Consider the following 64,931-nt stretch of genomic DNA (forward strand, 5'->3'; position numbering starts at 1 on the left):
AACCTCCAACCATTATCACATCGTCGTAATGTTGCTTCTCTTTCTCTTTTCTACAAATACTATAATGGGCACTGCTCTGAAGAGCTAGCGTCTCTTGTGCCATCTACTATAATTCATTCTCGTGTTACTCGTCATTCAATTAAGTGTCATCCTTTTTCTGTGACTGTTCCTAAGTGCTCCAAAAACGCTTAATCGTCTAGTTTTTTACCTCGAACATCAGCTCTTTGGAATTCGCTTCCTTCATCTTGCTTTCCAGATTCATATAATTTGCAATCCTTTAAGTCGTCAGTCAATCGTTATCTTGCTCTACAATCTTCATCTTTTTCCTTTCAGTAACTTCCGACTTTAATTAGTGGCCAGCCTTGTTGGAAGCGAAGGTGTTTAAAAAAAAAAAAAAAAAAGTAAAACAACAATCCTCATCATTTACCAAGTTTCGCATTCGTCGCTTTAAAGTTCATATATATATATATATATATATATATATATATATATATATATATATATATATATATATATATATATATATATATATATATATATTGCGCTCTAGCTTTTGCGGAAGAAAGACATATTATTTAATAGCGAAAAGTTTTTACATAAAAAAAAATGGATATTACAATGAAAAACATCGAAAAAATGATTTCTAGTAAGCTTGAAGAACATAAAAAAAGTATTCTCAAAGAAACGGAACGCTTATTAAAAGACCAGGAAAAATCATTTACCTCAATAATAAGTGCAAATCTCAAAATTATCACAGATAGATTAGACATGCTAGAGAATGACATTAATAACAACAAATGTAAAATATCAAATATAGAAAAAGACCTACGTGACATTAAAGACAGCCTAAATTTTCAAGAAAACAACATCTCGGAAAAAATATCACAAATAAAGAAATACTACGACAAAGAAATCAATTCATTATATAAAAAATCCATAGATCTAGAAAATCGATCGAGAAGAAACAACTTAAGAATAGATGGAATACAAGAAACACTAGGCGAAAGTTGGGAAGACTGCGAAAAAGCTGTTAAAGAAATTTTCAAAACAAAACTGAAAATAAAAAGCGAAGTAGTGGTTGAACGAGCTCATCGTATTGGACAATTTAAAGACAACAAACCAAGAACATTAGTTATAAAACTTTTAAACTTCCAAGACAAAAACAAAATTCTCAATGCTGTAAAGTATCTTAAAGGAACTGGCCTATACATAAATGAAGACTTCGCTCAAGAAACAATATATCATCGAAGAAAGCTCTGGGAAGAAGTTAAAAAACTAAGAAGCGAAGGTAAATACGCCATTTTAAAATACGATAAAATATTTACACGAGATTTTAAAAAATAGCGCAACACACTTTTGTTTTACTGAGTAAACGCGTTCTAAATTTTACATTCTAAAATAATGACAATAAAAAATAAAACAATAGATTTTGAAACGATGCGCTTTAATGTCTTTGAAACCGCGAATAATATTATCAATGACGCTGATACGCAAATTTTTCAAACGTATAATTTTAACTCTCGATATTTTGAAACAGAAACTTTCAAAACTGAACTTGAAGCTTATAAAAATAATTTTACGATAATTCACATAAATATAAGAAGCATAAATAAAAATTTTGACAAACTTAAACATTTCCTAATTGATTGCAATTATTCATTCAGTATGATTTGCCTAACAGAAACTTGGTGTTCTGATGAATCAATCCAAAATAACTCTAACTTTCAAATTCCAAATTATAAATTATTATCTTCTGAAAGGAAAGCATACAAAAAAGGAGGAGGGATTGCAACTTATGTTCGGAATGATCAAGTGATAAAAGTGAGAAAAGATCACTCCATTTCTAACCCCGATAGCGAGGTCTTTACAATAGAGATCATCAACTCCAAATTTAAAAATATTATAGTCTCTACCTGTTATAGGCCACCTGAAGGTAATATTAAAAAATGTTCTAATTATCTAGAAGAAATTTTTCTTAAAATCAATAAAGAGCAAAAAAAGTTGTTCTGTATCGGGGACTTAAACATAGATTGTTTAAAATACAAAGAGTGTCCGATCACTAAATTATTTTTTGATAACATGTTTCAACATTGTATTTTACCAATTATTAATAAACCCACACGGGTAACCTCGAATACTATTTCTGCTATAGATAACATACTAACAAACTCATTTCTAGATACCTCCTTAAAAGCAGGAATAATAAAAATTGATATAACAGATCATTTTCCAGTTTACTTTACAATAAAACATGATACAAAAATAAATAATAACTCGAAAAAAAAAATTTATAAAAGAAAAATAAATAAAAATTCTATTAAATGTTTTAAAGACGCACTATCGGCAGTAGATTGGGTTAAAGTGTATCAAGAATGTAACCTTGGGAACACAAACTCTGCATATAATACTTTCACAGATATTTTTCTAAAACACTATAATAATCATTTTCCAATCAAAGAAAAAGAAATAAAAGTAAAACATTTGAGCTGTCCATGGATCACTAGCGGAATCAAAAAATCTTCAAAAACTAAACAAAGACTATATGTTAAATATTTGAAAAACAGAAATGAAGAAAACCTATCTACTTATAAACAATATAAAAATCTTTTCGAAAAAATCAGAAAACATTCTAAAAAAGTTTATTATTCTAAATTACTTCAAAAAACTAATGGAGATACCAAAAAAACATGGAACATCATGAAAGAAATAATCGGAAAAAAGTATATAAAAACAAACAGCTTACCAGATAGAATTATTATAAATGAAATAGAACACAACGATCAGAACTCTATTGCCGAACAATTCAACAATTTCTTTGCAAATATTGGCCCTAACATGGCGTCTAAAATTCAAACCGCAAATAACTCCTTTGAAAATTATTTTACTGATCTAAATAGCGAACTAACTTTCAACGGATTAAGCTATGAAGAACTCGAAAATGCAAAAAACTTTTTAAAAATCAACAAAGCACCAGGAATTGATGAAATTTGTAGCAATATTGTAATGAGTATCTTTCCGATAATAAAGAAACCCCTCTTCGAAATATTTAAATCTTCAATTACAACAGGAACCGTTCCAGAGAAATTGAAAATTGCTAAAATTGTACCAATATATAAAACTGGAGAACCATACTTACTAAACAATTATAGACCGATCTCAATTCTTCCTGTATTCTCAAAACTCCTCGAACGAATAATTTATAATAAATTATACCAATATATAACAAACAACAATATCTTAAATACAAAACAATTCGGCTTTCAAAAGCAACATGCAACCGAACATGCAATCGTAGATCTTGTAAATAGCATCAACTACTCATTTGTTAATAAAGAATTTGTTTTAGGAATCTTTATAGATTTATCGAAAGCATTCGATACTGTTGATCATGCTATCCTGCTAAAAAAATTGGAAAAATATGGCGTAAAAAATGTTGCATTACTCTGGTTTAAAATTTTTTTGCTAAACAGACAGCAATGTGTTAATACTGATGAAAATATCTGTTCAAAATTGCTTAAGATTAAATGTGGCGTTCCCCAAGGTTCCATTCTAGCTCCCTTATTGTTCTTAATATACATTAACGATCTTCCAAAAGTCTTAAACAAACTTGATGTAATAATGTTTGCAGATGATACTAATTTATTTTATTCATCTCAGTCTATTGAAGAACTCTTTGAAACAACGAATATCGAACTTGAAAAACTTAATATCTGGCTAAAATCTAATAAATTATCTTTAAACACAGAAAAAACCAATTACATTTTATTCCATCCCAACCAAAAAAGAAAAAAAATACCTAATATATTACCATTGCTAAAAATAGAAAACAAAAATATTGAAAGAACCTCAATAACAAAATTTCTAGGTTTACTAATTGACGAAAATATTTCATGGAAAGCACACATTGACTATTTAAATACAAAAATAACCAAAAACATTGGCGTGCTATACAAAGCTAGACCAATGTTATCCCAAGAAAATCTAAAACGTCTTTATTTCTCATTTATACAGACCTATTATACATATGGTAATATAGCATGGGCAAGTACCAATAAATCCAATTTGAAATCACTTTATCGACGTCAAAAACATGCCGTTAGAATTGTCTATAAAAAAGACAAATTCACTCATGCTGAACCTTTGTTAAAACTCCTTAATGCACTAAACGTCTATAGAATAAACATTTATCAAAACTTATTGTTTATGCTGAAATATAAACTCGGGCTTGTCCCATCACATTTCTCAAATGATTTCTTTAAAAGCAATAGAAATAGATATGACACTCGAGAAGTAGGAAACTTTAATATACCGTTTAGAAAAACAAAACTATCGCGTTTCACAATTTCATATCGCGGTCCCTATCTCTATAATAAACTGATATCCAGAAACGCCATAATTACAAAATTAGATAACCAAAATTGTTTGAAAATCTTACTAAAAAAATTCGTTTTAAATATAAACAATTATATGAACTTACACTAAACTAATACTGAAACTAGAGCCAAAATTAACGTTGAAGCGAAAATCCCAAAAAACTTCAATAACAAATATTAATATAAAAAATATATAAATCAAAAATAATTTTATTTATGCCTAATCATATATTTATGTGTGCAAAATCTAGCATTTATCAATTATTTTTTATCTTACATTTTATTATATGTGAATCCAATATAAAATGAACTACCATTATATTTTGTGAAACTAGAAACATGTAAAAACAAAAATACAAAAAATATTACTAGTACAAGCGGTTTCTTGATGACAAGACCATCTGGTCTTCTGCAAGTTTCCCGCGTTCTTTTAATAATAATGATACCCTGCAGTTATATTCTTTGTATTCTATAAAGTTGTGAGATTTTATTTTTTCTCCTACCATCATATATTTTATAAAAATTGTAAATTTGTATCAGTTATATAGATAGAATCACAATATTGTAAAGATAAAAGAACAAAAAAAAAAAAAAAAAAAAAAAAAAAAATATATATATATATATATATATATATATATATATATATATATATATATATATATATATATATATATATATATATAATATACTTTCACCATGTTGTAGATCTACGAAAACTTATTGAAAATGTTAAACAATTAAGGTGGCACCCCAAGAAGTACTTAAAAAATTCATTTGAACTATAACTAAAACTTTATTTTTTAAACATAGATAGGCTGGGTGAATAAAGATGAGCAATTGCTTTTACTCAGTAATTTCTCAGCTTTGCTCAAATTTTTATTTACGTAAAGTTAAGCAATTTACTCATTAATTGCTCAGCTTTACGTGAATAAAAACTTTTTTCAAGTAAACTTTTTTCCATGCTTTATATAAGGTTACTTTCTATATATATATATATATATATGTTTGTGTGCCACAAAATTTGAAATCAATTTTTGAAAGCTTTTTTCTCAACCAATTTTGCTCAAATTTTGCACACTTAATCATTTTCGATGACAATGCAAGGAAATGGAAAAATTTGACCAAAAAAAGTTAATTAAGTTAACAAAAATTTAATTTGTATTTTCCCATACATTTTATTTATTTGATACGAATTGCGTATTACGTCACAAAAATCATTGATTTGCAGATTATTTGCAGTTTCGAAGACATTAAAGCGCAGCGATTCAAAACCTATTGTTTTTTAAGTCTTAAGTTATTAAGTTAAAAAACAAAAATTTAGCTAAAACAGTAATTTTTAAATTTTAAAAAAAAAAAAACAGTAATTTTTCCTTCTACAAAAGATAACAAAAAAAGAATTTCTAGGCCCAATAGAATTCTGCTTGCATAAAGCATGGATTTGAAAAAAGAATTTTTTTTGATTTACTAGTTTTGAAATAAGTTTTTATTCACGTTATTCTGACCAATTACTGAGTAAAAGCAATTTCTCATTTTATTAACCCGGTGATGCGAAATGAAATATCTCCCCGAAAAATTAACTCTTGGTTAAAACATTTTAACTCCCCGGTTAATCTATTTCGAAATAAATTAACCCCGGGAGTTAAACTATTTTTAAATATGGCGAAATGGATTAACCGGGGACTTAAATATTTCTAACCCCCATCGCACAGTGGGCCAGAATGCATTTTTACTGGACAAAATTCATAACTAATTTAATATTAGAGCTATATTCACTAAAATTAGTATGAGTACTAATATGATGTCTGCGCTTTTTATGAAGGTAATATTTTTTTATTTCGTTGCTATGGATACCTTTATTTTGCTTAGCAATAACCTACTTTTGTTATCTGCAGATATTTTATAAGTGCTATATTCACTAAATTTGGCATGAGTACCAATATGAGATCACACTTATTACAAAAGTGATAATTTTTTAAATTTAGTTGTTATGGATTCTTATATTGCTTAGTTACCGGATACTTTCCTTAGTTACAAAGTGGTAAATTGATATTTGAATATCTTATCGGATTTTTGACCCACCTATATTGAATAAAAATTGAGTATTTAGGTAAATAATGTTTTAGGAATAATAAAAGCAAAAAATAGTGCAAGAAAACGTTATCAATTTTAAATTACATCAAAAAATTATAAAACAATAATATCGTTTGAAGATTGTTTAAGTAATTGTAAAACATCTGAAGGAAATGCTTTATGATTTGTTTGGTGTGATGTTGATTTACGCAATGATGAAATAACAGGATCACTGGAAACTAGGAGTCTATTGATAAGATCAGTATTTGTTGCTTTTCTGGATGTTTTTCGGCTGAAATTTTCGCGATAAGATTTAAAGTCTTTATTTCTAGCCTTATGAGCTTCCTCTGACATAAGTCCGATGGGTAATGTAAGGCTTTTAATTATGTCATGTCCATGTATCAATACTTTGTGAACTGATTGAGCCATGTAATACCATGGATAAAGGGACACATATAGTCTAAAAGTGTCAAAACAATAATCCTTGAACTTTAAGCAGTCTATTTCATATCCTGAAGAGAGCGTTACCAAGATAATGTAAAATCTGAATATAAGGTTTTGGTCAATACCCAGAATTTCAGCTGTTTGTTCATATGCTGCAAAAGCACGCCTTGAGGTATTGCCATCATTACTTGTTCCAGAACCACCACTTTTAGGGAAATCAACAACAAGTCCCATTTTGTTCATAAAATCAGTCTGAATCTTTTGTTTAGCTACAGATGCCTTTTCTTTGTGTTCTTTAGATCTTGCTTGCCACTTTCTTGTTTCTTTTTTATATGCAATGTGCAATAACATCTCAAAAAATCGAATCCATGCATGAAGACTGGAAAGACCATATTTGAACTCTCTGTTAGTATAATCTATATTAAGGATATCAAGACTATTCATATTTTTTGGAGAGACACCACACACTGAACAGCATTGGTATGAGTTGAACAGCATTGGTATGAGATTTTTTTCAGATAATATTGTTTGAACCTTCCCATCAATCATTGTAAGTTCAATAATACAATTCACTTCAATAGAAGATCCGCAAACCTCTAATAAAATCATACCCAAGCTTTCTATCTCACTTTTAATGTACTGATCTTCTTCAATCACAGATTCCTTGGATTCCATTTTGTATGCAAATCTTATGGGTCTACAATAGGCTGTGGAGGACGACTTTTGATTTCTCCAAATAGGCACCTTTTCGTTGCTGTTGTTAAATCCAGTCAAATCCAATGGGACAAGACAAGTAATAAATAATGATTCTTCACGCTTTAAATCTCTGTTAATGTCGGGTTCTGATAAAACTTGTTTATAAATGCTTTGGCCAGTAGCACCATCAAAACCAGCCTTACACGTTAGTGTCATTGTTTTTATTGCTTTGTCGTTCAATATCAAGTGCCTTAGCACAGGTTCCTGAACTGCACAGATTCTTTGCAAAGTATGGGTCATTAAATCTTTTAAAGGAACTGAAGCTGAATAGTCCTCCACTGTTATGTTTGCAGGATAACATTTCAATTTTGCATCTCTGACATCATTGTAAGCGGGGTAGATGTTATATTCTTTCTCCAAGGCTCCGCTTCTAATCAATTGATAGGAAGCTTTTGTCAGACTTGCATCAATTATTAAAGCCAGTGCTTCGTCTGCTGAATATTTAGTTGCTTTATCTGTATTTGATATATTTAAAACATTCTTGGCAGCAATAACAACAGATTCATCTCTAAATTTTTTATTAGCAGCAAAAAATAATTCATTGGATGAATGAGATTCAATTAAACAAGATACACGCCGTTTTTTAGTTTTATTAGAACTATTATCAAATGCAACTGGTTTTCGACCACGTCTACTGGTCGTTGGTTCATTGTCTTTTTTTCTGACAATTAAATATTCATTAAGCCAGTTCACAAACTTCTTTTCAAAATTTTTCACAGTATGGTTTGCAGATTTCCACTTTTTTTTATACAAGTAAACAAATCGTTGAACAGCATGTCTAAAATCAACGTCTTTAAAATCAGCAAATTTTGGCTGAATAAACTTTAATATATCTTCAGTAATATTTTGTTTTGAAATACTAAGATTGTTTTTTTGGAGAAAATTATGAATGTCTAAGTTTAACAAAACCATATCTAAATAATTATTGTAACAAGTATTTTGTATTTAAAAGTAAAATGTTATAATATATATGCCGCCTGGACTACTAATACTTATTAGTAATTAAGTTACTACAAGTGTTAGTAGTTAAAATTAAAAGTAATTAAATTACTGTCAGTGTTAGTAATTAAATTACTAACAACTACCGAAAATATGTTGTTGCTATGTTATGCAAAGTAAGGTATCCATAGTAACCAAAAAAAGTTAACCTCATAAGAATTCTGAATCTCATTTTAATACATACCCCCAATATTGTGTATTTAGCGCAAGTAAAATACTGTTAAAACAACGTTAATGTAAAAATGAGTTGTTGCTATGCAAAATTTAGTACCATAGCAACCAAGTTAAAACATACATAAAATCTGAACGGGGATTTAAGGGGACGAGCAATCAATTAAAACTCGATTGAAGCATCATATAGCTCAAATAAATATAAGACAACACATGGCAAATTGTGGTAATTATTAGTTATTGTGCGGCAAAAAATAAGTTTCTTAAGAAATTTTTTTTTTTAATCTGTGATTTTCAAAGTATAACTGAGATAACATGCTATGACAAATTTATTTCACACATTGGTTTTTCTTATCTCTAAATACTCTAGAATAACATGTACTAATTTTTTGTTTCAAAAACGTAGATGTAATTGAAATATAACACAACGTTGATGTCACCGTTAATTACTTATTTATATTTTTTTTTTATTTTTATTTTATCTCAATATTCAAATGCTTAGAGTCCTGGTAACTAAGGGATTTAATATAAATAAATTATCAATAGATTTCTCCTAATATATGTAGATACTAAAACTAAATAGGTTTTCAAGATTAGACAACTAAAATTTTTCCCATTTTGTCCACCTACTGGCCCACTGTGCATCGTAATAAATTAATCCCTTTTTATACGCGTTTTGAATTATTTAGCTAATAAGTTCTACAAAACTGCGAATGTAGTTTATTTTAATGTGTGTTGTGTTGAATAGAATTATTTTGTAACTGTTCATTTTTGACAAGTTTGTTTATTGTTGTAAAAATAAAAAGGAGATCAAAAAATAATAATATTGCATGAACTTCAGTGAACCTTTCTCTTTTCCTAATAATAATGTTCGAGATTATAGAGTTTATATAGTTAAAATTATATATATATATATATATATATATATATATATATATATATATATATATATATATATATATATATATATATAAACACTTATCTAATTTTCTTTGACAGCCTTAATTAGATAAGTGTTTTTACTAATTTTTACTGCTCTGTTCTTTAAGAACATCGAGCACTCTAATTGTACAATACACTTGGGCAAATTTCACGCTCAAGTGAGTTATTTTGATAAAATAAATAAGTTCAAACAAAAACCAAGTAATCATTTGGTTGCCATATGTTTAAAAAATTTTAAATTTTGTTATTTTTTTGTTTTATATTTCAAATTAAAGTCGTGCCTCATACTTTTATATAAATAGTAGCTAAACTACATTTTGATAAAAGCATAAAATTGTCCCTGTAAGTAACTATATTTGATATAATAAGTAACTATATTTGATAACTAATTTGATTTAAGATATATAATTGAGCATTATTATTATTGTTGTTATATTAATATTTCTTCTTATTGTTTTAGTCAATAAAATGTTAAAAAGTCATAATTCAGTTATTGTAATTCATTTATCCTTTGAGTCCACAACAATTTTATAAACTTGTTAATCATTGTGTAACAAAAAACAGACGGACAAAGCTCATGACTTGACACTAGAGGTTATGTTTTACAAAGCTAGAACTTACGTATCTCCTCAATTTTTGGTAAACCAAGGATAGATAATCTTCAGTGTTCTGAAGATTACTTATCCTTGGTTTACCAAAAACCTACTTTTACAGCACCTGTTTCTAATGACAATACAGAAATTCTCACTACATCTGCTGCTATTCCTAACAGTAACAACTCTTTAAAAAAAAAGTTTGTTTCTTGTGTGGAAACAAAAGAAGCAAATGATAAAATATATCAACGGCGTCTTTGTTACAACTTTGACATGTTTACCAAACATATTTACAGCTTTTTTGTTACAACTTCGACATGTTTACCGAAAAAGAATACAATATTGCACCTGATACTTTTAGCTATATGTACTCTTCGGCAATGAGCTTGTTTACTCTTTTATCTTTACACAATTCGTTATGCCACCCTGTTGTTATTAGAATGATTGCTTCTTGCAAACTATCATTCTCAGTAAATGTTTTGAAATCTGTTAGCAACTGTCGAATCTACTGCACACCTGTTACCAGAACCAGATAAGACTGCACACGAGTTTCAAACTTAAGTCTTACCTACAGTTAACTTGGAAACAGCAAATCTAAGCTCATCGGAACAATCTACTGTACACCTGTTACAAGAACCAGATGAGGCTGCACACCAGTTGCAAAAACCAGATGAGACTGTGTCATTCGATCTTCCTACAATATCCAGTGAGTCTCATCTTGCCATGTCCAATAAGGTTGAAAATGATATTTTACCGTAAAAGTCAATCAACTTGAAAGTGCATGGCTCCAAATCGGTTAGATCTTTGAACAATTGATTACTTAAAAATTAAAGTTGTCGGGGAGAATGTGATGAAATTGAACATTATTGTTGTTATATTAATATTTCTTATTGTTATAGTTAATAAAAAGTTAAAAATTAATCATTCACTTATTTTCATTTATCCTTCGAGTCCACAACAAGCTAAAACAACCTTTTGAATAATTTTATGTAGAACAATAAACTACTTAATTTAACTTAAGTAGCCAGTTTATGTAGGTTAAATATTTGGCTTGAAATATTCAACTGAAAACAACAGGTTTAATGCAATTGCGCCCCATAAGTAACACAGCATATAATCAACTATAAATCCTAAATTTATAATAATTGAACAGAATTTCAATATACAGGAAAACAAATAAATGATTTTGACATGAATTATATATAAACATCTGATCAATATATGAACATCATATCTGTTAAAACAAAAAATATAAATATAAAAATGTGACTAAAAAAATTAAAATGCCCCGTAAGTATAAGTGGAGTTGCCCACTAACATTATATATATATATATATATATATATATATATATATATATATATATATATATATATATATATATATACATATACATATACATATACATATACATATACATATATATATATATATATATATATATATATATATATATATATATATATATATATATATATATATATATATACATATATATATTGAAAGAAGTACTCAATGTTCTTAATAGAACATAGCAATAAATTAGTAGAAATTTTAGATAGAAGATAGATAGTATTCGATATACATATATATCGAATGTATTAATATTTAAAAATGCTTAAGATATATTTAGTGCTACTGTTATTATATCCATATCTATACTAATTAACAGATTTAAAAACAAATAAATATGGAAAATATCAAGTTGAAAGGCTTTTTCCGTAATTCGTATAAGTTGTTCCAAGGGAGTTAAAATATTATGGGGAGTTAATTTGTTTCGCCGACAGGGGTTAATTTATTTCAAGGGGAGTTAATCTATTTCGAAATAGATTAACTCCCCGGATAATTTTTTACGCTGCGGGAGTTAATTTATTATGGGGGTTAATTTATTTCATGACACCGGCCTAATATATCATTAAAATTAAAAAAAAAAAAATACTTTCTTGCTTAAAATTTATTGCCAACCAACTAAATTTTTTGATCACCCAATTAAAAACTAGAAATAAGCAAATTTTTGTCAAATGATTACTCAAAATTTACCTGCCATTTTAACATGAAATTTGTAACATATAATAAAATTCATTTGAGAGATAATTAATGAAAATAGGCGAATATTTTACAAATGGTGCATAAAAAACTAACAAACTCTAACAAATTAGGTGAGTCAAACAAGATTATTATGAAAAATTTCGAGAGCTAAAATGCGTTAAACAAATACCTTCTCTCAAGTGAACTTAATTACTACAAAGAACAAAATGTCAAAATTTCAGCTCTTTTGTATAATTATTTAAAAAGTAACAATTTAGCAAACTTTTTAAAAATGTTTTGTTTATATATCGGTTGCTAAGGCATTGTTACGGAAAGAAAACTGATATTTTTTTTGTTTGTTCATTTAACAATATTTTTTGGTAAAAATGTCGTTGGTACATAATATATGAGAACACGGAAACTCGAAGAGGATCGTAAGATCCTATCACTGAAAACCGTTTAACAAGTCCAATTTTGGGAAAAAATCAAAGTTTTTTAAAACTATTTGGTTCCACAAAAAAGCTCCGCGATAAGATATAAGAGACCTTCCAAAGTTTGTATGCGAATAATGTTGATAAATAAAATTGTTATTTCTTAGATCATTTTTGTTTTTGGGCTTTATTGCATATAAATTTTGAAAAGTTGTAGGAGTTAAGTTTATCTTACATTTAAATATAAATACAAAGAATGTTAAAAGCATTTAGTTGGTATATAATAAAATACTCATTTTGAATAAAAGTGGTTTTGCATGAGTAAAACGAAATTTATTAGTCGTGATAGATGCTTCTGTTGCCGATAAAGAGGATCTAATTGACTTTTTTTTAGCGCTACCCCATGCGATATTTAAATAATTTAGATGGCATGCGTGTCTATTTACAAAACTTCTCGCTTTGTATAATACTCTAACATTTTTTGAAACTTTGTTGCGCAAGGTTTCAATATTATTTTTTCACGTAAGGTTTTCATCAATAAGAACACCAAGAAAAAGTATAACTTTTGATTGTTTTATTTGAATAATATCTATATATATTTGAGGTAGATCATTTAGCAAAAGATATTTTTTGGATTTTGGATAAAATAGAGTCCATTTAGTATTTTCTATGTTAATAGATAACTTATTTGACTTAAACCATTATGAAATTATAATAGTGTTATGATATTATTGCTAGACAGAAAAAAGTTTGTGTCATCAGCAAACATTACTGTTTTTAAATTTGAGGCATTATAAAGGTCATTAATATGAAAGACCCTTGGGGACACCACATGTTATATCTAGTAAACTTGTAGTAGAGGATACATCAATTTGCACATACTGTTCACGATCGCTTAAATAGCTCTTAAGTAATTTTAGAAAATTATCACAGATTCCATAATTTTTTAGTTTTTTAATAAGAATCTCATGATTTATCGTATCGAAAAATCATCGTGTCGTATCAAAAAATCTGCAATATTTCTAGTTAGATGAAGCACTGCGTGTTCAGTGGAATTATTTTTTTTAAACCCATATTGGGTTGTATTTAGTATTTTATTTTAAGAAAGATAATCATAAATTTTATTGTAAAGGATCCTTTCAAAAATCTTTGAAAAACCAGAAAATACAGAAGTTGGACGATAAATTGTTATATTTGATAATCCCCCCCCCCCCTTTCCCTTTAAATCTAGTGTAACTTTGGCTATCTTTAGTTGATCAGGATTATTGAAACTTAATTTTATTACGATAAATTAAAAGTTTTTTTAATCTGTGAACAAGAATAATAATCTAAATTTATTTAATTTTTTATTCAAAATTGACTTTTGTTTCTTGGGGTTTCCTTTAAATCTGTATAAAAATCAGAAAATTTGTGGAATTGTCATATTTCACTTTTACTGTTTATTAGCTAAAACTTTAGTAAAAATGTTTTGTCGTATATCCTGCTCCAAAAACTTTATCAAATGTTTTCAAAAAACTATCTCTTTCGTTTACCTTAAAGGTAAAAATTGATTATCACTATCTTTTTTAAATCCAATGCTTGGATATTCAATCCGTTTCTTTTAAAAAATACAGCACTCAATTTTTAAAATTCTAATAAATCTAGTAGCTCATTTACAACATTACTTGGTCAGCGCCAATCTTCTACAATGTCAAAAACACTCCATTTTCCTTATAGTTAACACGCCTGAGATTGGTAGTTCAAATTTTGTGTAATTTTATTTTTAAGTAAACATTGGTTTTACAAATTCATAACTTTTGAAAAATAGTTTAATAAAGTATATAGTAACTATCTATTTTTATCATTAATTATTAATTAAAAAAAATTGAAATGCTTTAATATCAACGTAAGATAAATAAGACATTTTATCTTAAAATACATTTAATATTGCTTTTTATACAATATTATAGACATAGGAAAAAATACCCAATTGACTGCAAATCAGCATGTTGCAATTAGTTAACGAAGCGGTTGGTAAACTGTCAAAGATTTGGCAATTGCGGTATTTGGGGGTAAAGTTTTAACAAGTCATTCGAGTTCGATGTAATTTAGTTAAAAGTAGCATATCTAAGCCAACTTTAGACTCAAAGAAGGTTCAGGACATATTAGATATTGATATTTTAATATTTTATTTGTCACCACTATTTCCTCTTGTTTTGTATAATGAATATATAACTATTAGTTTGCTCATATTTTTGTTTTCAAACTTTTTGTTGCTAAGCGATTTCCAAGGGAAAATTATGCTATGTTTAGAAAAGCAAGTACTGCAAAGTGCAATGATGAAAGCAAACTTGCAAAACGAAGCATTAATATTTTTAAGAAAACTATTGTTAATAGAGAACATTATGTTAATAACAATAGCAATTGATATAATTAATAACAATAACTGACTTGATGATTTAATCAATATTCTGTTGTTGTTGTTTTTTTTTTGTGAATTTAATTCTTTGGTTTTTATTAAATTAAGAACTAAAAGATAATGCCCAAGTAATACCAATATTATATACACGCCTGTTTTAAATCATGATATTCCTATAGAAGATCTTCCTATTAAATATCCTTTAACAGCTGCAAAGGGCAATCCAATAAAATTTCAAAAAGGATTGAATAGGATTACTGTATATATAAAACTATAAGATATTGTTCATTTGATGTCTTATAAGACGCTGAAAGAACAATACCTTAAAGTTTTATTTGTACACGAATCCTATTCAATCTTGTTCCAAAATCTTATAGAAGTTTTTATCCTAAAAGACGCCGAATAAACAATATCCCATAGTTTTACATGTACAGAAATCCTACTCAAATAAGTAGGATTACTGTACATTTAAAACTATATATAGTTTTATATGTTCAACAATTCTGCTCGATTGAGAAGGATTTCTGTAGATATAAAACTGTAGGATATTGTGTCGGTGTATAGGATACAATTCTATAAGATTTTGGAACAGAGTTGAATAGAAATCTTGAACGCCCATTTCTATAGTACTTCTATATATGGTGTCTTATAAGATAGGACTCCTATAAGATTTTGGAACAGGATTTTGTAGGATTCCTGTACGTCTATACCTATAGGACGGTTATATCGGTGTCTTATAGGATAAGACTACAATAAGATTTTGGAACAGGATTATATAGGAATCCTATCCTAAAGAAATTGCTATAGGTTGTATTTAATCGCATTATGCTATAGAAAATCCTGTTCAATTTTCTTATAGTAATGTCCAATATTCTTTTATACATTTTTTAGCAAAACAATATCCCTAATGCTTTGTAAAATAACTCTTATTTTTTTAAGCTGAAAAACTACTTTTTAACATATTTTTGCCCAATTTTTGAGGATTCTGAAACACTGTGCGTTTGTATCTAAAAATAATGCGGTGTTGTCTTAGAAATTTTATTTTTAAATAAATCTTACACCATTATTAAAAATAAATATTAAATTTGTTTAACGACTCTTTATTCTTCTTTTTTTACAGAGTTTGTTGTTCTGTTAGCCAACATTTCTTCGGGATGATCCTCGTATCTAAACAAAATAACTAACTTTGAGAAAAGAATTTCAAAATAAATATCTGTATGTTACTATAATTACCAAATAATTTTTTGACATGATAAACTTATATAGTAAAGTCATACTTAATTAAATCAGAAATTTCTCCTTTAACAAGAGCTGTTAGGAGTGCACTTCCAATACAAGCAGGCACCAGATACAACAAAGCTGGTTGGGCCGATTTAAAAAAATGCAAGACAGCAACTGTTAACAATAGTCCCAAAAAGTATGAAATATAGCTAGCATAGAAATACGCACATGAACCTTTGCCTTTGCTAAATTAAAAAAACAAACAAAAATACATTTTCATTAACTATAAAAAAACAGCATAATACATTATAATATAAAAAGTATATAAAGTTTTAACTATAATAAATTTAAATACTTTTAAATTAAATTATTACAAATGATTAAATTATATTAACCTATATAAAAAACTTATATTATATATAAAAACTATATTATATATAAAAACTATATTATACCTGTTGTCATATCGAAGCAATAGTGCAATAAAAATACCTAAATATATAAAAATAGCATATGAGTATTATGTGGTAGTAGGCTAGTGGTAGAGCGTTTTGTTTTACAATCAGAAGGTTCAAGGTTCAAATCTACCCTACAACCCTGGAAGCACTGTACTCAACATGCTTCTCTGCGCAGCATCCTTGTTTACAAAAACAAAATTAACATGTTATATTGATACCTGGTATCACTATGTCTCCTAGACCTAACATTGCAAAGTTTTTACCATTGACACCGTTCTCCAAAAAATCCATGGGAAAAATTACTAAAAATATAAGTTAGAAAATAATTAAACAATGTAAATATAAAATGAACAAAACAAGTCAGGATGATGTGTTATAGATGATTATAATATATGAATGATATTATTTTAGAATCATTACTGTTTGTAATTTTTTGGTATGACTCAGCAGAGTCACTCAAATATTCAAATATTATAAAATGTTTGCAATACATTATTATCGATATCATTCTTCATTACTTTGACATGTTCTTAATCAATCTTAAGTAAAGAAAAAACTGAATACTGCTTGGTACAGTAGCAAACTAAAAACTGAAATTGCAATAAAGACATTTAAGTAAACTTTTTGTGTTTTTATAGATATCTGACATATGACATGCATTAACTTACAGAAATATTTCAAGTTAATACATAACAACAGAAAAATAAGTCTCACAATTAAGATTACTAAGTATGAAATTAGTGAAAAAGTCATTTTATTTTGTGCTTCTTTGACGATGCATATTTCATAATGATGATGCGTACATCAAGATTATGTAAAAGTTATAACTTTAGTATATGAATATTAATATAAAATATATAGATAAAGATGAGTCAAATAAATGATATATTGATTAGTCTAATTTGTTAATTTCACAAAAAACATTTTTCAATGAAAAGTTTCTTTCTAAATAAAATCCAAAATAAAATAGTTAATTTATGCACCAATCAGTTCCATAACTTCTTGATATGAAAACATTTCTAAACAAACCCAAGTATGCATTTTTTAAAACTGAACATATTTTTAATTTCAAAAAAAAATCCTATTTTTTTAATATTTTTTCAATTATTGCTTGATGTGATCAAAATTACTAAAAGCCTCTCAATACACTGCACACATGATTATATATGGAAATAACAATGAAAAAATAAGTTTTGGTTGTGCACCTAATATATTAAGCAACCTGTATATTATCTTAACTATAACAATAAAATATGGTTTTAAAATTTGAATCAGAAGTGAAATTATAATAATTATGCATTATTTTGATAATTATGCAGTAAAATTAAAGAGTTAAACTTATTATGTTTATGTTTTACTAAAACTTATGTTCCATAAAAACTAGAAAAATCATTTTTGGTAATCATTAATCTGTTAAATATTTTTCTACGCTAATGCAATGTAGAAAGTGTGTGTTTAAACACTCTCAATGCAATGTAGAAAATGCTCAATGAGAGATTGAGAGTGTTTGAACAATAAGAGATTAAGAGTGTTTGAACAAAGATTATACAATAGAAATAAAAAACTATTAGTAGATAGACAGTAGGATAAGATGGTAAAACTATTTTTCTTAACAAAGTTTGAAAAAAAAAAAAAATTAATTTATGAAAACTTATTTTTTAAATTTGAAAAAAACAACAACAAACAAACAAAACAAAAACAAAAAAAACCATATTCCTTATCCTGACATTGAACTAGGGATGCGGAGTCCCAAAAGGACTCCAGCTTTACAGGGTGACCAGAAAATCTAATATATCCTGAGACAAAATCTAATATGCCCTGATAATAAAGTTTTTTACGGTATCCAATTAATTTTATTGGTTTTCGGATTCTCCATGTTTTTATGTTTAGTATATATATGTTCTTAGTTTGATATCTCTAAAATATACTATATTTTTTGAATGTCAAATAAACGTAGTGCAATTTTGGAGTTGTTTCGTAAAGGAATGCGCCAATGTGATATTGTTCACTTGGTTAATGTGCCTAAGCAAACTGTGTCCAAGACCGTCAATTGTTTCAAGGAGCTCGGCCACGATGGTCGCTGTCCAGGAAGTGGTAGAAGATGCACTGTCAACACATCTGCCAACCACCAGATCATCAGGAAGCGAGTCAAGCTAAATTCGAGGGTCTCCATGCGAAAAATTGCCAGTGAAACCAGAATGAAACATAAATCAGTGCGACAAATGGCAAAAAGGGAGCTTAACCTCATGCCTTACAAGCTCTAAAAAGATCAATTGCTCACCAATGAAAGCAAGCGAGTGAGGCTCCAGAGATATCGCCAACTCAAGCGTCGGGTCGCTGTTCAGCAAAGGGAGCACATCCTGTTTACAAACGAGAAGCTGTTCACCGTCGAGCAGGGGCACAACCACCAAAACAACAGGAGCTGGTCTGCTGAGGCTTCCGGCACATCGGCCATTGTCAAACACTGCCAAAATCCGCATTCCGTCATGGTCTGGGGCAGAATCGGCGCTAGTGTTAAGACCCCCCTCATTTTCGTCAATCAAGGAGTCAAAGTCTTCGGAATGGCTGCCCTACTCGCTGGATCTCAACCCGATGGATTACAGGGTGTGGTTAATTTTGGAGGCCAGGGCCTGTGCTACATGCCACATAAATTTGGATTCGCTGAGGCAAACGCTGCGCCGGGAATGGGATCATTTGTCGCCAGAAGACCTGTGGCCCATCGGTGAAAATTTCAAGACGCATTTGGGCTTATGTATCGCTGTGGGAGGAGGCCACTTTAAAACCGGCTGAGTATATTATTGTGGAAGGTCCATGTTGTTGTTATTTATCGTTGTTTTACTTAATTTTTGTTGGTTTAAAAAAAAATGATTAAAAATGTTTGTCTCCGTTTTTTCTGGCCACCCTGTATATCTCAATTTTTTCATGGTCTCTGGTGTCCAGAAGCTCATAATGTCTTATTGTTTTTATTATTGTTTTTAAGTTTAATGGTTAAACTTATTGCTTTTAAGCCTGGAGTGACGGAGTCCTTGCGACCATTATACTTAAAGACTCCGGGTTCAAAAATTCATTGTTCCTCTAAACTAAAAGTCTTAACTTTTTTCCCATTAAGCTTTAAGTCCCATTAAGTCCATAAGCTTTTTTTATATTTTCAGAGCCTCTGGATACTAAAAACAAGGAAGAAGTAATCTTATTGTGACTTTCAAATCTGGACTTTTTTTTGGGTGTCCGCATCCCTGCATTGAACTGATCCTATAATGGAACAATTATAAATTATTAAAATATAAGTTAATAAATTATTTAAACATAAAATCAGTTTTCATTAAATTACTAAATTTAAATTACATTTAATCGGAGCTTCAAATGATGTAGCCACAGTAACCATAACATTGGTACCAAATACCCAAAAAATATCATAAAAAAATAAACCACCAAGAAGTATACAGCCAATCGGGAAACTAAAATACAACTTTATTGTTGAATACACATTAAAAAAATTGAAACCTATAAAATATTACACATATTTTAGATATTACACATAATTTAAATAATATTAAACATATTTTAAATAATAAACTAATAAGAATTTCTGCAAATTCATTTAAAAAAAAAAGAGCTTTAAACTATTTGATCATAGTAGGGTACAAACACCCAAGGACTGGGTTTGACTTGGGTCAATTATGATTTGGCTCCGTATAATAAAGTTTTATGTTCAAAATAAATACACAGATGGAGAAAAAATTTATTGCAAGTTTTATTACAACCAACAAGACAAGAATAAATAATTATGGATTGTAATAAGTATTTAATAAACTAATAATGACAGAAAAACATGCAATCATTGTAAGTATTACTTTGATAAAATTGGAAAAAAAATATATATTAAAAAATGTAACTAACAACAATAAAAAATACTTTATTACTTGAATTAATCATCAATTAATTTAAGTAAGTTAGCAATATAAATAACAACAAATAACTGATCTTAAACCCTAGCAACATAAATAACAACAACAACAAAAAGTTTAGTTTTATGTTTTATTTAAAATAAGTTTTTTATTTTTATTTACTTAAAATAAATTTTGTATGATTTTAAGAAAAAAAAAGAATAAGCAAGACGGCCCTTAAAAACCTTAATATTAATGCACATTTATTTAATAGAAAGTTAGCAACCAAGGGAGCTCAGACATTGTCTGTTAACAAAATAGTTAATGAATACCTATCAGATATCAGTAGTGATGAGGATGAGGTTCCTGAACCCATTACGTTATAAATGCAAAATAAAGTTTACAATGGCAATTGAAATTTTGAACTTGTTCACAACTGACTAAAAGTTAGATCCCTTACTTTTCAAAGCCACTAAAAAAATCAATAAAAGAGAATAAAGCTTCTATGAACTTCTTCAAAAACAGTATTGATACTCACATGGCTCAATTTCAGACATCAACATCCCTTGGACCATTCTTGAGACCTGCTAGAGGAGGGCAACAAACCATTATTGATTTTTTCAGTAAAAATGAACAATGGTTGGTTGCCGCCATAAATCAGATCTCAAAAACAGTCCAGGAGTAGCTTACAAAACCTTAACCCCTATAATTTTTTCTGCGAGTCTCAAAAAATGTTTGATAATTCACATAAATTAAACATTTTTTGAGACTGAGAGGATTCAAATGTTTGTAACAAAAATTGATTATTTAATTAAAGTATTTTAATTGATTAGAAAAATAAAATTTTTTGATGAGTTCAAAAATTTGTGGACAAAGTGTTTAAAAAGTAAGAATTTTTCAATGATATTTGATCAAAATTTATTAGAAATGCAAAATCACATTACTATTTTGTAGGGCTATCTTTAGAACCAAAAACAGCTTTGTACCTGCAAAACATAAAGTCAACAAAATTGATGCAAACATCAATGGGAACTGAGTTCAATATTTCTTTGATTTTTCTGAATAAATTAGCATGATTTGTAAGCTTGATGCCTAATATTTGACCGACAACATGTTCCATAAATAATCAATAGCATCTAATCTCAACTAAGTCATTATTTATGGAGCAGATTATCACCATTTCCAAATGAAATATCTTAAAACCATTACATTACCTCCTTCATGTTTTACAGTAAGCAGTAGGGATTTAAGATCATATCTTGCATCTACTAGACATTAAACAAACTTGATTCCTAACTGCATAAACTTGTTTTCATTACTGTTGTTAACTACTCCACTTAAGATGCTGTAATGCAAACTTTTCTTGGGCGATTTGGGCTTTCAAAGAAATCAATTGCTTTTAAGCTGGACCTCTTGCTAACACATTTTGCATGATGTATATAGCGTTTTGTAGTAAAAATACTACAACAAATTCCATAAAAACATTTCATTAATTTGCTTAAATCAACAGCTATCTAACTGGGTTTTTCGTTGTATAGTACCACTTCATAAAGCTGTGCTGTCTTATAAAACAAATTTCCATATACTCCATCTCACTATTAACTTTTTTACTTAAGATGTTATTTATTTTTTGTACACCATGACCTTAATCACTTATAAACAACACTTTTTGGTCTGGACCCCGCCCCCCCCCCTTTACTCACTAAGGTGAGGGGGAGGGGGTTTGGGGTCGCACCAATCAAAGGGGGAAGAAGGGCAACTAACTTACAAAGATATAAACATTTATTTTCTAGCATGAAACATACATAATTCATTTTCTAATAAATATACAGTTAAGGTCATTAGATCTTTATTGCTTTTTTTGATGCTTTTACCATAAGATTCAAATTTTCATAGTAACTGTCAAAAATGTGTGCGAGATTTTCCAGCAAATATACAATGTAATGGTCTTAAAAGGGAATTAACAAAAGTTAATTAAATTACTAAAAGTTAGTAGAATTTGATTAGTGCCACCCCAAACCCCCTCCCCCTCACCTTAGTAAGTGGGGGAGGAGCGGTCCAGACCATATAAACGCCACTGATTACCTATAATAAAATAGAATTTAAAGAAATAATGGTTTCATTTTGAAATTAATTTAGATATTTAGGTATTAAGTACCTAAATATCTAAATTAATTTAGAGACCTTTATTTGAACCATAATGAAGATCTCTAAAAAGTTACTGCCCCCTTTATTTGTGCCCCTATCTATTATAAAGACCAGATCAAGGAGAGGACAACCAACCATATCTTTCCTTTTATTAAGAAATGACTTATAATTAGTTGCACCCTTTACATAGGCGAGTTGGCAGATTAGAGGGGCACTGGTTTCTAGTAACACATACAACCGTTGATGATTGAAAAATAGGGTAATTTAAAAATGCTGGCATTTTTGGTGTGGATTTGACAAGTTTATAATGTTTGCATTTTCAGATAGTTAGGTCTAATGGTCTTAAATGCTGTTAATCTTAGATCAAAACAAAGTGTTAGAAAAATTTACAAGCATCTCAAAATGGCTGAAAATTGGACTTTTTAGGCAAGTGGACATTTTGCTTTTAGATATATTTAAGCTCTAAACTGCAACAAGCTGCCTATATTTTGCCTGTGTATTGCAGACAGTAGTAGCTAATCAGAAAAGCTATCTGTAAAGACTTGTGGATGAACAGAATAATGCTATAGTTAGTTTCATTTTGGCATATTTTATTCAAAATTGAGGAGGTCATAATTTTTTTCTAATATAACACAAGTTAATTAAAACCACTTTTTTAAAGAGAGAACTATCCAGAAAATAGTTCTAGAAAAAATGAGACACTTGTTGAAAGTGAGAAAAAAGTTATACAGCTCTAAAGTAGTCTGTTTTGACCATTTGTAAATCGAGGGCCACTGTGTCCTGTTTGTAAAGCTATTATTTCCAAACCGTTGTACTTGAAAGTCTCAAATTTCAAATTTAACCTATCTACATGATGCACATAACAATATGTAAAAACCAGGAAAATCAGAGATGGTGCCCCACAAAGTTTTCTTTAAATTGGTTGAAATATAATGATTTGACCCTATATATAAATTAAAATTAGCTGATTGCTAATGGCAAACAAATTGAAAGTAAAAAGGTTAAAAAAATACTATAATTATCTATAAAAACACCAAAATAGATTGATGGCATTAAAATAAATCATGTTTAACAATACCTATTTAAATGAAGCAACTCTACTCCAGTTAATGAAAAAGCAAGTCCAAATAAATTATTGGCAATCCAATGTTTTTTAATTAAATACCACACTCCAAACATAGCAGCAAAAACTAAACATACTAAATCAATTCTGTCAAACTTGTAATCAATATGAGTTTTTTTACCATCTCCTTCACCTTCGCAGAATTGAGCATGGTAGTTTGAATTAGGAAATGAACCAGGCAACGCATAGCAAACAATAGGCCTCAGTAAGTTTGAAACACAAAATACACCAAGAATGAAGAAATAAAATGTTAATAACATATTAATGTATTCTTTGTTGAAGAACTAAATACAAATAAAACAATCAAAAAAATTAACATATAAGAAATATTTTTTTACATATAAATTTGTAAATAGGGAATTATTTACATAATAATAATTTTGTATTTTAATATTTGCATATTAAAATACAAAATTTTTATCAGACTATTTTCTCGAGTGTCAGAATTAACTTTTTAATGTTTTAGTATTTATGTTCAGGGAAATGAAAACGTGAAGCCAAAAGACAATGAATATCCTGAAAAACTCTTATTATCATAGTAATAAATTATTTCATCTTCGAGTTGATATTCAAGTATTTAATTAAAAAACTCTAAACATTAAACTTAACGTCTTATTGATTTTGCAAATAGTATAATTATATAATTGATCAGGAAAATTAGTAGGGTAAATTTTTTAAATTATTTTAAGTTTTAGGCTTTAATACTTTTAGAAATAATGTTTACTAGTTAATTTTTTTTAGTTACAACGTTTTCAAGTTCACTTCACCACTATAAAGTTTATTCAAGCCAATAAATAATAAACCTTTATAATATATTCTTATTGTTTTCTTATAAGTATAATCAAAATATATGAAGAAAAAATATAAAAATAATAATAACCTTAAAAAACAAAAATAATCCAAACAAAGCACAGCTAGCAACTATTGGAAACATTGCAGCATCTTTTTTACTCATTGATTCGACTTTTTCTCCTGATTCCTAAATAAACATTTTTAAATTAAAATAATTTACTCTAAAATATTTAACTAAAACTAACGTTCTATTAGAATATGGAATTTTTATTTAAATTTTAGACTAATAATTTAAGATAAAATTATTAGTCTAAAATTTCTTATATGAAATTGTTTGAATTTTGTTCAATCAATAGATAAAAACAACTTACTTTTTGTTTTTTATTGAAAACCACAGATCGAAATGACCCATACCAAATAGGCAAAAGTGCCATAACTACAAGACTGACATAAGCAAGGAGAAGTCCTTGAGGCGTAGCAGCTGCTCTACCCAATGCACCACCAGATATAGTATCATTTGATGTAGAGTTGACAACACTTTCAACAATTTCGGTGTCAGCCATGTTTTGTTGCTTTGCTTTTTGATAACAATATGTTATAACTTCGAAGTACGCGGTTGTCTATTATACTACTATTAATACATCGAAATACTATTAATAAATCGAAATCGATAAAAATCGATTTTTAAATAAAAATTAATAGAATACCAAAGTTTTTGACTACTAAAATAAAAGTGCAAACCTAACATTTCTAAAAGAATTTTTCAAAAGTTTTGTAGAGATCCCACTCTTGATGGGATTTCTTCAAATCCCATCAAGAGTGGGATTTCTACAAAACAAGTGAGAGTGGGATCTCTACAAATGTTTTTTTTTTTTGTCAATCTTCAAAGCACCATTAAGGTTTGGTTAAATGTTAATATTAATAATTATTCATAATTATAGTAATTATATTTATAAGTTATTGGAGTAAGCGGACTAGAAAGCAATCACTCGTGCGAATTCTATACGGACCGAGTTTTCTAATGTTTGCCTAGTTTTAAATCAATTTTTTACACATATTTATTGTAACGTATTTTATAAATATATAAATAAACATGTTAGCGCATAAAATATTTGTTTTCCAAAAATATAAATCTGTTTTTATTTTATACGTATATATATATATATATATATATATATATATATATATATATATATATATATATATATATATATATATATATATATATATATATATATATATATATATACATATACATATATATATATATATATATATATATATATATATATATATATATATATATATATATATATATATATATATATATATATATATATATATATATATATATATATACATATATTTTTAGCGAAGTATTTGAAAATTTATAGAGTTAATGATTAAGGGTCCAGTTAATGTTTTGGAAATAATAATTTTAATAATCCAAAAAAAAAGAATACCCGTTAGAAAAATAAAATTCCGTTTACTGGTTAGTTTGGTTAGAACTAATCGAAAGAAGTCAAAATCCAACTAATACGTAGCACGCACGGATTCACTACTATAATTTCATTACGCGTTTTCAATTGTTGTAACAAAGCGTTGTTGCTACAAACTTTTTTTTTAAAGCATAATGGCTCCCGTTGCTCAGGTTTGATATTTTTATAATAAACATGTTAGTATTGAAATAATCAATAGTTTTCTTTGATATAATTAATTTTTCTTTTTTTGTTTGTTTTAAATTTATAGTTAAAGCTTTAAAATAGTCGAATTCACTAATAAATAAATGAAAATTATTGACTTTTGGAGTTGAAAGCAAAATTGGGAACGCAAAAAATTTGGACCAAATATTGTATATATTATTAATATTGTTAACATAACATTATGCGTTGACATTGCATGACATAAGAAACAGTAATTATTAATTACAATAAAATTATTGTATTTAATAAATCAGTTGTTTTTGTAAAAAAAATATGGTTTGAAAAACAAAAAAGTTTGTCTTATCATTGCTAGCGACTCCAGAGCGCATCGTAAAACATTTGATTTTGTCAAAAAACATGTAATTATTATGAACTTTATTTTCTTATATCTTACTTTATAATGAAGCTAAAACCTTGAGGTTTTTTGCATTAATTAGTTTGACTCAACTTCTTTCCAACCATGTATATAAAGTACTATGTTTAATATGGCTTCTTTTGTATATTATTCATGTCTTAAAACCATTATTAATAAAAAAACTTGTGGCAGGACACGTCTTTTCAAGAGTAGTTTTTGAAGGTAAGATTTCCTAAGCACCAAAACACATCTAATTTGTATGAAACTTTCTATATATATTAAAAAAGGGGCGAGTAATCTAATGGAATGTGGACTCTTTTTAACATTCATACATAATTTTTTAGTTCTCAGCATTAAAAACTTTAACGTTAATTTATACAGAAAAAACAGTGTTTTTTGAAAGAGTCCATGTAGAAATGGGAATAACAGCCATTCCTCAATTTAAAACAAGTATTTATTTATGTTTTCTTAAAGAAATGGTACTTAGGAATTTTGTTTAGAAATTATGTATATATTGTTTTTATTCCTTTTCGAATCACTTGTTTTGATTTTTGTGCTTGATATTTGATGCTTTTTCATTGCACACAAATAATGATTTGTACATTTTTCTCTAGTTGGTTTTCTATCAATACTTTATGTTTTGAAATGTTTTAGAAATTAAACTAGTTTTTCTATTATAAGTGATTTTAATTTAAAAAATTTGTTAATTTAAACACAGCTGATAAAAAAAATTGAATTTTGATTATTATTGAATATTAATTTAAATTACTTATTCAACATTATAATAATTAGAATTAATAAATTTTGAAATATATAAAGAGATATAAAAAGTGTATTTAGATCAATTTTACAGATTATACTGTCCACATCTTAGAATACATTACACAATTCACTGTAACATAACCGGATGATTTCTGCCATGTATTTTATTCATGAATCTCCATTTAATGAAGGACTGTATTTTTAGCTCTTCAATCCATTTATGTTGACCATTTCAGGATTGTTTTCAGCAATAAAGACTGTGAAAATATCAGAAAACTGATGAGGAATATGACACTGAGAGTTAACATCACATACATCTGTACATACTCCTAGAGATAATAGTAGAAGCAAGCATATTTACAGAACTCATGATATTGATAACCAAACAATAATTAAGCTTGTAATCATGTTTCCAAGGTGTGTTCTTTAAAAGTATGGTTTCGAACCTTATTTTAAATTATTTTTAATTAAGGTTTTCTAAAGTAAGATAACTCATTACAGTAGAATGCAGAATTCTAACAAGTTCTTTATAACATCTGTTTACTTGATTGCTGAAATGTATTGGTTGTATTGTGAAGATCTTAAAAAAACAGATAGGCTCTCATGAATGGTTTTAAGTCACAAGTTCCTGCCATGTGACAGAGTTTTTGGTATTAGTGAGAAGCTGAGAAAAAAGAAGGAGGCTTTTATACACCTCAGCAAAATGGGTTCAATTTATAAAGAAAAGAAAACAAAAAAAACCCAAAATATTCACACAATAAAACTGAGAAACCTGTTTGTGCAAATTGTTTTAGACTATTAGTTTAAAGGAATTTAAAGGGCTTTCAAGGTGTACTGAAATTTATGCTTCCAATATATTTCTATTTTTATCAATCATCGATAAGTTATGGTTGTGATAATCCAAAGAACCTGGAGAAAATTGTTGAAGAGGTTGACTCTGTATAAGGTTTTTTTTTGTTTTTTTGTTTGTTTAAACATCTTCGCTTCCAACAAGGCTTAAGACTTAAAGGATTGCAAATTATATGAATCTGGAAAGATGAAGGAAACGAATTCCAAAGAGCTGATGTTTGAAGAAAAAAACAAGACGAATAAGCATTTTTGGAGCACTTAGGAACAGTCACAGAAAAAGGATGACACTTAATTGAATGACGAGTAACACGAGAATGAATTTTAGTAGATGGCACAAGAGACGCTAGCTCTTTAGAGCAGTGCCCATTATAGTATTTGTAGAAAAGAGAAAGAGAAGCAACATTACGACGATGTGATAATGGTTGGTGGTTGGCTGCAAGAGCAGGTCCAACTATGTTTACAATGCGTTCTTGCACCTTGTCTAAAAGAGAAAGGGCATCATCAGAAGAACAGCCCCAGATATGGCAGCAGTATTCCATACAAGGCCAGATTTGAGATTTATAGAGATAGAGAATAGAATCCAAAGTAAGAAGTGACGAGCTCGATAAAGAGATACAACCTTAGGAGATGCTAATTTTGCAACTGATTTGATATATGGTTTCCAAGAAAGATTGGAAGTAAGAGTTAATTTTAGAAGATGAAGAGTAGATGACTCATCGAGTACATTACCATTCATAAATATAGGAAGATCTAAGTTATTGCGATAACGATTGGCTGAAAAAAATTGAGTTTTATCTGAATTAAAGTTCACCCGCCACTGTGAGCCCCATGCTGTAGCAGAAGTGAGATCCTTTTCAAGCTCAAATCCCCCCTCCAAGCAATCAGAGAGTGTTGGTTTCTTATCACGACAAGAATAAATGGTAGTATCATCAGCAAACAATGCCACCTTAGATGTGAGAATATCTGGAAGATCGTTAATGTAAATTATAAAGAGTATAGGGCCAAGGATAGAACCTTGAGGAACCCCTGAAGTTACAGAATAAGAAGAAGAGTGCTGTCCATCGAGGACAATTTTTATACTATGATTGGAAAGGAAGGATTCAATAATCTTAAAGATGTTGCCGGATACACCATAAGAAGAAAGCTTATGGAGAAGACCAGCATGCCAAACTTTATCAAAAACTTTTGAAATGTCAAGAGCGATGGCCTTAACCTCTCCACCTTTATCTAATGCACGATAAAACCTATCAGTTATTACTGTTAGCAAATCAGCTGTAGAACGAGAAGATCGAAATCCATATTGATGGTCAGAAAGTTATTAGATTCAAGATGAGAAATTAAGTGTTTGTTAATTAAAGATTCAAAAACCTTGCTTATGATAGGACGAAGACTAATGGGATGGTAGTTAGACGAATCAGATCGCTCTCCAGAATTTTTGAAGATGGGGATAACAGATGCCGCTTTCCAGCAGGCTGGAAAACAAGACTCTGATAAGCACTTGTTGAATAGTTTTGAGAGTATAGACGACAGCTCCGGAGAACAATTCTGCAAGACAATAACAGGTATGTTATTGTCTTGCAGAATGTTTCTGACCGTAATAAACAGACGTCTGTTTTCTGGAGAATTGTTTTGCTGATAAATATGGAAGTAACGGTTTCGATTGGCAATCGCAGCAGCACAGTGTGAGGAAAATCATGGAGGAGAGTGAGGCTTGACCTGGAATCGTCGAGAGGGAATAAAAGATTCCATTCTAGCCTGAATTCACGAAGTTATGTAAGAAGCACATTTATCGACAGGAAGACAAAAGATTTCTACCCAAGGGCCATCACGAAGAAAATCACGGAAAGAATCTCAGTCATCTTTACTGTAGTTGTAAGAGGTTCGATAATAGGGGGATTCAGGTGATGAAGAAGAATGAGATATTAATTTTAGAGAGATCAAACTGTGATCAGATGCATCTAAGGGTGAATGTGGAGAAACTGAGCACTGACTAGGATCAGAAACAAGACATAAGTCGAGTAGAGAAGGTAAATGAAGGTAGGAAAGTTGACTATTTGAGTTAGGGATTGAGAAAGGCAAAAGTTGTGGGCTTTAATGCCTGCAGAATCACTGACACTAGAGCCAAGCCATTCAGAGTGGTGAGCATTAAAGTCACTGACAACAACTATATTAGCTGATGGATAAAGAGAGAGGGCTTGGTCAATATGATCAGAAATAACATCAAAAAGAGTGCAGTCTTGAGATGAAGGAGAGCGATATAGAACAAAGAGAAAGGCAATAGAGTGAAGTTGTGCTAAACGAAAGCACATGAAAGAATAGTCTGTGGATTCAAACCTAGTTTCGCGACAAATGGGTGAATTCTTATGAATGTAAATGCCCAGGCTAAGCATGTGACTATTGTAGTCTTTATGAATTATAGGAAGATAACCATCAACACTGAGATCACAAGATGAGACAGCCGAACTCAAATTAGTCTCACAAAGAGCAGGTAGGTCTAGTGAACTTTGCAAGAGATAATGAGTGAGAGTGCTATGAAAAACATTGGTGAAGAGTTTGGCTTTGTATGAAGTGCTATAAAAAAAATTGGTGAAGAGTTTGGTTATGTATAAAGTGCTACAAAGTAAAGGATTTTAAAATTATTTTCATGGATGTACTATTCTAATAATGTAAAGTGTAAATATAGTTAATGATTGTTCTAAAGCTAACGATCGATTAATGTTACTTGTAAATAATTGTATTTGTATATAGACATATTTGTATATAATATAAAGACATAATTATTAATATCAAGAGAAATAGTTTGTATGTAAATTATGCTGAATTGCAGTAAAGCAGATGAGGCATTTTATGCTTAACTTATAAAGTTGCTTTTAATGTGAAACATTAAGTTATTTGGTCTAAAATGTCAACTAAAGTTGATTTGAAGTTAATTCTGGAGTTTAGTGGAAACAATCAACAATCAGATGCAGAATGGCTGAAAAAAAGTTGAACTGATTTGCAAACTAATTAGTCTTACCAATCTGGTGAGTGTTATTCCTCTCCATCTTACAAATGGTGCATTTGCAATATATCAACAGTTAGCAGAAACCGATAAAGAAGATTTTGACTGGATAAAAAAGGCATTGCTAAAAGCATTTGTCATTGATGCATTGACAGCTTACAAACAGTTTATTACAAAAAAAGCTAAAGCATGGAGAGGCACTTGATGTTTATTTGGCAGAACTACAAAGATTTTCTACACTAATTGGTGGGCTACCAGATAGTAAATGACCGAGGCTGGTACTTGACCTGAGCCAAAGCTGGGTTTTATGGCTGGGGCTATATAAATATTGGTGCATATTGATATGATATATAAAAACAAGTCAGTATGCCTCAATGTTTATGCAGTCCCGTCTGTAAAACAAGCCTTGGCCACAGTCAAATACCAGCCCCAGTCGTTTATTACTACCAGGTGAAGCAATTGCATTTGCCTTTGTTTCTGGGCTCCTTGAGGAAGTTCAACGGATGTTGAGATCAAGTTTTTGCATGGATGTTCTTACTACGATTCAAATACTTGCACGAGCAAGAGCACTCATGATTGAAGATCATAACAATTTAATGAATAGAAATTTTGCTGCTGCTGCAACAAGAAGATGTGCTGAGTCGAGGTCGTTTAAAAATCAAACACAACCAGTTTGGTTGTGTTTGATCTTCAAAAATTGATGAGAAACTCTGAGCTTACCAAACTGTTGTGTTCTGTGTACAAAGATTTTGTTTAACACATTTGGGATTTGGACTAAACATTGCACCAGTCATAATAAAAGTGGTGTTGGATAAAGTGCTATCTCAAGACGAACTCATCTGGAAAGGAACGTTGTCATACATCGACGATATTTTTGTGAATGAAGACATAATACCTGATTGTTGCATACTTGATCATTTAGAAGTGTATGGGCTACATTGTAAGCTGGATGTCTGCATATCCAAAGGATCAAGAGTTCTTGGTTTACAGGTCGGAATGGAAAATAAAAAGTTGTGTTGGAGAAGAGATAATAATTTTGGTGAAATTCCGAATTCACTAACAAGACGTAACATCTTTTCTTTGTGCGGAAAAATGACAGGGAATCTTCCAGTTTGTGATTGGTTGCGTGTAGCCTTGTCATATGTTAAAAGAACAGCAAACACCCTGACAAAAACATGGGATGAAAATATAATAATAAATGCAGTTATCTGGAAAAAATACTGAACAACATAGTTAAAAGAACACAGAATGATGATCCTGCAACGGGAATTTGGAGTGTTTATAGTAACAAGGCAACAATTTGGGTAGATGCTAGTTCAATAGCACTAAGTGCGATTGTTGAGGATGGTAGCAATATAATCTAAGATGCTTGTTGGTTAAGAAAAGATGATACAACACATATAAAATTGTCTTAACTTGATGCAGTAATTAAAGAACTAAATATGGGTCTTAACGGGAAAACGGAAAATTTGCATATCTGCACTGATTCGAAAGTGATATTCCATTGGGTTACCAACGTACTTACTAGAAAATCTAGGTTGAAGACAAAAGCTTCAAATGAAATGCTAATAAGAAGAAAACTCCAGAATGTTGCATATGTAGTAAAAGAATTTCAATTCAAAGTAGATATTAAGCTTGTCGCTTTGGAGTTGAACTTGGCTGATGCTCTTACTAGAATGCCTAATAGTTGGTTAAAAATGGTTGTTAAACCCTCTGAAATGACAGCAAGTGGCATTATTAGAACTTCACTATCTTTCAAAGAAATCGAGCATGTTCATCGATCTACTGGACATTATGTCATAAAGAAAATATTGTACTTTACTCGTAAAATCGACCCATCAGTGAACAAGTAAGAAGTAAAAGAAGTGGTTGAGAAATGCATAGCCTGTTGATTAATTGATCCAAGTCCAATAAAATGGCCAAAAGGAGAAATAGAAGTAAAAAGAATGTGGCAATGACTTGGCATGGATATAACTCATTTTGAGGGGCAGCACTATCTTACTTTAATCGACTGTGGACCTACACGGTATGCAATATGGCCCTATCTTAAAGATCAAACCAGTGCATGTGTTATTCAAGAATTAAACGTGATATTTTTTGAATGAGTAGGTCTGAATGAAATACTAACTAACAATCATGCTTCATTTTGAAGCACATTGTTTTCACAGTTTGTAAATAAATGTGAGGTTAAACTTTGATTTAGGTGCATTTATGTACCTTCTGGTAATGGAATTGCAGAATGATGTCATTGAACTGTCAAAAGAATAGCGAAGAGAGTTCCATGCAGCATACTGGTGGCAGTTTATTGGTATAACATTAGTTTAAAAGATAGTTGTAAGTCTTCTACTGCACCTGCAAATAAGTTATATCAATACGAAATTAGAGTAAGAGGAATTGACAACAATAAGAATGCACATGATCCTTATAAGAAGATAACCAATAAATTTAAACTTGGTAATAAAGTATGGGTTAAACCTCTGGATAACCAATGCGACTTTCAATACAAGATTAGAATAATTACAAGGATAATCTCGGATGAAACGGAAGAAGCGGGCAAATTGTGTCAACATGTACAAGACCTAAGACTAGTAAGATTTGACAATAATTTGAATGAAGATCTTGGATAAGTAAGAGGTGACAATTATTTAAATGAGGATCCAGAAGATGATGAAGAACTATGCATTGTGCTGCCCGGGGATAAAACAAACAAAACATTAATGTTATGAAAAAGCACGCGGAAAGGAGGGCCCCCGAGCATTTTAGTCCTTGAGACAAAGTGTTCGTTATGATCAAGGGGAAGTGTAAATATAGTTAATGACTGTTATAAAGCTAACAATTGATTAACGTTATTTGTAAATAATTGTATAAGTTTATAGACATATTTGCATATAATATAAAGACTTATTTGTAAATATCAAGAGAATTAATTTGTATACAAATTATGTTGAATTACATGAAGACAGATGAGGCGTTTTACGCATAATTTATAAAGTTATTTTTAATCTGAAGCAATAAATACTTAATTTGTTATTTATTGAACTGTAACTTCATAGAAATATATTCATGCTTAACTTATTTTTTAGATATTTGTACTATTAAAAATTTTATTTAGAACCTTGTCGTTACAAGCTTGTGATTTAAAACTTTTAAACATTAAATTATTTTTGAAAATCTTTTTCCTTCATTACAAAGTTATTATTTTAAGTTCAATAAATAATCTTAAAGAGTTTATTTTTGTAGATGGTTGATATGAATGCTACTGTACCTAATAACACAATTTTGTTTGATGTGTCAAAAAAAGAGATTTTTACTCCAAATAATGGCTTTAAATCTTGGAGTAGAAAAATAAAAAACAATTGGAAAGTTGTTATGTAAGTTATCTTAATTTATATATATATATATATATATATATATATATATATATATATATATATATATATATATATATATATATATATATATATATATATGTATGTATGTATATATTGCTCTGTTCTTTTAGAACATTAAGCACTCTGTTTGTAGAATACACTAACATAATTTATATATATATATTAGGCTGGGGTAAAAAATAAAAGTTTGGTCTATCAAAGAATATTTTGTTGCATCTAACTGTAAATGAACAAAAAATATTAATATGAGACATGGGAAACCTCAGACAGGTCCCTAATATTATAGAAAAAAAATTTCTTCAAAAGTATGTCATGTTGGGTCTCAAATGAAGCGAAATTTAAAAAATTTAATAAAAATTTCAAATCTAATAATCTAAATACAAAGTAATTATTTTTGAATTTTTATAAAATTTCGCTTCATTTGAGACCCAACATGACATACTTTTGAAAAAAAAAATTTTCTATAATATTAGGGACCTGTCTGATGTTTAAGGGTCAAAATGGGGCACTTCCAGTAAAACATTTTTATTTTTTACAAATGCTTCTGGTTTCATACATGGATTGGCAAATAAGTATAGTTTGTTGTGATGAAATTCACACTTTTGTTTATTTTCACCCCAGCCTAATATATATATGTGTGATATATATATATATATATATATATATATATATATATATATATATATATATATATATATATATATATATATATATATATATATATATATATATATATATATACATATATATATATATATATATATATATATATATATATATATATATATATATCACACATATATATATATACTTGTTTCTCCACGCTGCGGCCTTGTTCGTCAAGGTTCGTGTTTCGGAGCTATAGAGTTGAGAGAGGGTTATAACCACTAATAAGTAGCCTCCTCATCTGTAGTGGCCTTCTCGGCCTTGAGAGGTGAATAACAAAAAATATATATGTATATATAATATATATGTATGTATATATATATATATATATATATATATATATATATATATATATATATATATATATATATATATATATATAAAATTAAATAGATCATTAAATGTTTCTTTTTGACCTCCTGTCAGTTTTTAAATGCACTAGAAGTACTTAGATCCAAAAGACTTATTTGCATTTGAGTATCTCTCTTTATGTGTTGTCATATCCAATTTTCATGTGTTGTTTTTGGTTGTTATTTTTGGTGTTAGTTTGAATACCCAAAAACCATGATTTAGACAAACAACTTAAAACCCCTGTATTTGCATCGCGTACTTTTTCAGAAATAAAGATGAAATTTCTAAAGAAAAGCTATCTAGTGTGAAGGTTCTGGTTCTTGCAAGTCCAAGAGAAAAGTTCAAAGTTTCAGAGGTTAGTTTTAAAAATTATATTAACAAATATTTGTTAAATTTTATAATGATTATTATTTTGTGTGAAAGCACTAAAGCATGTTAAAGTTGAATTTGTACAGTTTGAAGCCATGAAAAATTATCTGGAAAATGGAGGAAGCATTCTTGCAATGTTAAGTGAAGGAGGAGAACAAAAGACAAAAACAAATCTTAATTTTATGCTTGAAGAATATGGTATTATGGGAAACACAGGTAAAAACCTATTTATCTTTATTTGCTAAAACAAAACAAAATTAAGTAATATTTAAGTGTTTTAAATTAATTTGATAATTAAACTTTGAAATTCGTTGTAATATAAAATTTGAAATTGTCGTAATGCAAAATATGAAATTTCTATTTTATGCAAAAAAAGGTGGCAATAAAACATTTTTTTACCATTTGATTTTAAATCAACTTGATTGTTGTTGTTTTTTTTTGAAATTTTTTTGAAATTTTTTTGTTGCTGAAAAGCTGTTGTTGAAAAGTTGTTATCGTAAAGTAAAAATTGTGTTATATAAAAATATATATGCTATTTGTTTCAAAATGTTTTTTGTTTTTTTTTGCAAAATTTGTTTGCTCATTTCAGATTCTGTTATTCGTACCAGTTATTATAAGTATCTTCATCCTAAGGAAGCTTTAATACCAAATGGAGTACTAAATAGGTAATATTTGTTTCAGATTTTATTCAGATATTTAGCTCCACCAAATGCATGATTTACTTTTAAACTTGTTTTAAAAAAAAGTATGTTTAATTAATAATAGCTGTCTGAACCCGTAAAATTTGGGTCTTCATTAGTCTATCCACACCTATCATTTCTATACTTATTCCTTATTTACTTCTATATTTTTTAGTAAACAGTAGAAAACTAATTATGTGCACTTTTTCTACATACTTAGAGCTTATTAGAACCATCACCCTGTTTATTTGTTTTGAAAGCAAAGTCAGAATTTAACACCTTCCTATTTCCTTCAAGAAAGAAAATTGTTTCTTTACTGTGTTAGATGTGCAGACCTAGTTGATTAAAAAAGATCAAAGTATCAAACTCATTAATTTAAAGTTTAATTTAAAAAAATAGTGTTCTTGTTTTCTCTCTACTATATTACACAAAGAAAAGACTGATATAAGAGTGTGATATAAGAGAGTAATATAAAAAAGTGTAAACATGCAAGCATGAAAAAGCTTAAGAAGATTGCTCAGAATGAAACAAGTTGAAAAACTATAATTTAAGTTTTATAAAGTATCTTTTTCTTCTAAGCTGCTAAGAATTTTTGCTAAGAAAACCAACCCAAAAAAACCCACCCAAAAAAAAATAATTTAAAAAAAATTTATGTATCTACAAATCTATGGAATTTAAAATTTTTCTATTTACTTTTGGAATGTTATTGACCTTTTCGCAAGAGCGCTGTAAAAGATATGTGTGTGTGTGTGTATGTATATATATATATATATATATATATATATATATATATATATATATATATATATATATATATATATATATATATAAAATAAGTTTTTGTATTTTTCTTGCTTCATTATACCATCTACAATGTGGAGTCGCCCTGTCCCATGAATAGATATCACGCTCCAGACCATAATCTTTTGTTGGTGTTTAACAGTTTCTTGAATACAATTTGGATGATATGCTTCTGTTGATCTTCTCCTAACATACTGTGAAGCAGACCTAAGCATAGACAATACAAAGTTTTTTTTAATGGAACACCACAATTTCATAACAATCAATAAATTAATTATTATCAATACTAAACAGAATGTCGAGGTTGCTCACATTAATGCAATTATTACATTTAAAACAAAAAGCAAAAAGTTTATTCTAATAAGTAATAATAACCAGCAAACAAGGACAATATTTACTAAAACAAATATTAATATTCAATAAATACCTTTGTCCAATCATCTTCAGTCCAGTTCTGGTGATCCTTCGCCCAAGCTAGTCACTTCTTATTGCCGATGTAAGCTTTGGTTTTTTCTGTGGCCTGTAGGTCTTGTATCCATGTTCCACTAGGCATCTTCTCACAGTTCTACTACTGACTTCAACTCCAGCTTTCCTCCATTCACTGACTAAATCAGAAGATGATCTACGCCTGTTTTCACGACAAAGCTTTATCAGTTCTCTATCACCACGGGGTGTTGATTTGCGTGATCTGGCACAGTTACTTCTCTTAGTTTCAGTAATATTGCCACCAGTAAACAAAGTTTTTTTAATTCTACCAACAGTCTGATGGGAAACATTAAGTCTTTTAGCAATATTCATATTTGTAAAAGACAAATGTTGCAACAAGGTAGCAACCTCACGACGTTTTGCGGGACTAATGTCCGAGCATTTACCCATTATTAATTTATAAAAATTTACAGATATATTATAGTAATTTCAAAATATAAACTTCCCTTAAATCCAGTCAGTATATTAATTATTACTAATTTGACTAATCGGTAAAAGTTTTATTCTGTTGCATACTGCTCAACATAACACCAACACAACTTCAATATGAACTTAATCACCTCGTGACTTCTTAACTGACATACAACGATAAAACTAACTTAAAATTCTTAGCATTAATTAATATTTTTCAAAACGTTTGTTTATTATTAAATTACCATGGTTCCAGAACACTAACACGGCATTGGTTGTGTTATTTTTAACTCAAAATCAAGAAAAAGTGAAATTTTTATGAATGTCCTAATTTAATGGCCAACACTGTATGTATGTATATATATATATATATATATATATATATATATATATATATATATATTCACTGAAAATAGTCCGCTGATGTAGGATTCAGCAAGGCCAACAACACTGGGGGTGGGGGGCCCTCTGTTGCTTGAAAATGACCAGTTTTTGGTCATTTTTTCCCTAAGTTATTGGCTTGAGGGGAGGGGGTATATATATCGACCCATTTCAAAAGTCACATATAATATATTATGTTTTGTGAAGTTACAATTATAAGTGAATAATATAGTTATGTAAACAAATTGTATAGTTTATATGTTTAATATTGTTAACATTATATGTTTAATATTGTTTTTTTTTTAACAAGCAATTAATGAGAGCTGTGCTACATTCAAGTTTGTGAGCAGTCTGCCCATGTGAAACTCTATTTTGGTGATCAAACATGATTTTTAGGTGCCTAATGTTTTCCTCATTTGTTTTTCTGACAATACAACCACTTTCTTAAACTCTTTTACAATAAGATTTAATTTAATTTCTGTAATAAAAACTGTTTTCAGCATCTTTCTTGAAATGGTTTTCTGAAAAATTTTGAAATAACTTTTTCTGTAAGGTCAATGTACTAAATGAATTCATAAGTTCTTTTTCTGTTACATTCTTGTTTTGATGTCTGCAATCAGAATCTTTATATTGTTTTAGAAATTTTATTATGAAAATAAATTTGCTGTTATTTAACCTAAATTTTTCAAGTCACAGAGGAATAAAGTTGTATAATCAAATTCAGTTGATACAAACTCCATAAAAAAACCAAAAATGGTGTAGAAGAATAAAAAGACAAATAAATAAAAAAAATTTTAATAAGACATTAAATAATTTATAATTAAAAATAAATAGATATCTTTATTGAATATTTAAGTAGAATTGTGGCAGTTTATAATGGAAATTATTATCAGACAGCTCTTACATATTCTGTACTTTGATGTTCTCCAAATCATCAAAAAAAAAAGTTAATAATCACTGTTTGATAATTAGCACCATTTATAGTAACAGAATTTCCAGTTTCATTTTCAAAGAAATATGGACCAATCAATCTGCCAGACCAAAAGCCACACCAAACAATTACTTTTTGTGGATGGATTTGTTTTTCCAATGTTACTTGTATGTTTTCTTCACACTAGATTCAATGATTTTGTTCGTTTACAGATCTTTATTCGAATTATTGAATTAGGCTGTTAGTTTTATGAATAATTTTTCTTTTCAAACACATTCACTGACAAAGCAGCAATATTATCTTCAAGTAGCAATCTCTACAACTATAAATATTAATTTTTTTATCTTGAATTGAACTAGTTTCTTCTAAACCATTCACAATATTTTGAATAGTGTTGTTTGTTGAACAATTTCTTTTACCATATTTTATTGGAAACTTAATTCCAACTTCTGCATTATTTTCACTAAATTTAAAGTAATTTTTAGCAATGAAGATTTTTAGCATTATTTAATTGTATACTTCTTCATATTTGATAACTGCAATGTTGCTTATATACATAACATCATAAAAATCAATAAACAAAAACCATTTTAGTACAGAAACTACATATAGCAAAAAATTAAAAAGTTAATTTAAATTTGAACACCCTGCATTTTTAAAACTGAAAAGTGATAATTCAAACCTAAAATAAAAATTGTTTAAAAATTACGCAACCCTAATACTTATATAAAATATACTTATGAACTGTGGTTCTAAAAATCTACATGCAATTCTAACCTTGTTATCTGAAAAGTTTGTATATATGTTAACATATAAACTTGAGCTTTTATTTTTATATTCAATTGTTTATATATAAGCCTTGTTTATAATTATTCCTTTTTATCAATATATTTATTATAAATTCAAACTTGCACTAAACTTAAAAATTTTATATTATACAGGGAAATAAATTATGCTGCTGGTAAAAAGCGCATTGGTGGAAGTTCATTGCCTGATGCTGATGTTCCTCATTCCCAATCGTTAGTTGGTTTTTTTTAACTAAATATATCTTTAAATGTTTGCTTAGTATTTTAGTGTTTTATTTTGCACAGGTTTATTTTAGCTCTTTAATAATTTGTTAGTTGGAAAATTTATGCATAAATTTGTCTTAACTTATAACTTTTTAATTTTTCAGTTGTTTGTCTTTTGTGTATCCATATGGTGCTACACTAGCTGTGGATAAACGGTCATCAGCTGTTTTATCTACAGGTAGTGTTTGCTTGCCGCTATTTAGACCCATTTGTGCATTTCATTCTACCAAGGTATTGATACTTGATTTATGAAGCGGTTAGAAATAAATATGAAAAAAATAAATATTATTCCTTTTTTCATTAGAACACTCGAGGAAAATTGTGTGTCATTGGTTCGTGTCATATATTTAATGACCAATATATTGACAAAGAAGAAAATGCAAAGTTGTTGGTATATCTTTATATTTTTTTATTCTTTTTTATAGTCGTTTTTAAGATTAGAGTTATCTTTAAAAAAATTTTAGTTTCAGCTTTATCTGAAACTTGTTAAATTTATTTGTACCCTTTAATTCATTTATTTTTTATTTTTGGATAATTGGACTGAATGAATAAAAAGTTTCAATATAAATTTAGCAATATATCTGCTGCCAAGCAGAGGCATCATCAAAAAACCATATAAATAAAAACTTGGTCATGTACAAAAAAGCATAATTGTTGTTTAAATCAGGTTTAAAGTAACTGCAATGGTCAGGAGTCACATGCTTTAATGTTGAGTTGCTTTACACTTATTAAAATGTTAATGAATCCGAAGACATTTTTTCTTTTCATTCCTTCAAAGTTTTTATGAAGCACTCGATTGCTTTTAATGGATTAATTTATAAAAACTCATCTAGATTGGTGCAGTTGTTTTTAAAAATTGACCAAATTTCTGAAAATATTTGCTCAATGCTTTGTATCTATTTCATGTTAGTTCAGTGTTTGTTTTTTAGAAAAACTTTAACTTTTTTTTATGCAGCATAACCAAGTTTGGCCTTCACTTTGCGGCTGCAAAGCCATTTTTTGTATTCATATGCTGAAGATGAATTGTGAAATTGCACTCCATATAAAAAACATCTGTTGTATCTTCCTAGAGTCTCTAAAATACAATTGCACATTAAGTTCATTATGAACTTTTTTTAACGTATTCAGATTTTAGATTACTGATCAAATCTAGAAAAATAAACTGTTTTATTAAGTATATGGATAAAGTTTTTAACTATATAAAAAATATATAGGTTCCCTACCCTCGGAACTAGGAAAAATGAGGTCGGCAATAAATTGCTGACCTCAAACTGGTAGAGGTCGGCAAAAAAAATTTGACACAAAGAGGTTACCATAAAACAAATAAACAAAGTCGGCAATTTTTTGCCGACCTCAAACACTTTTAGGTTGGCATTGCCGAATGCCGACCCTAATTCTGAGGATTGGGTTCCAGCTTTTATGTAAAGAAAATTTATAAATCAATAAATATTAAAAATATGATACATAATTCAGGAGCGGATCCAGGCTGTAGCAAGTGTAGCAATTGGTACAGTCAGCTCTTTTTTTTTTTCTCTTTTTTTTTTTTTAACACACATTTCTTTTTTCATGCAAAAGAGAAAAATAACTTAAACAAGATATGGAGGTTACAAGTAGTCCAAATGCGGCGCTTCAAAAATTTATTCAAAATCGTAGCTGAGCTATGTTGATTATGTTACGACAATATTTCATTTAGAAAAAAGAAATGCTTCACTGAAAAACCCAAGTATTTAAGAGGTTTTGTCTCACTAGCCCATTAATTTTTGAAAGCATGTCAAACATTTCGCAGCGTATTAACTTAAATTGAACTGGTAATTAAATAAAATGGCAAATCTACTGTAGCAAAAGTCAATTAGTCATGTTTTGAAACAACTCTATACATACCCCGGATAATTTATTATATATTAACGCTATTTAGCTGCAAGTTTTTTATTAACAAGGAGGTCTTACGTAGTGACTAAAAGTCATCAAGACAGAAGCTGTAGCAAAAACAGAATTGTAGCAAATGTGTACCAAAGACAAATTCTGTTAAATATATACTCTCCGTTTATAAAGTTTTTTTAATGAAGTGGATAGCAATCATTAAATAAAAATGATAGTTTTTTAATTATAAAGAAAAATAAATAGCAGCGTCTGTTGGTTTATTTATTTAGTCTATTATGAAAATGGTGAAATTTGTTTATGTTTATAAAAAATGGTGGAATGTGTTTATAGCTGTTCCACGAGTTATTTATCATTGATGAAGTCAAACGATTTATAAACATTTAAAAAAATTTATAGATTTCCCAGAGACAAAGAGAAGAAAACACGTTGGATAAAATGTTTACCTATTGTGAGTTTTAAAGCGTCTAGCAACACTTTAGTATATGATTTAGTTGGCATCAAAACTTCAAAAAGGTTAAACTAAAATAACATTTTGCACAATTTTCCTCTCAGATAGATTTTTAGTTTATTTTAAAATTGCAAGGAACTTTCTACTACTTTTCTTTCTACTTTGAAAATTACTCCTAGGAACTATTGTTCTTTGTGACAAAGTGTATGTTACAAAAGTGTTATTGTATCAGGAAGTTGCTGTTTTTGTAAAACCAATTATATGAATTTTCTTTTAAAAATTGTTTTAAATGTTATGATAACTTGTGATACAAGTTGTATGTTTGATGGTCCTAAATTTCTTTTGAAAATGTTGTGAAAACTTGTAAACAAATAAATTCCTAATTTTTATGTGATCAAATTCATTTTAGTCTAGAATCAGTATGAGAGTCAAATAGCAAAGCAAAGGCAATGTGATAAAATCTAACTATTATGTTTTATGAAAAACCTTGGTTAACTAATGATGGAACTCTTTTGTTACTTGACTTTTGACCACATTAGCAAAAACATACAAAATAATAAACTTAAAAACAAAGGCTTTTTTTTCTGATAATACTCACAATGCTCTTTTTAATCACCCTGAAACTTCTAACATCTCAAACGTTAACAAGACTGGTGATTTTATTAAACTTGCTGTCACATAATGGAAAACTTTCAATCTAATAAGTGTGGGCATATATCTCAGTTTTAATAATGATCAACAAGCTTCCCCAGAGATCTAAATGATAAACAAAAAAGTTTGTTTTGGATTATGGTGATACAGCATTACGCATAAATAAAAAATCAGAAAGTAGGCATAAAATATCAACACATGTCACAAGGCATTTCATAAATTATACATGTGAAGAAATATTCTAGCTAATTAAAACACTATTAAGAGAAACACTTTTGTTACAAGTTCTTTATGTTAGAAAAATTTGTTACAGAATTACTTGAAACAGATTTTAGAAATTTAAGAAAAATATCTGTAGACATATTTTTTTTAAGTGTTCTTTGAAACCAAATCTTGTTTACATTAACATGTATTTTGAAATTATGATTTGCCTAACGATATGAAATTATGATTTGCTTAATGATATGAAATGACCAGTTTAATTTGATTTTGGATATTGACCAAAGTTTTTTAAACTTTGGTCAATATCCAAAATCATTTGAAATAGATGGAAGTCGTTTTGACAATATTGTTCAATGGCTTATCTTCAACTTGATTAAAGATAAAGTTTGTTTGACTTCCATATTCAATACTTTTATGCATTACTTTATTAAAATTGAGTGTTATCATTACAATATACTTTCCTATATCATTTTATCAAAGACCACTGAAAACTTTCTACACCAAAATCAAACAAAAAACTATGTTATTTTAAACAAAGAAGCATCATATTAAGTTTTTCTTGTTAGGTTGACATTTATTTATTGACACTTTTGTTTTTATTATTTGCTGAGTTTTGTTTATTGTATCGTTGTTAATTGTAGTATGCCTGAAGTTTGCTGTTTTGGGGTTTTAAAAGCATTCCTTATTTATTAAAAGCAATATATTTTTTATTGAAAAAGTTTAGTTACCTGAGTTCTATTTTTTATTTAATTTGAAACATATCTCTTCTCTATGAAAATATTTATAAATTGTTTTTGTAAATTTATATAAATCGTTACAGTGTCTATTTTAATATTCAGATATTTTATAAAGGAAGCCATTAATAAAACATAATGTGTTTTAAACTTAACTAAATTAAAAAATTGAATTTAAACTAATTTAGATTAAATTTATCATTTTCATTTTCAAATATAATTTCCAAATTTTTTAGCCAACCAAAACATATTTTAACAACCACAAATATTTTGTTGATTTAAATGTATAGATATTTTTTGTTTATTATTTAGCATAAATACATCAACTGGCAATAGGAATACCAAGAATTAAATGTAAATACATTGACTGAGGATAAGGGTTTGGTAATCGTTTTAGTCATGATTAAAAGTCATAAAAGACAAGTAGTAAACTGTTATTTCGTTCAAAAGTGTTCAGTTAAACTAGTTGGTATTAATATCATGTAAATCAAGTAATGTTCTTCTGCTCTAAACAAATGAGGAAAGAGAACAGTGGTAGGGGACCTCATGTGCCACTCACTATAACCACTTTACAAGTGGTGTGTGATACCCCCCTCTCTCTATCAATGAATTTTAGTTTATTAAGTCTGCAGATTTAGCTCTTTTAGACCAGTGAGTCAGGATATGTAACCACATAGTATAGTTGGCAAACTTAGGCTTAGTATTGTCAGTATATGGCATTTTTGCTACAGTCATTAGAAATCCTGGATCTGCCTCTGTAATTAACAATGTGTTTACATAGTTTTTATAATATACTGATTGTTGGAAAATAAAAGGAAAATATTTATACTTTTATAGATAAATTGGACATTAGAATATGTGGAGAGTACATCTTTGATGGGGAATAATGTTCATGCTTCCACTAAATTCATTTGCCTAAGCTACTGTTCTATTGTTTCAGAATTTCAGAATTCCTTGTCAAACTCAGCTGCAACATAAAAATCTTTACTGTTGATTTTCTTAATGATGAAATTTTATATTCACCCACTATAAATTACATTAAATACACATTTAGTGAACATTGTAATAATTTTATTATTTAAAAGGTTTTATTTACATACAAACATTAAAACAGTTTATTTTTAAATCATTTTGTTCATTGGAAAAAATAAAACATATTGATATTTTGATATTGATATTATTTTTTAAATATTCTTGAAAAAAACTTTTGCACCCAGAATGAAAGATCTTCAAGCAAAACCATTTAATTTAAGACAAATTTTGTCTTTAGTTATGTGCAAGTTACTTTGAGGTGCCAAATGTTTCTGTCTGTTTATTTGGCACCAAAAACTCCATATGTTTTTTCCTGGACCTAATAATGATTTTATTTACTGCACAATATTAAGTTCTTGCATATTTTTATTAATTCATTGCTAAAAAACTTTAAATTTAACAAAAAAAAGTAATATGATAAATATAATTGTTTGAATAAGCAAACAGCTGTATTTATTCGGCCCCTCAAAGTAATTTACTGATATTCAAAACATTTAACAGATTGTTGTGCTTTTTTAGATGGTCATACAAGTGTGTTTTTTAAATGGCTGTACAACTTCTTTTTTTTTTTCATTTCTTTCCAGTTTTTACTTTTTCTAAAGTTATGAGGAGTTTGGCATGTTTTCGCCATACATATTGTATAAGGCTGCTTAAGAGAGTTTTTCTGGCACATGAGCTTTCTTCAACGCACAATTTGTTAATTTTACTTTTTTTCAGGAATTATACATTTAGGGAATATCGTAGTGATGTTAAAAATGTTAGAATCACCTACAAGTTTTACTGATTTCTTTGTTTAAAGCATAAGTGTTTAAGTTTTTAAAATAGTGTTCTATCCTTATGTGAATTTTATATGGCAATGTAGTGTATAAGTACTTTAAATAATTTTTAAAGTTTCATTAGAAATAATCACAATAAATAAAAACTTCATAGTTCAAAATATAGTTTTATTGATAAATATTTTTGTAGTGTCAGTTGTAATTGGCGGTGGCTTCATTGGCGGTGGCTTCAAACTCTTCTACCATGATGACGACAGGAAGAGAAATGGAGTAGGGGTAATTCTGAAAGAGGAGTTAAGTAAGAGTGTAGTGGAGGTAAAGAGAGTAAGTGACAGAGTGATCTGTATAAAGTTAGAGATTGATGGGGTGGTGATGAATGTCATCAGTGCTTATGCTCCTCAGGTAGGTTTTGATATGGAGGAGAAAAAAAGAATTCTGGAGAGAGTTAGATGAAGTTGTTCTGCAGGTTCCTATAGAAGAGAGAATGATTTTAATGGACATGTTGGTGAAGGGAACAGTGGCGATGAGGAGGTGATGGGGTTAAAGAAAGGAATACAGAAGGACAAATGTTGGTAGATTTCGCTAAAAGGATAAAGATGGCTGTAGTTATTTTAAGAAAAAGGAAGAGCACATGGTGACGTTTAAGAGTGGGGGAAGAAGCACACAGGTTGACTATATCCTCTGTAGGAGAAGAAACCTGAAAGAGGTTAGTGATTGCAAGGTGGTACCAGGAGAGAGTGTAGCTAAACAGCATAGGATGGTGATATGTATGATGGTTTTGGAGGTGAAGAAGAAGAAGAGAGTGAGAACAGAACTTAAGATCAGGTGGTGGAAGTTAAAGGATGAGGATTGTTGTGTAAAGTACAGGGATGAAGTGAGACAGGCACTGGGTGGTGGTATTCTGGATACCTGGGATGAGGCGTCAAATACAGTGAGGGATGTGGCTAAGAAGATACTTGGTGTGACATCAGGACAGAAGATAGACAAGGAGACATGGTGGTGGAATGAGGGAGTTCAGGAAAGTTTAAGAGGAAAACAGTTGGCTAAAAAGAATTGGCATCTCCAGCAAGATGAAGAAAGTAGATAGAAGTACAAGGAGATATTTGCCAAGACAAAGAGAGCACTGGCAAAAGCTAAAAAAAAGGCATATAGTAATCTGTATGAGAAGTTAAACACTAAGGAAGGGGAAAAGGATCTGTTCAGATTGGCCAGACAGAGAAACCGTGATGGGCAGGATGTACAGCAGGTTAGGATGATTAAGGATAAAGATGGAAATGTGTTGTCTAGTGAAAAGAGTGTCTTGGGAAGGTGGAAGGAGTATTTTGAGGAACTGATGAATCAAGAGAATGATAGGGAAGGAAGGTTAGAAGAGACAGAGGTTGTGAATCAGGAGGTTCCCCAGGTGAGCAAGGAGGAAGTAAAGGCTACAATTCTGAGAATGAAGTGTGGTTAGGCAGTTGGACTGGACGATATTCCAGTGGAGGCATAGAAATGTTTGGGAGAGATAGCAGTGGAGTTTTTGACAGGGTTATTTAACAGAATCTTGGAAGGTCAGAAGATGCCTGAGGAGTGGAGACACAGCATAATGGTGCCAATTTTCAAGAACAAGGGTGACATTCAGAGTTGTAGTAATTACAGGGGAATAAAGTTGATCAGTCACAGCCTGAAAATCTGGGAAAGAGTAGTGGAAGCTCGGCTTAGAGGAAAAGTAGAGATCTGTGAGCAGCAGTATTGTTTCATGCCAGCTAAGTGCACCACAGATGCTATGTTTGCTCTGAAAGTGTTAATGGAGAAGTATAGGGAAGGACAGAAAGAGTTACATTGTGTGTTTGTGGACTTAGAGAAAGCTTATGATAGAGTTCCGAGACAGGAGCTGTGGTATTGCATGAGGAGGTCAGGAGTAGTGGAAAGGTATGTGAGGGTGGTGCAGGATATGTATGAGAGCAGTGAGATGTGCAGTAGGAATGACAGACAAGTTTAAAGTGGAGGTAGGACTACATCAAGGATCAGCCCTGAATCCCTTCCTGTTCGCAATTGTCATGGACAGACTGATGGATGAAGTTAGACAGGAGTCCCTTTGGACTATGATGTTCGCTGATGACATTGTGATCTGTAGTGAGAGTAGGGACCAAGTGGAGGTAAACTTGGAAAGATGGAGGTATGCTTTGGAAAGCAGGAGAATGAAAGTGAGCAGAAATAAAACAGAGTACATGTGTATGAATGAGAGGGCAGACGGTGGACAGGTCCAGTTACAAGGAGTTGATTTGGTGAAGGTTGACAAGTTTACCTACTTAGGGTCAAAGGTACGGAATAATAAAGGAAGTGAAAGAGAGGTAAAGAAGAGAGTGCAAGCAGGGTGGTGTGGATGGCACAAAGTGTCCGGTGTGATCTGTGATAGAAGTGTGTCGGCTAGAATGAAGGGTAAGATCTATAGGACAGTAGTGAGACCTGCTATGTTGTATGGACTGGAGACAGTGGCACTGACAAAGAGACAAGTGAGGGAGATGGAGGTGTCTGAGATGAAGATGTTAAGATTCTCATTTGGAGTGACGAAGAAGGATAGGATCAGAAATGAGTTTATTAGAGGATCAGCACATGTAGCATGTTTTGGAGATAAAGTTAGAGAATCGAGATAGAGATGGTTTGGACATGTACAGAGGAGACAGGAGAGCTATATTGGCAGGAAGGTTTTGGGGATGGAACTTCCAGGTAAGAGGAGGAGAGGTAGACCTAAGAGGAGGTTTATAGATGCAGTGGCGGAGGATATAAGAGTGGCTGGTGTATCAGTGGAGGACACTCATGGCAGAGCTAGATGAAGGAGTTTAATCCGCTGTGGCGACCCCTAAACGGGAAATGCCGAAAGAAAAAGAAGAAGAATAAATATTTTTGTAAATACCATGATAAATAAAAATACCAATCTGGTTGTCTCGCAAATGGCTGACTGGTATTTTATATACATTTTAGTCGTTCTTTGCAAAAATAAGTTGTCTTGTACTGCCAGATCACTATGATGTTACCCCCTTGACAATAGATTATATATTCTGTGATACATAATACAGTTACAAATATATAAACAACATTACTGCCATAGTTAAAGTCCAAGTTAGAGAGATTTTTATGCTGAAGTTTTACTAAAATTTAATGCATTTTCTCAGACAAAGATTGTCAAGAAAAAAGTTCACAGTCAGTAAGCAATTTATACTGTCTTAATTTATAAGACTGAAATTGACTTTAAAAAGCTCTACTTCTAGTTGCAAAATTGGTCTTAACCTGGCATATTAATTTGATTAAAAGAAAAACAAAAAAAATTAACAGCAAGTAGTTGAGAGACACATTAGAGCAGTATAATATTAAGGTTTCCAACAGTTGTGTAAACTTTTATTTTGTTTTGTTTCTTTAAAACTAAATAAGAAGCCATTGCTGAATAATCAATATCCAAGTATCTCTAGTAGACCAAGGGCCCTTAATAACATGGTATAAGTGAATCTAGTTAAATAATTACTTTATTCCACACATTGTCTTGAATAAATGCTCTTTGCTCATATATTCACATACGCAACTTAAGTTTTTAAAAATTGAGTTCCTAATTCAAATTGATTGCAACATTTTATAACGGAAACAGACCCTGTGTCATATATTATACTTTATAAAAAGAGTTTCAAATCTTCTATGACTTGAGATATGAATCCAGTTCAAAAATATAAGGATAATCAACATGCAGAAAACTTTTTAGCATAAATAAACTTGCAAAGTCTCATTGATTTTGAAATTAATGCTCAGATACATGACTTTGAAATCAAAAAATTGTACTTTAAAAACTGGAATAATGAAATATTAAAACTGGAACAATGAAATATGTTGAAGAGTTTGTTAAACCAAAATGTGCATCAATGAAATGTTTGATTTAAACAGCATAAAGAATTTACAAATTATTTCACATAAAATCATTGCTTTATGCTTACATAATGTAACACAGTTTTTGTTCCTGACTTCTAGTGTTATATTTCAACTGCTTATGTCTTAATTATGTGAAAAAATGACTTCATTAAGCACAAACTTTGCTTATATGACAACAGCACAAAGAAAACTCATTTTTTTGTGAAAATAGAACAATTTTTTTTTTTTTTTTTTGTCATTATGATGTAAAAATAAGGGTAAAAATAAAAATTGCATAAGGAATAGACAAACACAGTTCGAAACCACTCAAAAAAGTTCCGAAATGTTTAGATTTTCTAGATTTACGATTGTACTATTAATCACTCTCTCGAAGTAGCCGCCAATTGTAGTTCCCCATCATGTTTTTGATGAAAGCACTCACCTTGCTCCTTGGAGTAAGTGCACATGTTCTCCTTGAATTTGTTGAGATTTGAATTAAGGATATATACTTTCAGAAACATTCTGCATACCATTTTGATGTAGTTCTTTATGAGAGTCTGCACCAACTTCACATAGTTCTCAGCTTTGTGATTACCTAGAAAGCCCTGAACAACTGCAACAAAACGGCTCCAAGCAGCTCTCTCTGTTCTGTTCAACAGCTTTGCAAAGTCCTCACGTTCTATGATCTTCTTGATCTGTGGTCCAACAAATATACTAGCACTGACCTTAGCCTCGAACAGCTTTGGAAAAAGATCTTGGAGGTATTGAAATGCTGCTGACTCCTTGTCAATAGCAGTGACAAGTTGCTTAATGAGGCCTAACTTGATGTGCAGCAGTGGCATAAGCACTTTATGAGGTTCTATCAGCAGCTCCCACTTCACATTGCCTTTCCCAACAGAAAACTTGGTCTGTTGTGGCCAGTCCTTTGTGCGATAATGCGTCTTAGTGTCAAGGCTGTCCCAAAGACAGGGGAAATAAGGAAATTTTGTGAAACCTCCTTGAAGACCTTTGACTATGATCCGTAGTCGTCATACTTTAATGCACTCAGCAGCATTTTGACACTGATGTAGTGCTCATTGAGATGCACAGAGTAGGCTATTGGGAGAGACAGGTAGTTGTTTCCATTGTGAAGCAACAGCTTTGAGGCTCCAAGATGAACTGTCTATGAATAGGCGCCATTCAATAGGATTTCAAGCAATACCTATAGCCTGGAATAGACTGGCAGCATCGTTACAGAAGCACCACCTATCAAGCTGACTGATGAAGTTGGAGAATCTTTAATGCCACTTCCTCTGATCCGTGACTTGTATGCTATCATTAACCAAGTTTCACTGTTTGAGCCTGGATATCAGAAGCTCAGCATTTGATTTCATAAGTCCAAGGTCCCTAATTAAATCGTTGATGTCTTTCTAGTTAGGAGAGTACAGCTTTCTATCCCCAATTTCATCTGCGGAATTGTAGTCCATATCTCCAGTGTCTGCCTCGCTATCTGACTTGCTACTGTCTCCTGGAGATGACCAATGCCATCTAGGAGGAGTCGGAACAGGCAGATTGGGGCTGTGTGGTACTGGGGCAATGGAAGATGGTATGTCTGGATAAACAATCTGAGGGGTATTTTTGCTGGTGCGACAATTTTTTGGGTTTAGTCTACAGAAGTAGGAGTTGCTTAAGTGTTTTATCAGCTCTCGGCAAATTTGCTGTATGGCAAACTTCATGGATGGCTTCTCTGCTCTGTACCAACTTGTAGCGTAGCACATAATAATACATAAGAATTATGATAATTTGAGGACAGGAAATTTAAAAATATAGAACAATTTCAAGATGGAACGTATTTGCCTACAGTACACCCCTTATGACAATACTTTGTAAATTACAACTCCTTGAAATGAACTGGATCTAAAGCATTGAAATTTTATGAAAATGAATTAAAGCACATCTAAGCGAGAAGCAACTGTTCAGTTTACCTTCAAGTGTTTTCTTGCAATATTCACATGTGAAATGTGGTGCCCAAAATTTGTCTTGGTCCCCAACCAGCACAACGAAGTATGCCTTGTAGGCCTTGCACATTAAATGACTTGCTTCCACGGAATACTTTTTCGCTCTTGTCTTTATGAATTGTCTGCACGTGTAGCAGAATGAGTCAGCTGCATGCAAACAACCTCTTTATGCTGTATCAAATAAATAACTTCTCTTCAGCTACAAATTGTTATCCTTTCAGTCTGCAATAAGACAAGTTGGAATCTTGGTTCGAGACACCTGTGCTTTTATACTTTTACAGCTACTTTTGAAATGTCCTAGAATGTTTTAGAAAGTTCTGGAAGTTTCTTGAACATTCCAGAGTGTTTAGCAGTATTGTAGAAACATCTGGACAACTCTAGCATTTCAGGAATATTATAGGAGGAAGCTTGGCATTGAAAGCAAATTGAGAATTTTCTCAAAAACACACGATTTTCCAAAAAAAAATTTATTGTCCTGAAAAATTTCATTGTCCTGGTCGTAGAAGCAAAGTTTTTTCTGGAATAACAGCGATTTCCTTTCTGTTCTAGACTTAACAGGTTAGGAAAACATACTTTCAAGCCAGGAACAGAACAAAAGTGAAAATTTGTTACATAGTGTTGTTGATGGTTGATTTTAATATTTTTCATACACTGTACTTTTAATTCATTACAACTTTATATGTTATATAAAAATGCTTGTAGATTGCCTAATGCATGGTTTGTAGTAATCACAAGTCAAGAATGATGGACAGAAACTGGCACGACTAAAATATCTACTATCCATTAAGCTCAACCCAACTAACTTCACGTATTATTTATTTAGAAAATAAAAAAATTGTTATTTTAATGTTTTTTTGTCATTAAAAACTCTTTTGATGACAGCCCTTTATATGACCATGTCATGTTTATGTGGTATTAATACCAATCTTTTAACTACAAGTTAAGCATTTCATAGTCAATTTCAGTCTTATATAAAAAATTTTGAGACGGTATAATCTGCTTACTAACTGTAACCTTTTTTCTTGGCATTCTTTATGCATTAGGTTTTGTAATGTTGCATTAATTGTCAGAAAACTCCACTTTCTTTTTTTCAGGAAATTTCTTTAGGAAAGTTCAGGAAACTTTTTTTAATTGAAAAATATATAGAATAAAACATGGTAGAATGAAATATAGTATTTTAAGAATATCTCATATATATCATATCGCTTTAATTATTGACCAATCAGTTTTCCTACAATTGTAGCAAAGTCTTTAAATCTTTAATTGATAAACTTTTTAAATCTCATTTTGAGTCTGACAAACTTTTTAAAATACGATAGGATATTTATAAATATTCTTAACTCATATTATTTAGTTTCACTCAAGGATTAGAATAAATGATAGTATCACATGTTTCAAACAATTTTTTTTTTCACTAAAAAGTTTAAAATGTTTGGTATTATTCTTCTATAAATATAGTTTGATCAATATATTTCAAACAATTTCTTTTCACTAAAAAGTTAAAAATCTTTAATGTTATATAGTATGCAGCAGTCAAACCAACAGGAAAATTTAGTGTTAATGAACCTTTATTGTTAAGACCTCAGCAATATGGTTTATCATATTTTTAAAGTTTTAACCATATGAGAAGTTTTTTATTTAATTAGGCATTTTTTATAATCTTGCATTTATTAAGGTTATGTAGAAAGTAAATTTTTTAAACGTGTTTGCCTCTCCAGGGTGCCTGTAGTTGTTTTTTTTTTAATTTTTGTTGTCTCTCAAACCTTTAAGTTTAACTTTAAAGTATTTCTTTTTGATGGCTTTGAACTCAAGTGTTTTATCCTAGTTCTTTATATGTGACAGATCCTCTATTATTAATACTATAACCATCAAAGGAGGGTAAAATTTTTATCAAGAAACCAGGTGTAAGATGTTTTTTTTTAAATTTACTTAATCTTTATGAAGCATATAAACATATTAAAAAAAGGAAACCATATTTATATGATTTATAATACTGTGTAACACATTTTATTTTTGTTTTGTACTTAAGTTAAAAGTGTGAATAGAATGTGTTGTATAGAAAATAGGTGCTGTTCCACGAAAATTTTGCATCTGTGACTAAAACAATAATAATTTGATGTTTGTGTAATTTTGAAGAAGTTCTTGCATTTTATTAAGTATCAGTATTTAATATCATTTTTCTAGAATATTCCTGAACTTTCATTGTTATCTAGTAGGTCAGACAATTTTCCAAAATATTTATAAATTCTTTAGAAACCTTTAGAGCTCGAAAGAAACTTCAAGAACTTTCTAGAATGTTTTCTAACTGTTTAAAGTTAGTTTAAAGTAGACTTATGCATTTATTAACATTTTCAATTATTAACATTTCAGTTTGCTTTATTGGTGAATAAAGGAATAACAAAGAGTATTTAAAGAGCAATTGTTTGATTTAAATGACATTAAGACATTGTTTGCATCCAGTAGATGTATTTTGCTATGTGTGTGGACAATTTTTGAATATAAGATCGAAAAAGTATTCCTTGGAAGTTAGCTGTAAAATGTGTGAAACATATTTTGGCAAATGGAACAACCGCTACTTCTGTACTGTACTGAAACAACAGCTACTTCTGTAATATTGATCTCAGGAAATGTTACTCAGACATAAATGTGTCTTGTTTATGTAATTGTTTATCCATTCTTTTGTCTATTTCCCCAGTACCACACAACCCCAAGCTGCCTGTTCCCACTCCTCCTGAAAAAGATCAGCTATCTTCAAAAGAAAGCAATGAGTCTGATAGCAAGAAAGATATTGGGGGTAAAAACTATAGTTTTGCATATACGATTGATGAGAGGTCATACTTCCCTTACAAAAAAGATGCTAACAATTTAATCAGAGACTTAAATCTCAAACCAAATGTATGAAATTGTTTTTGCTCTTTCTCAATGAAAACACATCTAAAATCCAATTAAAAATAAAATGGAATCAAGGTTTTACATTTCCTGATCTTTTTTTTTCATTTTTCTCAATTTAAATCTCTTCTTAATTTTAATGTAGATTGAATTAATAATTCTTTTTCAATAAATAAATAAAAAAACTCAGACAGACGATTTCTGTTTTTATCTTAAAATAATTAAAATCTCTTTGTTATCAGAGACGTTGTCTCTGATAACAAAGACATTTTAATTATTTTAAGATATGGTTAGTTTGTTTTTTTATCTGCCTCCATTCAGCTTTTACCAAAGTTGTGCATGTACTCCAGAAAGATCTCTGTTAAAAATTAAAGAGTATATGCTTCGTAATCATCATATTAGTTGCATTATATGTTAGAAGAATTACAAAACAAGTAAGTTTTTTTAGTTTTATGATATTTCACAAATCATTATCAATGGATCATTGTTTAGTTTTATGATATTTCACAAATCATTATCAATGGATCATTGTTGTTAAATTTTGATCACGCCAAATAACAAAGTAGTGCTTATTTCATTTTTTAACAATACCCAATATTCACATACCATTTCACAGTTACATGCACCTTATGAAACCTGGTATTCACACGCCATTGCATAGTTATGTGAACGTTATGAAACCTGGTATTCACAAACTGTTGCACAATTACATACACCTTATGAATGCTGTATTGGTTTTATTACTGCCGTGTTTAAAGTTTTGTAACTAGCATACATTTTATAACAGCTTTACAAATATATATATAATTTTTTGCTCTCAAGGATGTCATCACAAAATGGCTTTCTACAGATGATATTAAGCTTAATGCTATAGATGCAGAAGAACCAGAGGTAGTTAAACGCTAGTTTTAAAATATTGTTCATAAATGCTAAATGGTTTTCGTGAATTTTTTTTTTATATATATAGATTGAATTGCTTGAAAATTTGCAATAGAAATAAAATATTTAAATTAAAAATTTTATTTTCAGATAAACGATTATAACTATGTACCTGATACTATTGCCTTAAGTGAACGTTTACGAGTTTGTTTACAAGAAGGAGAAGAGGTATTAAGTTATAATTATGATTTACATATAGTAAAATGTATATTCAATTTTTTCAATAAAATTATTCAATTTGTGAAAATGTTATAAAATTTTAGGTGCCTAACGATTTTACTCATTGCTTTCAAGAACAACAATACAACCTAGATACTTCTATGCTGCCAGCTACTCTTAGGTGATTTTTGTTTCTATGTTTTTTAAATTCCCAAAGTTATTTTTCTACTAATTGTGGATTTTTCATGAAGTTTTTGCTTTATTTCAGTATTTTTTTGTAGAGCGTTTAAAGAATTGAATGTTAAGCATGAAACATTAACTCTTATTTCACCTCAGTTTGAAACTCCTCTGCCGCCTCTCGAACCAGCGGTAAATAAAATATATTTTAAATAAATAAAATGGTAGAGTATTTATAAAATTATTTTCAGTTGTAACAACAATAATACATTAATTAATAATAATACCGTAAATACATAACCAGAATATTTTATAAATTTTATATATTTATGCAGGTTTTTCCTCCTCAATTTCGTGAACTTCCAGGACCTACATTAGACTTATTTGACTTAGATGAGGCTTTCTCGTCAGAGCATGCGCGATTGGCACAGCTCGCTCATAAATGTAATTCTTTAAATTACTATTTGCAAATCTATAAATTTTAAAGGTCCTTTTAGTAATCAAAATATTTATTGATATTGCGGTTTATAGGCTCAGATGAAGATTTAGAGTATTTTGTGAGAGAATGTGGTGACATACTCGGTGTGACAAATAAACTCTCAGCTGAATCACGTGATGCAAAGCATATACTAGAATACATATTTGCTCAAGTTGTAGAATTTAAAAAGTTGAACCAGGTAAAATGATTTTTATTGTTCTTTTATATATATATATATATATATATATATATATATATATATATATATATATATATATATATATACATACATACATACATACATACATACATACATACATACATACATACATACATACATACATACATACATACATACATACATACATACATACATACATAAATATATTTTATTCAACCATATCAATGAAATTTTACAAATGCTAATCATAAATTAATATAACTTGGTTAGGTGTCACTCAAAATTATGTATGTATATATATATATATATATATATATATATATATATATATATATATATATATATATATATATATATATATATATATATATATATATATATATATATATATATATATATATATATATATAATTTTGTATAATTTTTATAATTTGGAATTTTTTTATATAAAATAGGACACAGAGATGGATGAGACCCAAGACACTGGTGATGTGCAGTATTGATTTCAATATCCATCAGAACAAGTTATACTATACCCACTTCTACGTTATCGCTTAAATAATTAAAAAAGTATATATATATATAATGTGAATTGATACGCACACGCAAATCATATATTATAAAAACGAAATTTAATTTATTGTACTAAAAAAAATTTTTTATAAAAAAATATTGGACGTTTTTAATTAGGGGTCGTCCATAAATTACGCAATGCTAAATTTTACTAATAATTTTCTTGCGCTGTCTGTAATGTTATATTAAAGAAGATTCCAGACATTTAATAGGCTAATAAGCACTTTCAAAAATGAGCTTTATAAAGCTGGTAAACAATTGGTGTAATTGAATACATCAAATATTTAATACAGTAGAATTATAAAAAATCCGACTAATTGAATAAAACGAAGGCAGAGCTAACAGTATCGATAACTAATATAATAAGTTATATGAAAGAGTAGGGTGGTCCATTTTAAACTTTTTTTGAAGTTTTTACCAGTGATGACATTTTATCTAAAAACGCTAAATACCAAAAATTTCGAATTTAGAACGAATGAAACATCCCCTACGAGACATTGGAAGTTCATGAAATGGATTGCGCAAAATTTTTACTAACAAACTGTTGTTTTTTCTTAATATATATATATATATATATATATATATATATTCTTTTTAACACCCACTAATTAAATAAATTGTAGGTAAAAAAAGAAAATGCTATGTGTGTTCTTGGAATATTCTCTTCCATCAAAGTTCTAAATCTAAGTCTTTGTTCCTTTAAATTCCATAATTGGAAAGATTGTCTTAAAATTGCGGCAATATTAAGGCGTGCAGTTTTAATTTTATTACCCTCGATCATACATTGGAGCATATTTATACCAAATTGCTTGCATATTAGCAATATCTCATCAACAAATAAACTTTGATTATTTATACACGGCAACTGAGTCATTATATGGGGTCATTAAGTAGCCTGATAAATAAGTTTATTTTGTTATGAATAAGAATGTTCGATACAGAGTCTACTGTGTAAAAAGAATGGAGGTGATTTTTACTATGATTAGAAATATTAAAAAATGATTTTAAGACAGATCGTCCAACTTTATCAATATTCTGTAGAAAATTATTGTTACAACCACCCAGTTCGAATCCGTATAATAGCGTTGGAATAGCTAGGGAATTAAACAAATAAATAATCGTAGCAGGCTGGCAAAGGCAAATTCCCTTTTTTATAAGAGCTTTTGCAACAGATAAAAATTGCGTTTTTTGGAGTGTTTCCGTCATATTTTTGTTCTTATAATCCCAAAGGAAACCAAGATGTTTTAAATTGCGTTGAAACTTAATAGGAGCGACGTTAACATAAATCACGTTATTGATGATCGAGCTTTCCTAAGATATTAAAAATTCAGTTTTTTCAGCATTTAGTTTGATAAAGTTTGATATTCCATACTTTTGAACAATGTTTATAAGATTTTAAAGACCGGATATAGTTGAACTTTGCAAAATTATATCATCCGCATACGCAATGACACAAGTGTATACCCCATTTATTGAAGTTCCTACTTTGGATTCTGAGACAATTTTCTCTAAAAGATTTTCAGTATAAATATTGTAAAGATGAGGCGAAAGTATGGACCCTTGTCGAACTCCCTGAGTCAACCTAAACTCTTTTGACATGCATCCAAGATATGATACATTAGCAGTACCTGCCCAATATAACGAAAAGATGGTATGAACTACCGATAGTGGGATTTTTTTCTGATGATATAGTTTCTCAACTAGTAATTCCCAGTTACAACTATCAAAAGCTTTGTTAGCATCTAAACTGCATATATATACAGGAGCATTGTTATGTTTATAGTGTTTTATTGTTTCACTCAGATGAAATTCTGCGTGAAGGGTAGAGCTATTTTTTTAAAACCCAAATTGATGTGAATGACTCTCTGTGATATCTGGACATATGTGTACGATAAGATATTCGAGAAGTTTCGTAAAAATAGGTAGAATGCTGATTCCTCTGTAGTTATTTGGATTTTCCGTGATGTTTTATAAGACTTAACTAATGGAATAATTGAAGCTATTGATAAACATTGGAGAACTTTTCCATTTGTTAACATGCTGTAATAAAAAGAAGCAAGTAGCATTAGATGTTACTGCGAGAGTTTTTAAGATGTTCAGCACTTATTTCAAAACAACCGTAGGATTTATTATTTTAAAGATTTAAGATACATTTTTCAATATCAGCTGTTGAGATAAATTTTGAATTAGGCTCTTTACTAATATGCGGAATTTGTTGAGGATTAAATTCGTTATTTGTATATTGCGGCGTATTAAGTATTTTTTGAAAATGATGGCTAAATTCTTCAACGATTTCGGTTTTTGTTTGCAATTTATTAATTGTAAAGAGTCGAGTATTATTTTTTATTTTGCGAATATTGTCCCAAAACCTTTGAGGATTAGTATTGTAGTATTATCGAATACCTACATTCGATATTTTTAATGGGGTTCACACAATTTAGTGCGTGACGTCACGTTTGGGCAAAAGAAAACGCGATAGAAACGAAATAAAGCCTTAAGAAAACGTAAAATGTAAAATTTTGTAGTAAACATTATCATTGTTTTTTAAAATAATATTAAATTTACTATTTTATTATTTGTATCAACTTTTAATACATTCTTAGATTTCTTAGAATAGAAAACGTAACAGTTAATACAATTTTATGTTTTATTATACATTACATTAATATACAAAATAACTTCTTATTGATTCGAAAATAAAATTTGCTTTGTTAATACACTTCGTATACGTTTATTATGTCGTAAATCGTTGATCGAGTCAACTTTGTGGTGCAATCGTATCTTTAAATATTTAGCAATAATAATTTTGACTAAAGATATTATATGATTACCTTGAGGATTTTCATCAAACATATGATTATGCAAACAACTAAAAACAGATTTGTGCATATTACGCAAACATTTGATCACTAATGTTTCTATTATATTCCTTTTATTTGAACTATCTGTTTATCTAATATTCTGAATTCTGTTTTCAACTTGCATATATAAATAACATCAGGTGATGTGTTTATAAGGCCAGTCTTTGAATTTAAGGTATACTGTTTCTGAGTCACAAGTGTAGAAGTATTTTCATCAAAAGTTAAGGCACAAATACAAGGATTACATTTTACCACTTGTTTAACTTGCTGAACTACAAACCCACCAATATAACTTACAACATCAACAACGTAAAAAGATAGCGTTTCAAATTCTGGAAGCTTATAATAAGCATGATCATTTAACTGAGACTGACTTTCAAAAATATCAATATCACCCCTTAAATTAGCATCTAAACATTGTATTCCCGATGGTATAATTTGAGACTTTCGGTTAGTACTTGCAGTTAAAATTGATATTGGTGTTTGATCTAAGCAATTTGTATTTTGAGAACCAGTCACTTCACAATGAATCAAAAGACGTTTATACGTACTTTCAAATTGGCGAGCTGTTGGATTGTTATTATGACCACCGCAACTACGAATAGCACTAAAAAAAACTTCAAGATGGTCTTGGGACAATTTATATGCTAAAACATATTTCAATATCGGTTCATTGCTATTAACATTTTCTTTATAAATTGACTTCAAAGAACTCAGATTAATTATCATGCCTAGAAAACCCATTTTTCTTCCTGTTGTATACATAAATTGCCCATCTGGTAATTCTCTAAGGCTTTTCAGATATTCAATTATTTGATCAATGCGTAAAAATATTTTTTCTTTGTTCCAATTTTGTATGCCACACTTCAAATTTTTTGCTAGTAAATTCTGACTATTTAAAATATCAAATGCATAACTAATGTTAGTAACAAAAGTTTCAGTTGGTTTACTAAAATTTAAAGGGTGGTTTGTTTGCCTTAAGTACTTTAATGCTTTTGCCACACTTAAACTTAAAGTCTGAGCTGCAATTTTCACTTTCATTTTTTCTCGTACCCAGTCAATGTGTCAATTTGCAAAGTATATATCTAAACGTATAGTCAATAATAGCGCTTACATTACAAGCATTACATTCAGTCTTGTATTAAACCATGACAATGGCTCCCATACTAAGATTGGTAGATCTAGTAAAAGTTTTGGAAATAATGTATCTATTGATGCAGAAGAGTCAGTACTTAGATCAGGAAAAAAACTTTCACTACATTTGATACATATTCCAGCTATTGCTATAAACAAAAATATTGCCGATAAAAAAAAACAGACGTTCTTCTCGTTTAAATCATTGGATTGTTGGTTTTTCCTTAGAAAACTTTAAAGGAGGAAAACTACCATTAAATAGAGCTATATAGCAAAAATATCTTTTTGAGAGAGAAAACAATCCTAGAAAAGAAACAAGACTCATTGCAAATCATCTAGTTAGCAAAATTGTTGAAAACTTTTGCTTACCTGCTCGTATTCCAACGAAGCATAACAAGAAGGACTGTGCTGATCAGATTGTCCGTTTGGTAAAAGAGTATGAGACACTGAAAAAAATTCCTGAAAGCAAGAAAGAAAAGTAAAGCTACATCTTTTACAATTAAACTGGATAGTCTGTTTGATATATCACATACAGACACTTACACATTGCTGAAACACTCTGGTAACGATGAGTGGCTTATTGACTGGGAATTTCTAATAAGCCAACGAAAGTTTCTTCAAGTGGGCTCAATGGCTGGGGTTGACAAAATACTTGCTGAAAAAGAGCGACAACTCTACATCAAACTACAGTATCAGGAAAGAAAGAAAACAAAGGAATTGCTTCATATTAAGAAACAGCAACTCAAATGTTTAACCATTACTGATAATAATTAGGTCAACGAGAGCGACGAATTTTCTTCAGATTATACGGAAGAAGATAAAAGAGATAAAAGTTTTTCAGTGAAAGAGAAAAAAAAACATCATTGCAAATCAGCGATAACGATGAAAATTTCAAAAAGAGAACTATTAAAAGAAACATGTACAGTTGCTGATGGATCCGGTATTAGTGAAAGACAACAGATACTTGTTTTGGGAAAGACTTTAGCATTAGGTGGAGCAGCTTTAAATGATGTTACACTTTTTAAATCATCAGTTCATCGAGCAAGATCAGCTAACAGAATTGAAGAAGCTAAATTAATTGAAGAAACTTGGATTCCACCTGAATATTTGGAAATTCATTGGGATGGAAAAACTTTTAAGCAAGCTACTGGAAAAAAGGAAGAACGACTTGCTGTGTATGCAGGGCCACCTCCTAAATTGCTAGGTACTCCTAAAATTGCTGATGGAACTGGTCAAACGCAATGTCGTTCAGTGATGAACCTAGTTAATAAATGGCAATTAAAAGTATCTGTTGTTGCACTTGTCTATGATACAACATCTGCAAACAGTGGAGCATATAATGGACCTACAATTCTAATTGAGAAGCAAATTGGTCGTTCTCTACTCCGACTTGAATGTAGACATCATATTCCAGAGCTCTTTATAAAAACAACATCCAATGCTATTTGTGGTCCAAACAAATCACCAAGAGCTCAGTTGTTTGAAAGGTTCAAAAAAGAATTTCATAACCTTAACAAGAATATAAAAGAATTTAGAGTGTGGGACTGGCCTTATGATCAAAATAGTTTTTTATTTCAACAAGCACTTGAAGTAAAGAAATAGGCAATGGATTGCTTGGAGAGAAAAATATTTCCTCGTGAAGACTATCGCGAACTAGTGGAGCTTACTCCATTTTTTTCATATTTTTTATTTTCATTCATTATTTAATTTTTTTGGAAATATTAAAAGAGGTTTACGCATTCGGTATGCTGGTTCTGACCATCATGCAAGGTGGATGTCAAAAGCCATTTATTATACAAAAATATTCCAACTATCTCGTACTTTTGAACTTACTGATGAAGAAGCAAGAAAGTTTGAGAGGATGGCTGGGTACATTTGTCTTTTTTACGCAAAGTACTTTCTTCAATCTGCTATTACTTATGCTGCTCCAGCTAATGACCTGCATTTCTTTTATTTAATGAGGAAATTTAAATCAATCGACCTTGAAAGTGCATAAGAAACTATCAAGTCTTTCGAAAGATACCTGATACTAATCTGAGGAGCTAGTAGTCTTTTCCTTATTTGACGGCTCTGGGAGTTATGTAGAAAAGACTATGATGGGTCAGAAACTTATAAACTTACCAAGACCTTAAGTATTTACTCCATATAAACCGAAGACTCCGATTATTATATGGCGCGACAAAGAAAAACCTTTTTTATCATCTTTTATTGGAAAAGTCATGGTTGCTTTAACATTTGTAAAAATTAAACAGACCCCAAGAATGGCTAAACCTTCCATCAGAACATTGGAACAAATTCGAGGACTTTAACGCCGCAAAAAAATTTGTACACAATCTTTCTTGTGTCAACGATATTGCAGAGCGAGGTATCAAGCTTATAGGAGACATTAAAGATAAATGTTTTGATCCAGTAGAGAGACAACAACTTGCTCAAGTTGTGGAAAAGCATTGAAACAGCTTTAAAATTGCATATTTCTCAAAGAAATTAATTGAAATTAATTTTCAACAAACAAACAAATAAAATTTCGATGACGTTATTAATTGTATATTTATTAATGCTTCAATAAACCTTTTGTGTACAAATAGTCGTAAATTAATAAAATTTTGTATAATTGCTTTCTAATGGTTAATAATTAGATTGTGTAAACCCTACTAAGTAACTATAACAATTAGTGGATAAAAAAGTTATTATTCTAACTTCCAATGTTTTGTGGGGGATCTAAAAATTGTCCTAAATTCAAAAATTTTTGTACCTAGAGTTTTTAGATCAAATTTTATTACTGGTAAAAACCTCGATTAAAGTTTCAAAAAAAAGTTTAAAGTGGACCACCCTAATGAAAGAGCTGTACTTTGCAATTGCTTTGCACCATTCCTGTTAGTGATGCT

The 64,931-nt window shown here is 29.5% G+C and overlaps 2 protein-coding genes across 2 annotated transcripts; one reads left to right on the top strand and one right to left on the bottom strand.

Moving 5' to 3' along the window:
- Positions 1-16,228: 16,228 nt before the first annotated feature.
- On the bottom strand, positions 16,229-25,458 carry LOC100201126 (minor histocompatibility antigen H13). The gene is made up of 8 exons (XM_065814626.1): positions 25,202-25,458; positions 24,919-25,017; positions 23,994-24,322; positions 20,226-20,338; positions 17,102-17,185; positions 16,881-16,917; positions 16,482-16,670; positions 16,229-16,371 (listed from the first exon to the last, which is right to left on the bottom strand). Exons 1-8 carry the CDS (start codon positions 25,391-25,393, stop codon positions 16,305-16,307), a joined length of 1,110 nt encoding a protein of 369 aa, XP_065670698.1. The 5' UTR covers positions 25,394-25,458; the 3' UTR covers positions 16,229-16,304.
- A 912-nt stretch (positions 25,459-26,370) lies between these two features.
- LOC101240566 (intraflagellar transport protein 52 homolog) lies at positions 26,371-58,161 on the top strand. Its single transcript, XM_065814627.1, has 15 exons — positions 26,371-26,481; positions 34,741-34,871; positions 36,177-36,264; positions 36,365-36,494; positions 36,868-36,943; positions 40,910-40,987; positions 41,143-41,269; positions 41,343-41,429; positions 56,367-56,435; positions 56,574-56,651; positions 56,747-56,823; positions 56,924-57,011; positions 57,155-57,263; positions 57,351-57,496; positions 57,934-58,161. The coding sequence occupies exons 1-15, from the start codon at positions 26,464-26,466 to the stop codon at positions 57,979-57,981; spliced, it is 1,350 nt and encodes a 449-aa protein (XP_065670699.1). The 5' UTR covers positions 26,371-26,463; the 3' UTR covers positions 57,982-58,161.
- Positions 58,162-64,931: the final 6,770 nt, after the last annotated feature.

The sequence above is a fragment of the Hydra vulgaris genome, chromosome 12 (genome assembly GCF_038396675.1).
Source record: "Hydra vulgaris chromosome 12, alternate assembly HydraT2T_AEP".
NCBI lineage: Eukaryota > Metazoa > Cnidaria > Hydrozoa > Anthoathecata > Hydridae > Hydra > Hydra vulgaris.

Bases quoted from the DNA above. Each gene is read 5' to 3' on its own strand.
- LOC101240566 (XM_065814627.1), top strand. The intron at 34,872-36,176 runs GTAAGTTATCTT...GTACTTTTTCAG, and splicing joins AACAATTGGAAAGTTGTTAT to AAATAAAGATGAAATTTCTA. The intron at 57,497-57,933 runs GTAAAATGATTT...TATATAAAATAG, and splicing joins AATTTAAAAAGTTGAACCAG to GACACAGAGATGGATGAGAC.
- LOC100201126 (XM_065814626.1), bottom strand. From the start codon at position 25,393: ATGGCTGACACCGAAATTGTTGAAAGTGTTGTCAACTCTACATCAAAT. The intron at 20,339-23,993 runs GTATTGTTAAAC...GTTGTATTTTAG, and splicing joins GAGTTGCTTCATTTAAATAG to TTTCCCGATTGGCTGTATAC. The intron at 16,918-17,101 runs GTATCAATATAA...TTATATATTTAG, and splicing joins AGGAGACATAGTGATACCAG to GTATTTTTATTGCACTATTG.